At 48.7% G+C, this 70,457-nt stretch overlaps 1 protein-coding gene across 3 annotated transcripts; it reads left to right on the top strand.

The window, feature by feature from the left end:
• The first annotated feature begins 16,819 nt into the window (after nucleotides 1–16,819).
• On the top strand, nucleotides 16,820–60,066 carry WDR11 (WD repeat domain 11). Of its 3 annotated transcripts, none has more exons than XM_040991999.1 (29): nucleotides 16,820–16,939; nucleotides 17,556–17,667; nucleotides 22,189–22,342; nucleotides 23,854–24,027; nucleotides 25,925–26,111; nucleotides 28,016–28,181; nucleotides 28,872–28,986; nucleotides 30,808–31,003; nucleotides 31,270–31,370; nucleotides 35,935–36,111; nucleotides 37,249–37,333; nucleotides 38,853–38,959; nucleotides 41,535–41,610; nucleotides 44,541–44,649; nucleotides 45,835–45,959; nucleotides 46,903–47,050; nucleotides 49,652–49,758; nucleotides 50,083–50,197; nucleotides 50,524–50,695; nucleotides 52,798–52,906; nucleotides 53,783–53,845; nucleotides 54,916–54,981; nucleotides 55,459–55,636; nucleotides 56,096–56,191; nucleotides 56,670–56,835; nucleotides 57,242–57,339; nucleotides 57,701–57,846; nucleotides 58,624–58,703; nucleotides 59,213–60,066. In XM_040991999.1, the coding sequence occupies exons 1-29, from the start codon at nucleotides 16,854–16,856 to the stop codon at nucleotides 59,356–59,358; spliced, it is 3,660 nt and encodes a 1,219-aa protein (XP_040847933.1). In that variant the 5' UTR covers nucleotides 16,820–16,853; the 3' UTR covers nucleotides 59,359–60,066. The 3 variants fall into 3 exon arrangements, with proteins under 3 accessions (XP_040847933.1, XP_040847932.1, XP_040847934.1); XM_040991998.1 differs by having other exon boundaries at nucleotides 31,267–31,370; XM_040992000.1 differs by lacking the exon at nucleotides 23,854–24,027 and having other exon boundaries at nucleotides 31,267–31,370.
• Nucleotides 60,067–70,457: the final 10,391 nt, after the last annotated feature.

The following is a 70,457-nucleotide window of genomic DNA, read 5'->3' as shown; positions in this document are numbered from 1 at the left end:
GCTTTGGGGTGTGGTTGTGTTTCCAGGCTGCCCAACAGATCCCACTGGTCATGTCTTTATGCCCAGCCAAGACCTCGCCACCTTGCCCATGATGGCTGCAGGCCAAGCTTTCAGTCCAGGACCACAAGCTTTGTTCCCCACCCCATCTTCCTCCATGATTACACAGAAGGCCATTTCCTCAGCTTTGACTTAGCATTTGTTCATCTGACACTCCTGTATTTGGATTTCGGGTCAGCTTGTCAATTCTGAATAATTCACATTGAAATAGTAGAGGTGATATGTCTTCTTTATTATATTAAACCTTCCAGCCTATGAATCCATATTTACATCTCTTTTTACACCTTTCCATGAAGAGGTGTGTTTTTATTTTTATCTGCAAAGAGCTATTCCACATGTGAGGTTTACTTTTTCTACATACATTCTCTAGTTTCTGGTTCCTGCAACATAAAAATAGCATTGATTTCTTTTAATATTGGTCTGCTATTGAGTAATCATATACACCTGCTCTGGACATCTCAATAGATTCTCTGTAGATCCATCCGATCTAGAAATTGTTGTATTGTTGCATCTGTTGTGTCAATAGAAACTTTATTTCCAAATAACAGGGTAGCAATTCTGTTTCTATCTTTGTAATTCTCCTCCCTTTCTTCTTCTTACTTTCTCACAGCCTTTTGTGTGGTGCTGGATAGGAACAGTGGGGGCAGTGATGCAGAGTTTCTTCCCGACTTCAAAGGGGGAAACAGCACCCTTCCACAGTGGGGTTTCCAGCGGGTGCAGGCAGCCTCCATCAGGTAATGATGATACCTCCAGTTCCTGCTGTTTACTTTTAGTGAATGACTGTTGGAGTTTGAAATGAGGACATTTTATTTATTCATTTTGACATTTTAGAAGTAGAGCAGTTGCAGGTACTCCAGACCAGACTCCAGAATCAACCCTGAAGCATAATGGACTGTTTCCCAAGGACACACAACTACTGTGTTTGGTGTGTGTGGTTCAGTGGGTGGGGGTGGTAGACTCAGCACTATTGCACATGCTCAGTGTGGAAGACTGGATGAGTGCTGCAGAGCAGGCTAAGCCTGTGTTTGTGATACCAGCTGCAAGTTTACCTTGTAGGTTCCTGGGGATGAGAATGATCAAAAAGAAATGGGGGCAGCAGTGCTCTCTTGGGCAACTGACAAAGTTTATTTACACTTAGTAAAACAGTAGTTCAAACACAGCTCACACTTCGGTCATGTCTGTAAGCAGGGAGTTCAAAGAAAGAGACCATGATGGAGTCCTGTGCTCCTGGCCCAGCCCCAGAGTGGTGGTCATTTAGGAAGTGAATTAGCAAATGGAAGTACTGCCTCTCTTCCTCTCCTTCTCACTCTTTCTCTCTGTTTTTCAGATAAATAAATACATTGTTTAAAAAAAAGACTGAGAACTGCAAAACACTTTGGAGGAAGATTAGAAATCTATCGATGTTAATCATGTTAGAAATGAAAACCGAGGAGGCACTTCAGCCTAGACGGTGAGATGCTGGTTGAGGCACAGCATCCTGCATCAGCACGCCATGGTGTGTTAGGTCCCTGGCTCCGATTCCTGACTCCAGCTCCCTGCTAATGCGGACCCCGGGAAGCAGCAGTGATGCTCCAGTGATAGTGTCCTTGCCACCCACACTGACCTGGTTGGAGTTCTGGACCACCAGCATTGGCCCATCCTCATCCTGCCTACAGGGGTCACGAGAGAACAAGCCAACTGGTGGGAATCTGTTTTCTTTCTCAAATTAAAAAAAAAAAAAAAAGAACATTTAGACACTTAAAAACCTGTTTGTTATTGAATCATTTAAGAAATAACAATAGTAAACTCAATGCAAGTTAAAGTAACATTTTTTCTTGTGGAACATAACATTTTTCCAAGTAGAAGGTACATGTAGATATATTAGACCTGGCCCAGTCTGTCTTCATTGTTATCACACCACTTTGAGGACGCTACACAAACATTACATGACTTCAGCAAGCTTATGGAAAATGAAATTAAAAGATAAATTATTTGGGGGCAAGAAAAATTTGAAATTTAGTCAGTTTCATCCCAAAATACATTTTCTGAGAACTTTTCACAGACCCCTCCCACAGTTTGTACCAGCCAGGATGCTGTTGTAGCTGCACCTTATGCATCCCATTGTAATAATCAAACAGTGCACCGTAATTCTTGCTTTAGATGACCTTTTTGGAAAGATGCACTTATTTAATCTGAATGTCATTTACAGAGAGGAGAGACACACACAGAGAGAGGACTCTTCCACCCACTGACTCACTCCCCAGATGGCCTCCACAGCCAGGACTGGACCAGGCCAAAACCAGGAATTTCTTTAAGGTCTCCCAAGTGGTAACAAAGGACCAAACACTTGCGTCAGCTTCGGCTGCTTTCCCAGACCACTAGCAGGGAGCTGGATTGGAAGTAGAGCAGCCTATACAACAATGCCAGAGCCTAGATTATTCTCTCTAAACAAGTTTTTAAAAGAACAACAGCAAGAAAAAGGCTTTTACATTTATACACATGTGAGGGGATGTGCAAATTTGTATAGAAATAGAATAGCAAGTTCATTTCCATGCAGACAGAACACAGCTCAGCACAGCAGCCTCCACAGCAGGTGACTGCTCCCGGGAAAGCAAAGCTTCCTATGCTGTCTGTGGTGTCTCCATTCCCTTCCTCCTCTGTGTACATCTGACTTTTCAATAAAGATAAAATAAATCTTTTAAAAAATTTATGTCTGCAAATCAATTATGAGCCACTGAAAGAGATGTGAGATATGAACACCTGGTGTGTTCTGGATGTGTGAAAAGCACCCAGTAACAATGATGAAATGGTGGGCGCTACTGTTATTAGACATTAAGATCATAAGGGCTGAATGCTCTAAAACAGAGGCAGGGAAACTTGCTTCTGCCAATGGCCATTTGGATATTTATAGCATCATTTGGAGGTCACACAAAATTGTCAACATAAAAATCACTCTTGAATCTCAAGGTGCCTGCAGGTGCCTTGGCAGGGGCCAGAGCAGATGACCTCGGGGGTCCTCTATGGCCTACGGGCAAGTCCAAGTTTCTTAAGAACAGACCCGTGTGGGAAAAAATAGTAATCCATTGCTGATAAACACTTGGAGTTGCTATACAGTTTTAGTGGAAGCCTGATTCCCTGGTGTCTGAGTAAATAAGAGGGTATATTGTATTAAGAGATTATTAAGATCTGTAGTGAGAAGAGCTTCCCAGATACTCAGGCATCCCCTGTTCTCCCAAAATGCAGCCTAAGTGCCAACCGGGTGGAGAGTCACTGCATGCCATGCAAAGTACCAAGCCTTTGTCACAGCAGAACCCATGCCGCAGCAGATGTGTCTTTTGCAAAGCCTCCTCCCAGTGGTACTATGTCGAGATGTCACAAGCCAGTCAAGGTCCTGGGATAGTCCCTGAAATATAGCTCATGGTGACTGCTGCTGAGCTCGGCCTCTCCCTGTCTATGCTAACAGATTTTTATTCAGCCCTCTGTGAACACCAACACCTTTGTAGAATAGGAACAAGCAAAAACTACATATGAGAGGATGATGGTGAATAGTTCAGGATAGTGCCTGTACCTGCTCTGCTCCCCATTTCCTCTTCCTGGAGCCACCCTGGATTCAGGGGAGAAAACCAATGAGCAACAGTTAATTTCTCCCTCTCGTTCTTCATTCTTCAACATGGCTGCCACATATCACAGAGGCCACCTATCACACGAGTCCATTTCTCTGAAATACCAGAAGAGGCTCATCTACAGAGACAGAAATCAGACTGGAAGTTGCCAAGGGCTTGTGAAAGTGGGCAGGGAAGTGCCTGCTCAGATAGACAGGGTTTATTTTCAAGAGTTAAATACTGTTGATAGCTATGCAATCTTGTAGGCCACATTTTTTTTAACCCAGTGGATTAAAGAGTAGGACAAGTCCAGCATGGAATTTTGGGATGATTGGATCCAAGCCCTAACCCAAAGGGCCAGCTTCTCTCTATGTCCAGCCCTGCTTCCTCTGGGGATCTACTTTCAGATTTCCTATCCAATTCCTGCAGCTCCAGGCTCATGTACTCCCAGCCTTGAGGGGTGCCTGAAGAAAAGCTCTCTCTTCTTCCCACTTTCAGCTTGACTGTTCCCATGGCCATCCCTGAGTCAGCCATGGTGGCCATGGCAGGTGGAATGTGCTGGTCAGTCTAGGTCTGAGTTACACATCCTCAGCAGTAGCTCTATGGGAGATAAAGGTGGCAACCTCAAGTAAAGCCCCAGCAATGAGCATGGGCAATGGTGGGCTGTTCCCAAAGGGTGAATGGGGTATTCCTATCAGAAGCAGACGAAGGTATTAACCCGGCAAAAACGACAGAGGCTGAGTAACCCCCTGTAGGTGCTGCCACTGCATCTGTTTTCTCCTCTGTAACCCCCAGCTCCTGACCCCAAACCCTGAGAGCACAGCCAGCTCCACATGGGTTACCTCTGGTCATTAGCAACAGCTGCCAGCGTCTCTTCCTAGACATCTGTGTCATTAGCCCTGCTGATTGCTTTGCTTATGTTGTTCCTCACCAGTCTCTCGAGAGTTCTTTGATTGTCAACAAACCTTGAAGACTCTTCAGCAATTGTCAGTCAACTCTTACTTTTCTGCGTGGGATGATTCACAAGCAACTCCAAAGTTCTACAGAAGTTAAAGCAGTAGATAAGGCCAGCAGCACTGATCTCTGCTGGGATTTCACAGGACACAGCTGCTCTCCTGAAGTGTAATTTCAGAATTAACATTAAGGAGTTTCCAAGGACCACACTGATGAGAATGTTCTAGATCAAGAATCTAAGTATTGTGCTGATCATAACGTCCAGTCTTGCTCATTTCTGTAGTTCTGCAGAAATTCGGTCTCTCCAAGGAAAAGGAACTATGGGGGTTCTCACTGATTCCAGCCACTTGCTTGAACCCAAACTCCCACAGAAATGGGGTCCATGGAGAGGATCTCCAGTCATGTGACAGCAAGTCCCTGTCCCTGTGAGGCTAGCCAACATACCTAAATTCACTCAGCCTCATTTGCTCATTTATAGAATAGGGATGCCCTGTCTAAGTTTCCCTATACTTAGGCAAAAGTTACACTACTAAGAGAATAAAAGCCAATAACTGGTGGACATTCTAGGCTTGTTCAGGCTAACCATGTAAAGTATACCAGTGCCAGCATAGTTCCTTATTTTTTCACATTAAATATGCAAGGCAAATTGATACTATACCACCAACACCTACTTGCCAGGGCCCACAGTCTGAGTTGGAAGCCACTTAGGGATTTTGATGTGGACAAAACTGCAGCCACAGACTGCCCTGAGGCAGGCCACTGCACCCTCTGGGGTCCACGAGAGCTGAGCCTGGAGAGCTAGTCGAAGGACCTGGAGAGCTAGTGCCATGGGCTTCCCAGAGCCAGGTTGCTGCACCTGTTGTGGGAAAAGACCCAATGATGGGTTTTGGCATCAGCAAACAGCATGTCCTTGCATCTCATAATGGCCTCAGATACATCAAGATCTCCAATATTAAGGACCACAGCCCATGTGGTTGTGGTCTGATCTCAGTGCTCACCTTGTACGATAGCAACAACACTGACTCCTGTGCAAAGAAGCCAAAGCATCTCAGAGTGAAGATGGAGATTCAGGGGATACAGCCATTGATGCTAGATAGAAGGAATATAGCCATTGGCACGAGATAGAAGCTCTCTGGCTCATGAGAGGAATCCATCAGGTGAAATAGAAAGTTCTAAGCCCAGGATGGCAATTCCTACATCCCTAATCAGCAGGAAGTAGCTACAGAAGATACAAGGAATCGCACTCATCAGCAACCCTTATATTAAGAGTGGAAAATCTCTGAGGGGGGGAATGAAACAGGATAGGTGGGTAGTTAATTTAGGGTTGCAAGTTGGAAGCCACACTCCCCCGGTTCTTTGTAAATCCACCTGCCTACCAATCAATGATTCCTCCATGCTTCCCCTCACCAGGGATCTGGGACAGGTATCAAGAAACCACTCCCCTTCCCAAGATCATATGAAGACTGGCAATGTGGCGGGATCCCTCGCTTTCTGCAGACACAGAACAGGTGGCTGAAATAGTTCCCTTTCTCCCACCTCTGCCCTGCTGACCAACTCCACCCCGGAGTATGCGCCTCATTTCCCTGTGATCTCCTCACCTTTTAAACAAACTTTATGATTTTTTTTATGGGGATGCCTGCTTGTAGTGTGCTGAGAGAGCTAGAAGAGCGGGTGGAAGCACAGCCTAAGCACAGTGTATGGCCGTGTGATGTTTCTTTCCCATCACCTTTCTAACCTTGAGGAAGTGATCTCAACTTCTCTCAACAGCAGAAGTAAGCTACTGCAGCTGACAAATTCCTGCGTGTCCGGGAACTCATAAAAAGTGGAAGAGAAGCACATGCACTTTTCCAAATGGTAGATCTGGTACAGAGGGAAAAGCAAAATATCGCCATTCCAAGAGACCTAAGTGCTGCTTTTAAGCCCTAATCCATGGTGCGACCATCAGTAAGGCTGCTGGTCAATCCGATTCCTGGTTGCCTACATGACGTGATCTCCACAGTGACTCCAGCTTTGTTGTTGGCTGACTCTCGACATGGCTGGTGCTCCTGGAGCAAGCCTTTCTGGGTTCAATGGCATGGGTTCCTTCCTGCTTCCAGAAACATTGCCCCATCCAACTGGGCTACATGGAATCCATGGCTTTCTCAGGTCAGAAACGATCCTTCAGGTGCCTGAGCCAACTGAGCCAAACTTCTTCCCATGATTCGTTCTGGAAGCAGTGAGCTATGGCTTGGAACCTGCTGACAACCGTCTTCCAAGGCATTGGCAGAAAATAGTCTGCCATGAGAAAAAAAGCCAATGTCATGAGAGGCTGAGGGTGTGGGAAGTCTGCCAGTACCTGACAATGGTTCCCGGGCTCTCCAACACCCACCTGTGCCTCCGCCCACCCACAGTTTGAATGTTTTTTTCCTTGGATTCTATAAGCCAAAGATTTCCCTTCTGGCAAAGCCAGCTGAAGTTGGATTTGAATCATCCGTAACCAAACACCCTGATTTGGAGCATGTTTTGTTTTTATAGCAGAGCAGGAGAGATAGAAAAAGAACACTGCCACCTGCTGGTTCACTCCCCCAGTGCCCACAACAAGCAGGGCTGAGCCAGGCTGAAGTCAGGAGCCAGGAACCAGATGTTCCATACCAGCAGCAAGGACCCCAGTACCCAATCCATCATTGCCTGTCAGCATAGGCATGAGCAGGAAGCTGGAATGGCTAGTAGAGCAGAGACAAAAACTCAAGCTCTCCAGTAGGGATGTCAGCACCCCAGGTGGCATCCTAACCACGGTGCCAAACACCTGCCTGGAGCACCTTTTTATGTGATCTAAACAGGCCTCATGCTTATCTGGGCTGGCTTGGGGTTTAATATTTTATTAAACCTGTTGTCGGATTAACCTTGAAATCTGGCTTCTATGGCAAGATGCTGTAACTGCAAGGGAGACCTGGAGCTCCTCAGTGGTGTATAACGAATCCTGCGGGGCCAGCAAACATCCTCTCTGAGAGTCCAGGCAGAAGCCATGCTGCAGAGCCAGGCCACATCTGTGCTGCAGTGTATGCTGGCCATCCTGCAGAGCCCTGTTCTCTTCTTGCCCCTCAGTATGGACCTTACTGCAGAGTAGATCCACCTTCCTAGGTTTAAATACACTTAGCACAAAAAGTCAACAGTGACCCTGGGCCCCAGGTTCGGTTTGCCAGTCTGGCTAGGTAAGGTCCTCTTGGCAGCTTGGCTCTTCAAAGAAACTTAGTATTTCATGAAGCATCCAAAACTCAGTGCTTTCAAACAAAGGAAGACCTTTGTTACCCAGGCAACAGCTCCCCCTAACTGTTCTCTATCTGGCTTCTCAGAAATGAACCAAGAATGTCAATGGATCTACTGCTCAGGGGAGTGACTGCTGCCCACCTTGCCTGTTGGGATAACAGTGGAGAAATTAAGAAAAGAACGACCATGGAGCAACCAAGGCTGAGTGGCTGGACTGGAACTGAACAGCTGAAACACTAGGCCGACCAGGTCTGCCAGACTGCACGGAGGAGGAACAGCCAGAGTTCCCCCAGAGCAGGCAGTCTGCCTGTGATGCTCTCCCGCACATCTCACTCAAACCCATCATAGACACTGTTGTCTGCAACTTAAAACATCCTGTAACACACTGTCTTTGCCGTGGGCTTACAGTGATTTCTACACAATGGTATGGGTCCCTTTCTTCTTTGGAGTACAGAAATAACATAATCTAGGCCAGCAGGGAGCAGCAAAACAGGGCAAAGGTATATTCCATTCATTTCTCCTTGGTTATCATCTCCTATTTTTAAAAATTATATATGTATTTTTAATTATATACATATACATACATGTAATAGTGGTATCAATTTGTATTTTGGGAAGACATTCATTTAACAAATATACAATTATGCATGTCACTTTTTTAAAAAAATTTTTATTTTTTTTATTGGAAAGGCAGATATAGAGAGAGGAGGAGAGACAGAGGGAGGTCTTCCATCTGATGGTTCACTCTGCAAACGACCGCAGTGGCTGGAGCTGAGCCAATCCGAAGCCAGGACCAGGAGCTTCTTCCAGGTCTCCCATGTGGGAGTACAGGGTCCCAAAACTTTTGGGCTGTCCTCAACTGCTTTTCCAGGACACAGGCAGGGAACTGGATGGGAAGCAGGGCTGCCAGGATTAGAACCGGCACCCAATATGAGATCCCGGCATGTTCAAGGCGAGGACTTTAACTGCTACGCTACCGTGACAGTTCCTATACATGTCATTTTAAAAATTGTTTAGGAGCTGGCATTTTGTGTAGCGATTAAGTTCCTGCCTGGAATATCCACATCCCAATTCAGAGTTTCTGGGTTTGAATCTCAGTTCTAACTCCAATTCCACTTTCTGGCTTGTACACGCCATGTGACAAAACTGTGATGTCTCAAATACCTGCATCCCTATGGTCCACACAGGACACCTCAACTGGACTCTATGCCCCTGGCTTTAGACTGGCTGGGGAAATCATCCCCTCTCTCTCTCTTTCTCTCTCTCTCTCTCTCTCTCCTTCCCTTCCCCCCCCTCCTGTGCTTGTGTTTCTCCCTCTCTCTTTCAAATAAAAAGAGTTTAAAACATGACCATGAATATATTCCATTAAAATACATTTTAATGTGCCATTACTATAACAGCTTCACATTCCAAGTACTATTCGTGTTTTTCTCATTTATGCATTTTTTTTCTCCAGAGGGTAGTACCTTTATTGTTATTTTCAAAAGAGTGATTTATTGATTCTCTTCTGTTATATTCTGTTTCTTTTTTTGCTCTCATTATAGTCCTCTGTTCTGTGGTAGGAGTTTCTGTTTCAAATACTCTAAATAAAATTCTTCATGCGCTCTATTTTTCCAGTGAATTAATCTGGTTCAGTTTTTAAAAGCTTCATTGCAGTCCTGCTTGTGTCAGGCCCGGGGAGAGGGCGACGCAGATGTGTACAACATGAACGTGGGTAGGTAGACACGCAATCAGGTAGACCAGTAGCTATCTGTAGATGCCATTGTTCATGGGTTTTTTTTCTCTTTTATACGCTTTCAAATGTATGCTATTTCAGTGATGCATTTTTAAATGTACTGGTATTTCCTTCACAGACACGGATAATCAAACGCACATGGGAGACTTTTTAAAGAAACAAGAATCTGGTGGCAGACAAGAGCGGTCATCTTCGTCCTGAGTCTGGGGAGTCCAGAATGAACTTACAGAAGAGAATAGGAAAGCCTCCCAGTCCAGTGTGAGTTGTCCAAAGCCTGGTCCCCTGGCGTCACCCCCAGGCACTTCAGCTGGCGAGGCTGGGGCAGCACATGGTCCACAGGCAGATCTGCTGGGCGACACCTCACCAAGTGTGCCCTGGGTAGCTATGACCCTGACTGGAGGCGGGGAGTAGGGCCACGGTGAGGGGACAGTAATATTTTCCCAGGGGACCAGATTTTTGGATGCAGTAGTCCGTTGCCACATGAAGAGCTAGAGAACTTTGCTATGTCTACTGCTCTCTGTTTTAGAAGATAATTTCCCCCACAGTTTAAAAACTGCTGTTGCATTGATATCACTTCTTGGGACCACAGAATTTCGCGCAGAGGTACCCAGCACCTCTCGCTGTAGGTGAATGACCCCTGACATAACTTCTGCAGGGCCAGGAGAACTCTGTCTTGGGGAACAGGTCCATTGCTCTCAGGAGTGACTCCAGCCACTGTTTCCAGGGTCCCAGAGGATGCTCAGCCAGAGAAGGCAAGATCCAGAATGAGAACCTGTGTTGAACACTGCTGTTCTACCAGAGAGCCACTTAGGGTTAGACATTTTATGTGTACAATTTGTATTTTATGTGTACAATCTGTATATAAATACACAGAGATGCAGATATCACTCATATTCAGACACAAAAGATAAAATATGCATATAAGACATTGTATATGACATATAATCCATGCATGTCATATGTAACGTCACAAATGAAATTTGCACTTGCTATGCTGTTTCTCAGTATATAGTGTTGTTACTCAGCTCACCAAGTTTTATTAGGATGTCACTTTCATCAATTACACTAGAATCCTAGTGGTTTTTTCTCTTAAAATAGAAGTGAAATTTAAGCCTGATTCCTACAGGGATTTTTATAACCATCATCTTGTGCCAAGAGATTAATCACTGCTTTCCTTCTCTGCTTTTGATTGAAAGTCTCCATGCAAACAGAACACACGGGAAGAACTTGGCTCTGGGCAGAGTCAGGTATGCATTTTCTAATTAACTCGGTGGGAAACCCCTAGGCATTGTTCTTCAACCTCTAGAGAGAGCATCCTTCTAGGCAGAACCCAAACTGCCCGGAACTGGTGTGTTTTACAGTCACCTGGCTAGAAAGATGGGTGTGGGGGCTGTCTCCAGTCACCTGAGCCCAGGGGCATGGCAGGAGACCAGTGAAGGGAAGATGAAGCTCAGAAGTTCAGGCCCCTGGTGGGCACATGCTGTGTCAATGTGGCTCCCCTGTGGTAGGTGCTCCTGTGGGCACAGGAACAGGTCAAAGGACGAGCAAGACGACAGGGAGGGAGGACAACGCCTTCCGGGCCTGGCACCCGGCTCAGCTGGGGATGTGGAGTCACCGGGAGTCTACGGAGGGTCCTTTCCCTGGTGTCTGTGACCACCACCTGGCTTGGAGTGAGATGAGTGTTCCCAATGGAGAACTCTGTGTTGTCAGGCGGCATCCTGGCACTCAAGCAATGGAGGACATGGTGAGTGCATCCTAAAATTCCATCTTAAAACTGTGAAATGCAGGATGCGAGGGCGATCTGGCTGCGACAGCTGTCACCCCACTGATCGCCAGGGTTGATTCGGCTGATCTGGCTGGCTAGCCGGGCGTCCCCTTCCTCCCTCACCGCTCCATGTGCGTCCCTCCCGAAGAGGACGACCATCCCCGCTAGAGGAGGACCGGTCTTCGGTCAAGGGTATGCGAGTAGCTGCGCTCCCCTGCTAGAACCTCCAAACAAGCTCTCAAAAATGTGAAATGTATGCACTTCAAAAAACGTATAAAACTTACAAAATGCAGATGGTAAATTAAAAAATATTGTAAGTGATCACATTAGATTGTTTAGTGGAAAAGAGAGTAAAAACAGTTCTTTAAAGTATGCCTTTACTTTTATAACAATAATTTGATCACTTTTTAAAAAGAGATTTTTTTTGGAAAGGCAGATTTACAGAAAGAGACAGAAAGGTCTTCCATCCATTAGTTCACTTTCCAAATGATCACAATGGCTGAAGCTGAATTGATCCGAAGCCAGAAGCCAGGAGCTTCTTCCAGGTCTCCTATTTGGGTACAGGTTTTGGGCTACCTGTGCTTTCCCAGGCCATAAGCAGGGAGCTGGATGGGAAGCAGAGCAGCCAGGACATGAACTGGTGCCTATATGGGGTGCCAGATGGAAGATTAGCCAGTTGAGCTATTGCACCAGGCCCTGATTTGTCCGTTTTTAAGGAAGACACACAGTCACCTAAAGGAAGCAGTTTTGGGGTGTTTATGCATTTCTGAGGTTTTCTGAACTTTCTACTCTGAGCATTACTTTGTTCTTTAACTTAGAAATTAATAGTAAAAACAATAGTTCTGTTCACTCTTAAAAACTCTCTTAAGGGAATAAAGGTAAACCAAGTATAAACAAGAAGATATTTAACATTACTTTATCGTTTTAAAAAATTACAAGTCAATTCAGCAAGAGTGCAATATATCACTCTAGTATATATTAGAGAACAGTGAAATAACTAAATAAGTTATTGCATATTCACTCGACAAATGTGACACAATTATCCCCAAAGTGATCATGACTATGCCAAGATTTTATATGTGATTATGTCAGAATGATTAAAGGAAAAGATTAGCAAGAAGTACGCATGTTACCTATCACATAACTTTGTAAATAGAGGCACTCATTCAGATGGTAACTGCAGAAATAAGTGCAAACAGAAAAACAATTACATTAGCAAATGATGATCTTGGAGACGATTTTCGCTTTCCTCAAAGAACTGCTGTTATTGTTTGTGTTTAAGGGAGTATGGCAAGACAGTGCCCGGCACCTGCAGGGTTCTGATTGCGCTAGCACTGGCATCACTCCGGGAGGGTGACACAGCCCACTCAGAGCAGCAGGTGAGGCTTGTCTTAGGCAGACACACAAGTGGGAGACACTGAAACAGCTGCGTTGGCATCTACTTCTAATTACAACAGTTGGAGAATTCTGTGGAAGACCACACCAGACTGTGAAACCTGCTAACCCAATCACCCATTTCACAACTGCCTCTCACTCAAGTCCCGCTTGTTAGGAATGAGAAATCAGTATGATCGTCTCCCCCAGAAGTCTCTGTTGCCTGCACAGTGCATATGTATGAGTTTAATCTAATCTAGGAAACGCTGTTCCGAGTGCATTGCTAAGACATTGTTTGGACCAACAAAAGTCAGATGAAAAAACTAAATGGGAAAGTCAGCTAGCTTGTTTTTCTTTTAAAAACAGTCACCATGGGGCTGGCATGGTGGCACAGCAAGCTAATCCCCCACCTGTGATGCCAGCATCCCATAGGGGCACTAGTCCTAGTCCAGCATGCTCCATACCCCTTTCAGCTCCCTGCCAATTGCCCGGGGATGGCAGTGGAGGAGGGCCCAAGGCCTTGGACCCATCACCCCTGTGGGAGACCTGGGAGAAGCTTCTGGCTCCCAGCTTCAGACTAGCCGTGCTTTGGCAATTGCGACAGCTGGAGACTGAAACAGCAGATGAAAGCTTTCTCTGTGTCTCTCCCTCTCTAACTCTGTCAAGTGAAGTAAACACATGTTTAATTTCAAAAAGCAGTCAATAACTGAAATATATACATATATATCCATATATATCCTGACGGATGCCAGTAGCCTCAGGAATGAGCATGCAGGGACCCCCACTCATGATCGAGGAAGAACGGTTCAGCCTCCGACAGACAGCAGACCCCAAGTACAGTGTAGTGACCTAGAGTTCAAGGTCGGGCTCTGTCCTCAAGTTCACAATAAATACTTTAACTGAGTACTTGCCCTCCACCCCTGTTCCACAACCACCTCTTAAGCCTCATGACGTGAGCAGGCAGCAGGGTTAATTGGCAGGTAGGTGTAAGGAAATGTGACATCAGCTAATTAGACATTGCCCCAAGAAAATGAAAAACCGGTAGTTAGGGAACAGTGTAGGCCCCATACTCCTAGGTAACCCTGTGGGAAGCCAGGTTGTGCTATCATGCCTGAACACGCCACAAAACTGCCCATCTCAAGTGCTTAGCTACTGACCAGCTGGGCTCAACAGCAGTTGACGTGGTAACATCTGTCAGGAACCATGACTGCTAGGCCTGAGACATAAAAACAGGGCAGACTCCTGAGGCGCCGTGATTACGTAGAGGCATTAATTAGTTGCTATTCAGTCCCTAGAAAAGCTCCCACAACCCAGAGCTGGACGGACCCCTTGGCGATCCCCTCCTGGTAAACAAGAGGCTCTGATTCACAATAAAGTCTGCATTCACTTGCTTAGCTCACCACCCCCTTTGATTGTTCACATTGTAATTCTTCATTGCTGTGAGCCCAAGAACAGACTCTGAATCCTGTAACAGCAACGACTTTACCACATGGACTAGTATTAATTGCATTATTCAGATGAGGAAACTGAGTGTATTTCAGCAAGAGTGCAATATAGCACTTAAATAGTAGGGAATAGTGAAATAGCTGAATAAGTTATTGCATATCCACTTGACAAATATTACACAATAATGATTATGACTATGCAAAGGTTGTACATGTGATTATGACAGAATGATTAAAGGTTAAGTTACTTTTCCAACGTCACACAGTGAGTGCTGGGCTACCTGGACCTGTAACTCGTTCCGCGTCTCCCAGCCTGGTGTCCTTTCCTCCACATTACAGCACTGTAACTGATCAATTACCATCTGTAACTGGCACCTTACCACACTTGATCTTAGCCAAAAGGGCGAGGAGCGATAGCTGGCAGCTTACAAATCTTTCATTTAATGAGCACAGTGTCACCACTATGTGATGTTTTCTCCCTTAGCTTGTTTAAAGTCCCTAACTAGGAGGCGACAGAACTGTTGTTGGTCTTTCTTCTTCCAAAATCTTCACCGTTTCCAGCATCCAGCTGCTCCCCTGTGCCAAGCGTGTAGGAGAATCTGGAATCGACAGCTTCCCTCGTGCTTCCGTTTATACCTCCCACTCACCCTTTCTTCAGCTGTAGATGATCATCAGTCCAATTTATCATTTGGCTGCACTCATTATTAATCTGTTTTTATGGCTTATTGTGGGTAATAATTACAGCAGAACAGATTCATCGCTGTGCCTGACAACATGGTGATGGAGGGTTATTGGAACAGAGGGTGCTTCTGAGCAGAGCCCTCTGGAGGAGATGGCCCGGGCCCCCGAAAGCTACAGGATGGATCTGAACAGATGTTTCTGCGAACAAGACACCACCCTGCAACAAATACCTGCAAAGATGTGTAATATCCGTGAGCATCAAAATAACGCATCTCAGCCCACGGTGGGACCACTGCACGCCCACCGGGTGGCAGAGAATAGCAAGTGTTGGCAAGGATGTGGGGAAACAGAATCCTCACACACTGCTGACGGGAACGTGAAAGGTGGTGATGTTTCGGAAGGCAATCGGATACTGTCCTAAGCATTAATCCATAGGAGGTAGCAATTCTCCCTGTGTGTGTACACTCACGAGACACTCACTTTTCTCCTGTTCCTCACAATCAGCACAGGATTCGGAAGGCATTTTTGGGACACAGACAATGGTATATTGTGGCAGGATACCCTGAGCTGGCATCATCAGGCTTTGGAGTCTAAGTCACTGGGCATAGGGGGACAGGTAGAGGAGAGTCGTTCTGGTCCTATTAAAGAGATCAGGTGTCCTGTGTGTTTAATATTTTATCTTCCATGCTGTCCAAGGCAGACGCTTCACAGAAGGCCGTAAAAATCCATTAACTTACTTAATTGCACACTGCCCTACCATGGGAGATATATCGCTGTTCCAATCCCAGCTGGTCCTTGCTGTAAATATTCAACTTTCATGTCCTCCAGGTAGCTTACAGATTTAAGCTAATTAATCTCTCTTCCCCCCAGGAGTCCTTTTCTTTCCAGGGAGATAGGAGGTTTGGCTCCCCACTGCCTGCCTCCATCTGTGAGCTTCTGCACCGACCTCCAGTTCACCTTGGCCATGCCTGACCTGACACTTGCTGGGCACTTGAGCTGCCTGTGGCATCCATGGCTTACTGAGGACCGGCTGTTTGCCAGGGTGGTGCTGGGCATGGACGAGGCAGAAAGGCTGGGCTTGGGCTCTCCTGTGAAGGAGTCAGAAGTCTACCAGGACTCATTTATTCCAGTTATCTAGCAAGGGGTTGCTCTCCCGTGACACAGACACCACCTGCAGATCATAGCAACATACAAACGCGGATAAAGCACAAACCTACAGCTCAAAAAAGTGAACTCTGAGCAGTCACTTCCACTTAGCATCTCACTGGTCAATGCCTGGTCTAGTCAAAGGAAAGCATGGATATATGCTCACTGAATGGGATGATGGTGTGCTGGGATACCCATGGTAGGCCTGCGCCTCTGAAAAAGGGAAGGGTGTATTTCAGAAGCCAGTCAGTGGTCAACATTAACTATTGGTAAGAGAGTGACACCTTCAGTTCTGTGGGTATGGGCATCGCTTGGGCTCTGGAGGCAACAGGAGGGAAGGATGTGGGGTCAGGAAGAAGATGGGAAGCAGTGGCAGGGATAAGTGGCCAGGGAACGACTAAGACCCCAAACCTGCACCTGTGCTTTGACTACGAGGAGAAATTGGAGGGAGTCTTTTAAAAAGCATCTATGAGAGCGCTGAAGGGGACACTCTCTCTCTCGTGATGGAATTGCCACTATTTCGTCCTTGATGCTAACTTTGCATCCACAGTTACTATAACATATCAAGAATAGTATCATTCCTGCAATTAATCTTTGAGTTCAAGGGCACAGGAGGGAAGACATGAGGGAGACAGAGGAGAATGGCAGCCGGGAAGCTGCAAGTCTCTCCGACACGTGAGGAGTGCACCACTCCCGGCAGAAGCTGAAGGCGCCGGCACCCGGGAACGAGGCACTCGGGTCGGAGGAACCCGAGCTCCGGCGGAACCTGACGACGTTGCTCGGCGCGCCGCCCGGACGCTGGAACGGAAGCGCAGCGTGCGCCGCTTCCTGTGTTGCTGGCGGCCTGGAGGGTGGGCGTCGGCGCTGCGATGTTGCCTTACACCGTGAACTTCAAGGTGTCTGCGCGCACCATCACGGGGGCTCTCAGCACCCACAACAGGACAGCGGTGGACTGGTGAGGCGCCGGGGCCGACCGGGGAGTGTGGCAGGGCGAGGCAGGGGACGTGTCACGGCGGGGTCGAGTCGGGGCGGCCCGGCCGCCCAGGCGACCCGTGCGCGGCGGGTCTGCCTCGCCCGGTGTGGGGAGCTGCCCTACGGGGCTGGGCGCGCCCCCTCCCTGCTCCCCTGCACCTGCGTCCCCCTGGACGCCCTGCTGTTGGGCACGGAGGGGAGACCCGGTGTGGGGAGCTGCCCTACGGGGCTGGGCGCGCCCCCTTCCTGCTCTCCTGCACCTTGCCTCTGCCCTGGACGCCCGGTCCACGTCCTCACCTGCGCCCCGACTTGCCCTGCACCCCTACAGACCCTGGTCGCTGCTCCTCACTTGGAATGTCCTGGGCCATCCCTTTCAGATTTTTAATATGAAGGGACAAAAAAAAAAAAATGATTTCCAACCAGCATTTTATGCATGGCCAAGTCTTCTAGTGGGATAATAGAGGGCGTGGCCTTTGCCTGTACGTAATGCTGTTCTCTACAGTGGTGCGTATGCATAACGTGGGCCATTCTGTAAGGATCGGCAGGAACGGCATATTCTGTTTGGCAGTTACATGGCGTTTCCACTTTACTCCCGTTAGGGGCTGGCAAGGCCTGATTGCCTACGGATGTCACTCCCTCGTGGTAGTCATTGATTCCACTACAGCCCAGACTCTTCAAGTTTTAGAAAAGCATAAAGCTGATGTTGTCAAGGTAAGCCAAGTCCCACTTCGTAACTGTCTTAAGTTCCCCATATACCCAGGTCCTCGTTAATTCACACATACACACGTTAATGGCCTTTTAAACGGACAGCCCAGCGTTTTCCCATATGACTTACTGTTAATACAACGTGAATTATCGAATGCTGGTTCTTAGGTCGTTTTTAAGCTGATGGGCAGCACTGAATCCGCCGTGTGCCAAACCTCCCGGCTCTTTCCTTCATGGTGGAGGGCGGAGCTGCAGGTGCTCAGCTGGCTACCTCGGGAGAGTCAGGTGTCATCAGGCACGTTTGCATAAGGAGCTGCCGGCCGCTGGGATGGGGGTTGTCCCTGGGATCTCCAGTTGAGGGACTCCACTTAGCCAAGTGAAGAATGGAGGGAAAAGGAAGAACGCACACAGAGCTCAGCAGCGTGCGTGGCTGAACCGTGCGTGCCCTTGTCGGAGGCTGACGGAGCTGACGTCCTGCAGGTCTCCCAGAGGTTCTGGAAGGTGAGGAAGGAGTTCGGCCTTAAAGTAGGAGATAGACGGAACTCTACCCGAGCCTCAGGTCAGCTCGGGCCGCAGTGGAGGAGGGCCCGTTGGGGCCGGGACAACACTTAGATGTGCAGTCGTCTTGGCAGGACGTTCTGAGGCCTGCGGGAGAGCCGGAGGGGCTGCACGCACAGCAAACCTGGCCGCCGCTGTCGTGACCAAAGCGAGCCAGAGAAAGAGCACAGAATGACTGCACGGATTCTGCTTGAGTAGCTGAGTGGCAGTGCTGCGGGCTGGAGGAGGTGGGGTGCACGCCACTGTTGCCCTTGAACTCTAAGCACGCCCTCTCAGAGGCGCCTACAGTGTATTTGTTGAGCGATCTGAAGTCTGAGAGGATGTTCAGAATTGGCAGGGGAGACTTAGGGTCTTTTTGTGTGTTTGTGTGTACGTAATAGCTTTATTGAGATGCCGTGGTTTGTAGTTCATCACCCTGAGAAGAAGCCCTGTGTCTGTGGGTGGTCACCTCCGGCTTCTCTGCGTGTCCATCTCCTCTAGGTAGGCCCTGCAGATGTGCCTGTGGGAGCAGTTCACGTACATGGAGTCTCACAACATTCGGCCTGTTGTTGTTGGCGTCTGAGTTCCTCCTGTCGTTGCCTTTGTGTTGCTGGGTGATACCCGCTGTCGGTGCGCCACGTGTGGCTGATGGACATGGGGCGTTTCCGCCTCTGCACCTCTGATGAATGATGCTGCTGGGAATACTTGGTGCAGATCTTGGTGGGGACCTGTGTTTTCTATCAGGTGTATATCTAGGAGGGGTTCCTCGCTCTGCTTCCCTTCCTGTATGGCTGATTTGGTAATCCAATGATTAGCATCAGGGAATTACCAGACTGTGTTCCATTCCCATCGTGGTTTATGAGGACCCCACTTCCTCCAGATTCTCGGGCACACGTGTTCTGTTCGTAGGGCGGTGAGCATCCTCGTGGAGTGTTGCCCCTTGAAGTTTTGGTTTGCATCCCAGTGGCTAAGGAAGTTGAGCGTCCTTCTTTGCTGGGCCTTCTTTAGAGAAGTATCTAGTCAAGCCCTTTGCTCGTTTTTAAGTTGGGGTTTCTGTTTTCACCATTTTCATATTCTTAAATTGTAGTGTGTTTATTACTGAGTTGTGAGATACTTTCTGTATTCTGGATACTAGTCCTTTATAACCTGCTTGGTTTGCAAGCGTTGTCCCGCGTTCTGTAGGTTGCCCTTTCCTTATCATGTCCTGTGAAGGAGGAAGTTTTTAATTTTGATATAGTCTAATTTGTTTATTCTTTCTATTCTGGCTTGTGTTTTGGGTGCTTTATGTGAGAAACCACTGCTTTCCTCAATGTCAAGATGTGCATTTTTTTGTTTTCTCTAAGAATTGTGTAGTTTTATCTCTTAGAGCCATCATCCATTTTTTAAAAAGATTTGTTTATTTTTATTTGAAAGATTTTACAGAGAGAAGAGACAGAGAAGGACCGTGACCTGCTGGTTCACTCCCCAAATGCAGCTCCTCTGGCCACAGTGTTCAGAGCTGAGCTGATCTGAAACCAGAAGCCAGGAGCTTCTCTGGATCTCCCATGTGGGCTCAAGGTCCCAAGGCCCTGGGCCGTCCTCTGCTGCCTTCTCAGGCCGTAAGCAGGGAGCTGGATGGGAAGTAGAGCAGCCGGGACCTGAACTGGTGCCCACGTGGGATGCAGCGCTGGCAGGCGGAGGAGGAGTGCCACTGTGCCAGGCTCACTTGTTCCATTTTGAGTTAACATATGTTTATAGTGAAAAAGAGAAAAAATACCACTGATTTTACTTTTTCCTTGTTAGAATGCAGAGAGAAAGAGAATAGCTTTTCCATCTATTTGTTTACTCCCCCAGTCCTCCTACCAGCCGGAAACTAAGAGCCCAGAGTTCAACCTGGGGCCCCTGCGGCAATGGCAGAGATCCAAGTACTTGGCCCATCACCTGCTGCCCCTCGTCGAGACTGGGGCTGGGATTCCAACCCAGGCACTGGTCTGAGAGGCAGGCAAATTCATAAATGTGGCATCAGCAACTGAGGATTTTGTTTGTTTTGTTTAGTAACTGAGGATTGACTGTGTACACACAGAAGTGCATACACATAACTACACACACACACACATCTTCTGTTTAAAAATTACCCGGGAAAAAGGTAGATCATTGAGGCCTTAAGACTTAACACTTGGGCCCAGCACAGTAGCCTAGCAGCTAAAGTCCTGGTCTTGCATGCTCTGGGATCCCATATGGGTGCCGGTTTATGTCCCGATATCCTCGCTCCCCTTCTAGCTCCCTGCTTGTGGCCTGGGAAAGCAGTCAAGGACGGCCCAAAGCCTTGGGTCCCTGCACATGTGTGGGAGACCTCAAGGAGGCTCCTGACTCCTGACTTTGGATCAGCTTAGTTCCAGCTATTGTGGCTACTTGGGGAGTGAAACAGCAGATGGAAGATCTTTCTCTTTGTCTCTCCTCTCTGTAAATCTGACTTTCCAATAAAAAAATAAATGTTTTAAAGAAAAATACTTATTAACACTAATTTTCAGAAAACTATTGCCATTTTTTCTCAAGAGTGCCATTGGAATCAGCTTACTCTGACCATGGCACAGTGTACAAATATGTTTATGTGCATACACACATACATGCAGTTGTAAACATGTTTACGTGTTTATGTTTGCAGATTTTGTGGTTTTAAAGCGAGAACCCCAATTCTGGACCCTATACTAAGGTCTGAAAGGAAATGTAAGGCCTACACGGACTGCCCTGTGGAGCCAGCAGTTCATGAGTAAATCAAAATGTAAACAACCGAAAATGCGCACAGTTAAGACACTTGGGGAGTGTTCGGAGGGACACAGCGGGATGCCGAGATGGAAGGGGGGTGGCGCCCCAGGAAGGTGCTGGTTCATGGCTCTGGCTGTCATTTGCCCTCAGCAGTACTCATTGTGGAAGGATTTAATCTGACTTGCCTTGAGGCTTTTCTGGTTTTTATTATGAAAGTCTGTTCTTTATGATATTACAAAATGTATGAACCATATATTTTTTATTTTAAAATTTAAAGATTTATTTATGTTTGTTGGAAAGGCAGATTTACAGGGAGGAGAGTTGAAGAAAAAGAGCTTCCATCTGCTGGTTCACTCCCCAAGTGGCCACAACGACCAGAGCTCAGCCGACCTGGAGCCAGGAGCTTCTTCCAGGCCTTCCATGCAGGAGCAGGGTCCCGGGGCCTTGAGCCGTCCTCTACTGCTTTCCCAGGCCACAAGCAGGGAGCTGGAAGGGCAGTGGAGCAGCCAGGACAGGAGCCAGTGCCCTTATGGGATCCTTATGTTTGAAGGTGGGGAATTAGTGAGTTGAGCCATCATGCCAGGCCCTGAAAGAAAACTTTTAAGATGTTTATGAAAGAAAGACAATCACAATGTGGTTTTTTTTGTTGTTGTTGCTGCTTGTTTTTTTTCTTGTTGTGGTATTTTTCTGTCAGTGACTGGTCTCCTTTTAATTAAGATAGTAGAGTTAAGGAAGTGGATCTACTTGACAGTTTGTGATCTTAGATACTCTGTGAGTTGTTTTAGGAGAACTGACCTCCCGGCGTCCTGGAGCATTGGCCCGTTTCTCAGAGTGTTAAAGCTAGCGGACAGGAACAGTGTGATGTTTTCAAAAGTATTTTAATGGTCACCTTAAAAAGCTATCACATGGGTGGGAGACTGGGTGGGGTTTCTCCCTTGATATCCCCTCTTACCCCAGATACTTGAAGAAAACAATGTAGAAATAATAGTCTTACCCACTTTCCTGTAGCCCTTGAACCTTTTTACCCCAATTAACTCTGTAAAGAATGTCAAAAATATAATAAAAAGAAATATTTTAAGAAAAAAAAAAGCTATCACAAATAATTAGAAGGTCTCATTTCAAAATGAAAACCAGCTTGCTAATTATTTTTATAATATAAATGTAGTGCACGTGATTCGTATTTTGTAAAAACTGTTTTTTGTCCAGTGCGAAAGTTGACTTGCTTTGGCTTCTTCTTGATGCCAGGTTAAATGGGCCCGGGAGAACTATCACCACAGCCTTGGCTCCCCCTATTGCCTGCGCCTGGCTTCTGCTGACGCCACGGGGAAGATGGTCGTGTGGGACGTGGCGGCGGGCACAGCGCAGTGCGAGATCCAGGAGCACGCCAAGCCTGTTCAGGGTGAGCAGGTGCACCCGTCACCTCCCTGCCCCTGCTTGTCCCAGCTCACGCTTCACAGTGAGCAGGTGCACCTGTCACCTGCCTGCCCCTGCTTGTCCCAGCTCACGCTTCACAGTAAGCAGGTGCACCTGTCACCTCCCTGCCCCTGCTTGTCCCAGCTCACCTCCTCACACACATTCATGTTTAATCTCTTCTACTGTCTAAATGTCGCTACCTTTGCCTTAGCAGTAACACTTCTGGGCTTACTCTCTCCATGGATCTGTGCTTTGGTAAAACATTAATGTCACTGTCAGTTTCAGTCGAGTATGGTAACAAAAACTTTTTTGCTGCATTTTGTAATGTAACCTGTAATAGAAGTAAACTTGGCCAAACTGCCAACAGAGCTTCTTTGACAGAAATGAAATGTGCAAAGCCATAGTCTTACTCTGCTGTTGGTTTTCTTTATAATATGTTGCCAAGGCCCAGTATGATATTCTTTCAACTCAGGTGTTTGTGTGACTCTCTTATACTAGTTGTTGAGCCAGGGTTTTTGTTTTCTTTTGTTTAGTTTGCATTTCTTTGATATGAAGTCATTCCCAAACCAGACGCTTTTGTTTCTTTAGTTTCTTCTGTACCCCCACCGCTCTGGCTTAGGAACAATTTGTTCCTTTTCAGCATGAACCATCTCCGTGTGGCTCAGGGCGCCCATGTAGGGGTTAATCCGAGTGCGGGTTCTGTAGGTGTGGCAGTACATTTGGGGGCTTTGTTCACATCGTGAGCTAAGTGAGCAGAAGCTACATCCGAATCCTGCAATTCACCGTTATGCTCTGAGCTTTAAGTATGGGCAACAGAAAGTCAGTGCTCTTGGGGAGCCATTGAGCCCGTGTCCAGCTGCACTGTTGGCCTGGGCACACAGACCAACTCCACTGTTGGAATGACCGAGTGACACACATGCTTTCCTGTAACGTCTCACAGGTAGTTGGTGGCTCTCAGTTAGGCACGCCCCTAATGGCCTAGACAGTGTCTCGGGCGTTCAGCCTCTTGCTCTGCGTGATTTTGTGGGATTTTCTGGATCCAGTGAGTAGCAAACCATTCTTGCAGATCACCTAAGGCTGCTTTCAGGAAGAGCCCGAGCCAGACTTTTATCCCATTTTTGTTGTGAAAAATCATGAAAACTCATGAAGCTCCATTAAATAATTCCATAAAATCACTGGGAGACTCTGACATCTTGATTGGTGTCGGAAGTATCTCAATATATTGACTTTGCAGTTTTACTCAATGGTGACTGAAAATTTTGCCTTTGATTTTTGTTGAGATTTCAGATTAAAAGTTTTGACTGTGAAATTTTATGCAGATAGTGCATTTTTCAATAAAATTGTTTTCTTCTCTGCTAGTACTGAAGTCCACACCTGTGGTCACATGTGGTGACTGGGGAGGGGGAGGGCGAGGTTAGTTTAAGGATTGTGTTTTGCAAGCGAAGGGTCGCTGAGCGTGGTTAGTGACTTTGGCCCTGCGCTGTCCGGTCCTCACAGACGTGCAATGGTTGTGGAGTCAGGACGCTTCCCGGGACTTGCTGCTTGCCATCCACCCGCCCAACTACGTCGTGCTCTGGAATGCGGACACCGGCACCAAACTCTGGAAGAAGAGCTATGCCGACAACATCCTTTCTTTCTCGTTTGACCCTTTTGATCCTTCACATTTGACTTGTGAGTAATAAATTGCTTGTAGAAAACAAGCGAGCTTTTTATGATATAGTTAATTCTATATATACAGTAAATCCACACAAACTGCCTCTATGAGTATATTGTCAAATGAGCCAAGTGGGGAGCACAGCTGGACCACAAATTAGTGGCTCCTGATGCACATCCTAATTGCGGCCCCGTATTGCCTGCAAACCACGCCTCAACTCTATTAGGCCGGCCAGGGACAGGGATCCTATGATACTCTACTTTAGGACAAATTAAATGTGCTTTTCTAGAAACATTTCAAGAACTTGAATCAAGGGCCGGACGAAGGTGACAGATGAGGGGACACCAGAGGCGCCGGGGAATTTACTCCTAGCTGATTTTCTCTGCTGTGCTTTGTGTTTTGCCAAGTGAATTGTCTGAAAATAATATTTGTTTTACACAGATTTTTTTGTGGCTAAATTCCTTTGAACATTCTGTCTTTATTCTTGAACATAAATACCTTCCTTCAGTTAGGCCGATCTTTCTGGCTCAAGGTTTCTTTGCAGAGATTGTATTCAAATGCAGAGCGTCAGATGATGAACTGTGGACATAGCAAAGTAATGTATTCTGGCGAATTGGGAGGTGATCAATGAAGTGTAAGGCAGGGACCTGGAGATGAGAGCTGGCAGGCTGTCAGGTGGAGTCGTTAGAGTAAGCTTCCTTTAGATCAGACTCAGAAACTTACAAAGAAGTGAGGGAATTAGCTGGTGCAGAATGTCTTCTCTGTTTGAGTGACTCATCTCACTTATCTATCAGCATTTGTTGAAGGAGGAAGTGGAAGGCAGACAAAAGGAAGTTATATTAAATAGGAAGCATTTTTTGAAAGTTACAGTGTGTGAAAGTTTTTGTGTAGGTAAGCATTTGTGTCTGAACATGGGCCCACTTGTGCTTGCTAACTTACTCATCAGCTCTCTCTGGCTTGCTGCTGCAGGAACGCGGGGCATTCTGGCGCAACAGGCGGGTGAGGGGAAGTTGATTTGCAGGGAGGGAAGCAGTGGGCAAGCTGACGAAGGAGTCTGGGCCGTGCTGTGTCAGCACTTTGTGCCTGCTCTGTGCTCAGGCAATGCTCTAGTTCAGAGCGTATCTGACCCGGGAGCTTTCATGAGCTCCAGTTGGGTGTGCCGGCGCTGGCCCAGCCCTTGAATGCCTCCTTGTTCCTGTCATTAAAGTGGCCTCATGGTAGATAAGATTTGCCTATTCGGAAAACCTGCGTTAGTGCGCCCCATCCAGAGGGAGATGATTTTTACAGCCGTGACGAGGCATCTGTGCTGCGGATTGTGGCCTAGCCTCCTGGAAGGATTTTGTTTCCTGAATACTTAGTAATCACTACTTCTTTCTAAACATGAAAGGGCAAGAAAGAACACCTTTCACTCATCCTAGGGTTCAGTCTGATGCTGGAGAAGAAAAGAGAAATTTGTTTATACTGAGTAGATGATGATAATCCTAAAAAACATAGTTCACCAAACCAAATGCTGGAACTCAGCTAATTATGCTATGCAGGTCTTCTTGCATAGGGGATTTTTTTTTTTCTGTCTGTGTGAATCTTAGATTCTGAAATGTGTTTGGATATAATGAGGGAAGAATTTTAGTGCAAATCCATGCCCTGAATTTATCTGGAAGAACAAACATTTGTTCTTTCTGCCAGTAACCCCTGGTGTCTTTCTAATGCAAGACGTGCTTTCGGAAGCCTCGGCTGATCTGTAAAGGACCACCTGTTTCTCTTCAGCTCCGAGAACATTTGCGTTGTGTTCCGACTGCATGTCTTCGCCAGTTCCATATTATTACAATGACCCTTATCTTGCTCCAGAATCCTTTTGGAATGAAGCGCTCTGCTGAACTTGCTTAAACCTTGATCAGAGCTTTTCTCCCGCTGTAGTGCTCACCAGCGAGGGCATCGTGTTCATCTCCGACTTCTCCCCGTCCAAGCCTCCCGCGGGCCCCGGGAAGAAGGTCTACATCTCCAGCCCGCACTCCAGCCCGGCGCACAGCAAGCTGGCTGCAGCCACGGGCGCCAGGAAGGCTCTGAACAAAGTGAAAATTTTGATCACTCAAGAAAAGCCTAGGTAAGGTACAAGTATAAAGATAAAAAGCGTTGTTCGTCTGTGCGCCAGATCCAAAAGTGACGTTTCTGAAATTGTGCTAAAATTAATTTCCTGCTTCCTCTCACCTTTTTTCATTTCTAGTCGGAATGTATTAAAGGGACGTTAATGTATTATGTGTTACGCCTGCTTCCCCACAGGAGGTCCAGCCTTTAACATGGCTGCTTTGTTTCTGCTAGTTGTACCAACCCAACCTCACCCCCCCAAATGCACCAACTTTTGCAAATTAAAATACTTGGTTTCTGATGCCTACTTCTGATATGATTCTAGAGTTGTGGTTATTGGATACATTACATTCCGGAGCATGAGACGCTGGGTTTTTTAAACATTTGGAGTACCTTATCCTGACCTAAATGCTGTGTGCGCTCGTCGGTAAGATGGGCGTGTTGTCACGCGCAGCCATTGGCCACCCGGCGGGGCGGGTTCTGTGGGAGCCTGCAGCTGAGTGATCCAAAGCACTGTGTCCGTCTTGCTCAGGTTTACTCTTAATCTCTGAAATAGAATTGTAGGGCTTTCACGGGGTTACTGAAAGGTGACTAGGTGCTGGTGTCACCGTGGAGCTGTCATTATAGTGGCTGACGCAACGAAAGGATGTTGAGGGTAACAAATCTTCGCCTGAGCAGTAGCCTTCTTTATCTGGAGCTGTGATCTTGTATTTTTATTGCTTTGGCAGATTTTTTTACACTCTTTTAAAAGATACTCTTTAAAAAGCTAAGAGTCTTGTACCAGGCATTTTGGATATTTGTTTGAAAACTTTCTAGTAAAAATATAAATTGCAAATATATTCTGAATTTGTGGATAAAGATTTTTATTTATTAAAGCGTGAGCTGGTTAGGTTCACTGGTTAATTTGTCTCTGAATCGCTCTGTATTTTAAGAGAACTTTCAATTTTTCATGAAATCCCTGTCATAAACGTATTTGACAGTCTGAGCAATTTTATAAGTTATAATTTATACCTGTTAGGTTTTCTGTCATGTACAAGTGGTGTGCATCTTCAGTTTTGGGGAAATGCATTGTTTATCTCTCAGCAGTTCTGGGTGTTTGTAGATCCGTTGATTCCTCTAGTCTTGCTCCAGTTCTGAGCAGCAGTGCGGTCCTCTGGAGAACCACCAGGCCCTACGCTGTGTTAAATACGGTACTCACCCAAGCAGGAAATGACAGGCAGGATTGTCATGTCCAAAAAAAACCCCAACAAAGAAACAAAACCTCCTTTCAATACAATTACACATAAAAACAGAACAGTGCCTATTCCTATTATATTTTTTGTAAGAAGGCTGTGTGACATGCAGCATTCACACATTATTAAAAGTAACTTTTGAGTCTGACAGTCTTTTGCCATCACACCAGTTCCCCTTCCTCCCTGGTTTTTCTACCTGGAAGCAAATGCTTCCGTATAAGTGAATAAAAACCTTCTGTTTCAGAAAGGAGTTGGGAAGAAGGTGGAGGAGGTGGCGCTTGGCCAGGGTCTCGCAGTTAGTTGAATGAGCCTCACTCTCCTACATGTTTATGTTTAATTTCAGCACTCTGTGTACCTCTGCTTACAAAGTAACAATAAAACGGAGCTATTTTATGAATGGCAGTATGGTAGTGTCTGCGTGGTGTAGTATACCTCATCATAGACATAAATGTTACTTTAAATATTTCAAAAATGTAGAAATACTGTCATCTCCACCAAGCTGTTCAGTATCAACGGCCGTAGTTTGAGTTGTGGAGCCTGGTGAAGGCCTGACTGCTAACTCAGGGTGATCACTTCCGGAAATGACTGTGTTCTTACTGGTCATCTTCACGCGGGAAGGACAGATCCCTGTTCGCTCTTCCTGAGATGAGTCGGGTCTTTGACTCACCTCCTGTGCTTTACTTTTTTCCAGTGCGGAATTCGTCGCTCTCAATGATTGCCTTCAACTGGCCTATCTGCCTTCGAAAAGGAACCACATGTTGCTACTGTATCCTCGAGAGATCTTAATCCTGGACCTGGAGGTGAATCAGACAGTGGGCGTGATTGCCATAGAGCGAACAGGAGTTCCGTTCCTGCAGGTGTGTAGGACCAGAATCCTATAGAAGTCATCGGTTCTGTTTTCTCTTTTCTGTTCATTGAAAAATTAGCTATTTACATTCCTTACTTTACTATACTCTTAAAAGAAAGGATTTAGTTATTTACTTGGAAGTCAGGATGGGGAGGATAGGGACAGACAGGGCGATCTTCCATCTGCAGGTTTACTCCCCAGAAAGTCATTGCAACCAGAGCTGACCCTGTCTGAAACCAGGAGCCAGTAGCTTCTTGCCTGTCTTCCTCGCGGGTGCAGGGTCCCAAGGGCTTAGGCCATCCTCTGCTGCTTTCCCAGGCCGTGAGCAGGGAGCTGGATGAGAAGAGCAGCAGCTGGGACCTGAACTGGTGCCCAGATGGGATGCCAGTGCTGCAGGCTCAGGGTTGGCGTGCTGCGCCACTGTGCTGACCCCATTGCACTTTGGATTGGTTTGATTTTCTCTAGAAAGTCTTTAGGCTGATCCTGAGATTTAAGAGATGTAACTATTTAAGTTATATGACCGAAGACAAGGTATTAGCATTATCAGTGAATTTTCTAAATGTTCATTTAGAGCTGAAGCATTATGTATTTATTAGGGGGATTTTGTTTTTTGTTTTGGGACTCATTCTCTGAGTTTGAGTCTCACAGTATATGTCTGTTGATCTGTGGATTTAAAAACAAATGCATCATTTCTTTCAAGGTAATACCCTGCTTTCAGCGCGATGGTTTATTTTGCTTACATGAAAATGGTTGTATAACTCTACGTGTTCGAAGATCTTACAATAGCATTTTCACATCTTCAAATGAGGAACCAGGTGAGTTTACATCTCAATAATGTTAATTATGCCTTTCTTTTACTTTCTAAAAAAAAAAATTCATTTGTTTGAAAGGCTGAGAGATTGATTGATTTTCAGTGTACTGGGTGACTCCCCGAAAGGTACAACAGCCTGTGCTGAGCCAAGCCGAAACCAGAAGCCAGAACTTCCTCTGGGTTTGCTGATGTGCGGTGGCAAGCATTGGGTCGTCTTTTACTTTCCCTAGCTCATTAGCAGAGAACTGGATCAAAGTGGAGCTGCAGCTTAACCTGCTGTGGCACAAACCCAGTCCTTTGAGCAGGATTTTACAAATTTTCATGTAGCAAATATCTGCCAAACACAGTATGCATGATGATATTTGCCTTGAGAAAGTGTCAGAATGTATAGCTGCAATATGGCTGTGTCATAAATGAGCAGAAGGGAGAGCCCCAAAGTGACCCTGGTGGTCCAGTGGCTTGTCTCACGTAGGCCAAAGAGAGTAGCATTTTGTATTGCCTTTGTTGTTGTTGTTGTTAAGGTTTATTAAGGAGTCTTTATTAACCAAGCTTGTGATAACAGGACCCACTAGAAAAAGGAAATGACAAGTCCATATGGCAATCCGATCAGTTGTAACCTCAAGAGGAACAAATGGTCATTACCCTGAAGTCCGTCCATTAAGCTGAAGACCTATGTCCCAGCTTCCCCAGCAATACAAGTTATCCTGAGACATGCAACGAATAACCTGGACACACTTACAAAGCTGCAGACATTCACCTTTCCCTGGCTTCTCTGCCCACATTCCATCACTGCTAGGCCTCACCTCTCCTGGAGCTCCTGATAGTACACACATTAGAAATGCAAAGCATCTTATCATTGCTGTTTGATTGTCCCGCCCGAGCGGGAAACAGAGGGTGAGGAATACAGATACATAGGGCCATGCTCAGGGGACACCTGTCCTCAGAGGTACTGGGGAGGCCAAGAGTCCGAGTGCCAGAGCAACAGACGCACAGGACCGAGAGAGTGAGCCCCTCCTGACCATGAGCCTTTAGAGGGGCTTGTGAGGGCACTGGGTACCCGACAGTGAACCGCCCCCTCTCAGGTGATAGCGAGAGTCACAGGTGGGCAGGAGGGAACACCTAGGTGGCGGGCAGTGACCCTGAACCAGCTGTCTATCTCACCACTTTTCCCCCTCAGAGATTTCCCAACCCTTAGTCCTAAGGGTTTCTGAGGGACGCAGAATCACATCCTCTGTGTCTGCTTCCTGCTGATTGGGGTGTAGGCCTGCCTTTTCTATTGTGTTTGCAAGCCCAGTAAAGGTTATTGCTTGTGAATTTTCCTTCCATGCAAGCTCAGTTTGGTGTACCTTTATTACTAACATCTGTTTCACCTCTCCTTTTTCCACTGTGAAGTGACACGATGGGTCCCCAGGCCCCTGGTTGCCAGGTCAGTTGTATCTGGGAGGACAGAAGGGCCACTTTTGGGAAGCGATGTGCTCTGTGGAGGTGATCCGATGTTCAGTTCTTTGGTGGCGTGCAGTGAGGAGCTGTAGTCGTGCTCATTGCTTCCGTACGTGCCACTTTGCTTCTTCAGTTAATTTCTCTAGAAACAAGATATCTTGGTCATATTTGTTTAAACAGTTATCCTTGTGTGCACTCAATATGTAACTTATTCTTATTTTCTGAAGAAATGGGTAGTAATTGTAAAAAATGCAGCAACTCCTGACCAATTTTGCGTTAAGGAAAGAATGGTATCTTTTTAATCTTAGGTTGGATTTAAATGGAGATGAGTTACAGTGGTGCTCGTTGCTTTCTGATATTTATAAGTAAACCTGTTTGTCTTAAGACCCAGATCCTGTTCAGGAGCTCACCTACGACTTACGAAGCCAGTGTGACGCCATCAGGGTGACAAAGACTGTCCGTCCCTTCAGCATGGTGTGCTGCCCTGTCAATGAGAACGCCGCGGCCCTGGTCGTGAGTGACGGCAGGGTCATGATATGGGAGCTCAAGTCTGCGGTTTGTAGTAGGAACCCACGGGGCAGGTGCGTGGCTCGAGGAGCTGGGGGGGGATTTTTGTAGCTGGTGTTTATGAACAGGGCTCTTTTTCTGTAAATATAGTTGGTAGTTGAGACTTTGAATTATTGGAATTTTATGTAAATCTGCCAGAGCTGTGTGGCCTCTGGGTAAGGTTACCAAGTTCTGGTGTACAGACAGACGGGGTGCCATGCCTGGGGCTAATGCTGTGCATCCCGAGGGTGCCGTGCAGGCCTCTCTGTGTAACCGCTTCGTCGTTGTGTCTTTGCAGTAGCTCTGGTGCATCCCCTTTGTATTCACCAGTGTCTTTCTGTGGAATCCCTGTAGGAGCGCTACAGAGCAAACTCCCAGACCTGTCCTTAGATAACATGATTGGTAAGCTGTTTCTTCTGTTGCTTCCCTGTTAGCTACTCTTTGAAGGGCATGGTTAACAGTCATTGACTTGTAAAGTCAAAGTGAGTACTTGACAGAACCAGAAGATAGGATTCCCCTATGTTAAATCAGAGGGGTATAAAACATTTCACTGTAAACGTGACCGAGGCAGCAGAGCCTGGCACTGCCGTGGCAGGGGAGGCCGGGGCCATCGGCCGTGTGGCTGCGCCTCGGCTTGGGATTCGGCGCAGGTTCCTTCACTCTCCCTTCCTGCCTAATTCAAAATTCATGACCTCCCAAGCCTGATTGAAATGTGCTGCTTTTGTGGTCTGTAACAGTTAATCAGCGGTATTAGAACTGCCGTTTTATTTCCATTTCCTCCTATAACTTGTAAGCTCCGCAGGATGGGACAGTGTTTGGTTTTGATTTTTTTCTCCCTCCGCCGGAGCTCAGCACAGGGCCTGGGGTATTCTAGATGTGCAGTGAATATTGATTTCAAGGATTAAACTAAGCAAAATTAGGGAAAAAAAATTCAATTTTTTAGAATGAATCCTCTTATTTTTATGTTGAAGATTATTGCTTTCAACTTATATTTGTGAATAAAGTATCCAGCTGTTTAATCAGGTATATAACTAATAATAGCAAAGCAAGAATGAAGATTTGCGATTTCAAAGATTACACAATTTGAAATTTTAAAGATTCTGTAAATATGCCATACCTGTAGTTCATAAATAGCTTTCTGTAATATTTAGCCTTCCAAACTGTAGGAGAAAATGGAGATTGATAGGTTTTTTTGTTGTTTAAATGCTTGATAGGTGTTATGCTAGAAAGAAAACAACTACTTTATTAATAATCATATTAATCAGTATTGTTTTTGAGGGCTTATTACACTATAATAAGTGCTATAGTAAATAGTCCACATGTTACCTCACCATAGCCCTGCAAGGCAGATAATATTGTTTCCATTAATGTATGTGAGAGCTTGCCCAAAACCACGCAGTGGAGCAAGGGAAAGAGCTGCCCACACATCCCTGGTCTGACGTTGTTCCCTGGCAGTGCCCAGGTACCTGGTCTGACACTGCTCCCTGGCAGTGCCCGGGTACCCCTGATCTGACGCTGCTCCCTGGCAATGCCCGGGTATCCCTGGTCTGACACTGCTCCCTGGCAGTGCCCGGGTACCCCTGATCCACCGCTGCTCCCTGGCAGTGCCCAGGTATCCCTGGTCCAGCACTGTTCCCTAGCAGTGCCCAAGTATCCCTGGTCTGACGCTGCTCCCTGGCAGTGCCCAGGTATCTCTGGTCTGATGCTGCTCCCTGGCAGTGCCCGGGTATCCCTGTCTGACGCTGCTCCCTGGCAGTGCCCAGGTATCCCTGGTCCAGCGCTGTTCCCTGGCAGTGCCTGGGTATCCCTGTCTGACGCTGCTCCCTGGCAGTGCCCGGGTCCAGCTGCTCCTCTGTCAGCCTGGACACACCCAACCTCTCTAGACCTTGGCTTTGTCATGATTTCAGTTAGCTGTAGAATTCCTTCACACAGCGACACTAACTTTTAGCTGAAAATTCTTTCTGTTTACCATCCAGACATCAATCCTCATGAGGATGTTGAGATGTATACTTATTTTGAAAACTCATTTTATCAAGTAATGTAATTTTCTGAGTTAATTGACCTTGTCTTTAGTGTAAAGTATTAGAGTGAAAAGAATTATAAACACATGAGAACAGAACTAATCAGTAATATGAAGCCCACGGGAGGCAGAAATTTTATGCTGTTTAGGTATCTAAGTGGTATAAATTATAGTTTTTAAGAGGCATAAGAATACAGGCTGTAAAGCAGTTGTAGATGGTGCAGTTGATTTAAAACTGTTAAATAAAGCTTTGTTGAAAACATTTTAATTAGAACTTTTAATTAAACTATTAATTTAAAGTTCATTGTGCACTTAGTGAAAACTGAAAGCGGTTCTGTTAAATGCAGAGGCTGATTTGTACGCATGGATGAAGGCTGCTTGCCAAGGCCTGGTCGGCCCTGCCTTGTGCGCTGCCTGGCGGACGAGTGGGGCGGTTCTCAGGAGTCAGCTCCTCACTGATGGGGCTGGCATGTGTGGTTCTGCCGGTGGGCACTTTCTGTGCCTTTTACACCCTTGGTTGCCAAAGAGAGAAAGGTTGCTATCAACTGTATGGCTACTCCTAAAGGATCACTTTGCTTGGAGTAAATCGATGGCTGTGGTTTCCGTAAATTTTCTAGATTTTAAAGTAACATCAAGGGCTGAGCGTTAGTCTAGCAGTTAAGATGCTGGGATCCCTATCGGAGCCCCTGGGTTCCACAGTCAGCTCTGCTGCTCCTCCAGCTCCTGCAGGTGCACACTTGGGGGCAGGGGGTTGGGGGGGTTGGGGGGGGTGGTTACTGCTCAGCTCCTGCAGGTGCCCACCTGGGGGGGCGGGGTTACTGCTCAGCTCCTGCAGGTGCGTACCTGGGGGTGGGAGGGGGTTACTGCTCAGCTCCTGCAGGTGCATACCTGGGGGTGGGAGGGGGTTACTGCTCAGCTCCTGCAGGTGCATACCTGGGGGTGGGGGCAGGGCGGGGTTACTGCTCAGCTCCTCCCTGGCTAGGAGACCTGGAGACCTGGGTTGAGTTTCTGACTTTGATCTGACTCAATCTATCTTGTTGTCCGTTTTAATAAATAAATGAAATTTATTTTAGGAAATTTCTTAAACTACAAAACCTGAAACACTCGTGGATAAGAGATGCTCAAATTTATTTCATATTTATTAACTTTATTTATATACAAAGTATTTATTATAAAGCTTAAATCGTGGTGCCAACATTGTGATATTTCAGGTGAAAGTACCACCTGATTCCCCTCTGGGCACCACTGGCTGGCGTGGGAGCCCCACTCCCGACCCATCGCCCAAGCCACTCCCAGCTCACAGCCCGAGGGAGACAGTGGAAACGACCCAAGGGTTTAGGTCGAAGGAACCCACAGAGGAGACCCAGATGAGGCTGCTCGCTCGACCTGGTCCTTCTGGCCATCCAGAGGGGTGAGCCAGCAGATGAAACATCTTTCTGTCTCTCCCAGTTTCTCTATAATTTTGACTTTCAAATAAGTAAATGTTTTTGAAAGTTTAAGTTTTACAATTATATTGCTATAGTAAAGTCTCTAAGAAATCAAGTGAATTCATTCACTTGTATGTTTTAGTATTTGAGAAGCAGAGAAGCAGCACCTGACAGAGAAATGGCTAGAGCGCCCTCTGCTGGGTCCTGCCTGTGGGCTGCCGTTGCAGGCACTGGGCAGAGCCGGGGCTGGGAGCCAGCGGGGCGGCAGGGTCCTCCCAGGTCCTGCTGTAGAGGAGCTGAGTCAGCAGCTGGGGCTGGATATGAGCTTCAGCCTCTGCAGTGAAGGGCACATTCTCAGCTGCTAGGTTAAACACTCATTCTGCAACCTGCTTTTGGTGCCCACCAGGCTTTTTTTCTTAAGATTTATTTATTTTCATTGAAAAGGCAGTTATACAGAGAGGAGGAGACAAAGAGGAAGATCTTTTGTCCATTGATTCACTCCCCAAGCCGCTGCAATGGCTAGAGCTGCACTGATCCTAAGCAAGGAGCCAGGAGCTTCTTCCGGGTCTCCCACGTGGGTGCAGAGTCCCAATTCTTTGGGCTGTCCTCGACTGCTTTCCCAGGCCACAAGCAGGGAGCTGGATGGGAAGCGGGGCCTCTGGGATTAGAACCGGTGCCCGTATGGGATCCCAGCACGTGCAAGGTGAGGACTTTAGCCTTTAGACTACTACAAACCAGGAATGTGCACCAGTTGTTACACATTTCACAAGGGACATCAGACTGAGAAGAACTCTTAAAGCAGTAGCATGGGGGTGCGGACTCTGCTGACCCTGTTCATTGGGAGTTTTCTTACTTTGTTCTGCAGCCTGCATTGAGGGCCCGGACACCAGGAGCTTTGTCTAAAACAATTTTTTTTTTTTTCAAATTCAGATTATAGGTCCCTGAACTTTTCTTTCTTTCTTTCTTTCTTTTTTTTTTTTTTTAAGATTTGTTTATTTGTATTTGAAAGGCAGAATTACAGAGAGAGGAAAGAGATCTTCTCTTCACTGTTTCACTCCCTGAATTGCTGTAATGTCTAGAGCTGGCCAGGTCCAAAGCCAGGAGGCTGGAGCTGCTTCTGGGTCACCCACATGGGGTCAGGGACCCCAGGGATGGCTTAGGCCGTCCTCTGCTGCTTTCCCAGCAGAACTGGATCAGAAGTGTAGCACTTGGACCTCCAACCAGCAACTAGATGGGATGCTGGCATTGCAGGCGGGTGCTTAACCTGATATGCCATGACACCAGCCCCTTAGGTTTTTAGGATCTGAAAAGAAACAAATCTAGAGTAATTCGCCCTTTGGTTGGTTAGCCAGTGTGATTTAAGTGTCGTGGCCAAGGACAGAGCCATCGTGGCGCTAACAGCCACAACCCCTCAAGGTTCTTAAGCCTGAGGAACAGGCACAAGAAAGTGTTTCTTCAGCTTCTGAAGGCTAGTGTACATTATGACCAATATACGTGTGTGCATTTGATTGCAAACTAGGGCAAAGTGCAATTGCTGGGGAAGAACATGCCAGAGGCTCCGTGCTGCAGGAGGTGCACCTCAGATTCCTGCTAACGGGGCTGCTGTCGGGGCTGCCCTCCCCGCAGTTCGCTATCCGGATGTGCCCGCCACTGACCACCAAAAACATCAAGATGTACCAGCCGCTGCTTGCCGTGGGTGAGTTGCCTGTTCTTTTTAGGATTCCTAGTTATTTTCTGTTGTTGTTTTGTTATTGTTTTTGTTGCCACTTTACTGCAGCTGTCTTGGTTTTCATTGTGATGGAGCGGCCGTTGAGTCAGGGCAGGCAGAGCTGTAACAGTGCAGGATGTTCCTAAAGGCCACAGGGCTGGTCCTCCTGGGCTCCTTGACCCTGTTGGGCCTTCCCAGTCATTCTGCGTGGCATATCTATTTAAGTGTGTGGTAACTACTAATGGCCAAGGTTAACTATTTAGTAACAGCCAGTCTTCTTCAGTTGCTAAGAATTATATGCTAAACATTATTTAAATGTGCCTTTTGGCTTGAAATTGCATTTTAAATAATTTTGTAAATAGGAAATTTGTCTATGCTTTGGTTTTCTGTTACGTTAATTTCATAGTAGTACATTGTGCCTGATTTCTCCTAAAGAGAAGCCAAAGATTTATTTTGACTATTAATTACATTCCTGAAAAGCAGTTGGAAATTGTCACTATTTCTGAAGATGAAATTGGTGGCTTCTGGCTTTCTTCCTAAGTTGATAAAGATGCGATTTATGATTCTACGTGTATTTTGCCATCAGCACGTCTCAGCTTGATGGCTGCCCCTGAGTACTGAAGGCCTCATCTCAAGGTTTAATAGTCGGAGAATTCGATGTTAGGCCCATTTTTAACAGAGAGAAGTACAAATTTGTGAATTTTTTTCAGTCCCTTTTTGAGTTCCGTTTTTCAAAGATACTTGTAAAATGATTGAAACCTCAAGAAAATACTTAAGAATTGTTTATTTTTTATTTCTTTGAGAAGCAGAGAGACAGAGAAAAAGAGACAGAAGGGAGCGTTCTCCTCTCCCAGCTGCTTCCCAAATGCCTTGGTAGCTGGGGCCGGATCAGGCAGGAAATGAGGACCCGAGGTGTAATCCAGGGGTCCTGTGTGGGTGGCAAAGACCCGAGGGCTTCAGCCCTCAGCTGCTTTTTCCCAGTGAGTGGAAGGAGAATTGAATCCAGATAGAATGAGGTGTGGATGTAGCCCTGGAGTTTTAACCCCAAAGGCAACACCCTTGGAAGAAAAGATGGTTGGACAAAACCTGGAAATGGCGCTAAACTCCGACTCTTGTGTTTGACAGGCACGAGCAGCGGTTCCGTCCTGGTGTACCACCTCAGCAGCGGGCTGCTGCACAAGGAGCTGAGTGTGCACTCCTGTGAAGTCAGGTGAGTGTGTCACTGTTCAGTCGACATCACAGACACGCATGCCATCAGAACAGATTCTCAGGGAATTTTCTTTTTAAAAAATATTTTATTTATTTGTTTGGGCCTGGTGCCGTGACTCAGTGACTAAATCCTTAGCTTGTGGACACTGGGATCCCATGTGGGCACCGGTTTGTGTCCTGGCTGCTCCACTTCTTATCCAGTTTCCAGCTTGTTTCCAGCAGTATAGGACAGCCCAAAGCCTTGGCATCCTGCACCCACTTGGGAGATCTGGATGAAGCTCCTAGTTCCTGTCTTCCGATCGGCTCAGCTCCGGCTTTGCAGCCATTTGGAAGTGAAACAGCGGATGGAAGATCTTTCTCTGTCTCTGCTTCTCTCTGTAAATCTGATCTGCCTTTCCAGTAACAATAAATAAATATCTAAAAAATGTTTTATTTGTTTGAAAGGCAGAGTTAGAGAAAGAGATGCATTCAGATGCAGTGGGATTTTTCTTTTCTCCTGTGGGTTCAGATACAGAAGCTGTTGCTGTGATCTGTTCAGAGACAACTTGCTTGTCATGCTGGGTTATTAAGAAGCTCTGCCCGTCCCTTTGTCCGGGGCGTGTTCTGAACAATGGGAAAAGGCGGAGGGTGTGGAGATGCGGTTGGGTGTGTGTTTCCGGATCAAGAATGTCTGACACTGGAGGACTGGTAATGAACAGAAACTGCTTTGGCTCATATTCCCGAAGCTGGGAAGTCCAAGACGGAAGAACTAGTGTGGCCTGGGCCTCTGGCCGTGTCACTGGTGCAGGGGCAGGCCAAGGACTAGACGAAGGGCCAGACACTGCAAGTCCAGGAGCTTGTTTCATGCTTCCGCTTCCTAACCAAGAAGGGATTTTGATCAAATTCCCTGGTGTACTCAACTTCAAGCATTCCATCCAGAATATTTCTGCATGACTTACTTTTAAGCAGTTAGATTTCTCGGAAATGGCTGTGATGTGACTCCATAGCCAGATATTAGTAGCCCTTTTAATAATAATATCAGTTCTGATAACTATTTTTGAGATAAAGTTTTAGATATTAGTATCATATCAGACAATATAGTTATAAATAAGAGATAATATTTTAATTGTGTAATAAAGAGAGTCTTAGAAAAACTGTCTTTTTTTTTTTTTAAGTTTATTTTCACATTGAAAGAGTGACAGAGATAAAGGAGGAAGTTGAGAAATCTCTTGCTGGTTCACTCCCCAATTGTCCACAACAGTTGGAGCTGAGCTGGCCTGCAACCAGGAGCCACGAACTACCTCTAGACTTTCCATGCAATGGGCCGAAAGCCACGGGCCATCCTCTGCTGCTTTCTGCCATCTACAGGGAGCTGGATTGGAAGTGGAGCAGCCAGGGCTAGAACCACTGCCCATATGGGAAGCCAGCACCACTGACAGAGGAGTAGCCTGCCGTGCCAGCACCAGAGAAACTATTTTTAAAATGACTTTTTAAATCAAAAAAGAGTATTAGGCTAATTTTTGCTTGATTTCTTGTTTTAGGGGTATTGAATGGACAAGTTTGACCGGTTTTCTCTCTTTTGCTACCTCAACACCAAACAACATGGGGTTAGTGAGAAATGAACTTCAACTGGTTGATCTTCCAACAGGTTTGTATATTTCTACAGTGAAAATGTTCAAAATCATTCAAAGCCATTGTTTATAAACATGCTCCAAAAAACTTTTCACACTGGAATTTTTTTCTTATATTCAGTGCTTACCTTTCATATTTTGTCTTGTAATAATTGTCTTAGAAAAATCTCATTGTTTTTTGTATGGAAATTTTATCAATACGAATAATCAAATGGAATAACATTACCTGGACAGACAGATTCATCAGAAATGTAATACAATTCTGGTATCACGGTGGTGTGCATTACTATGTGGAACCAGATTAGTTTTAAAGTAACTCATTATAGTTGACTTAATTTTGCTTTTTTTTTTTTTAATCATTTGTATGTTTGCACTAAATTGTCAGAAAAATTGTGACTTAAAATTTATCTTTGGGTGCCTGGCGCGCTGGCTCAGCTGCCTTGAAATGCTGGACTTCCTTGTGGGTGCAGTTCAGCTCTTGCCTGTTCCACTTTCCGTCCAGCTGCCTGCTTGTGGCCTGGGAAAGCAGCAGGGATGACTCACGTGCTTGGGACCTTTCACCCAAGTCGGAGACCTAGAAGAAGCTCCTGGCTCCTGGCTTCGGGTTGGTTTAGCTCTGGCCATTGTGGCCATCTGAGGAGTGAACCAATGAATGGGAGATCCTTGTTGCCGCCACTCCTTCTTTGTATAAATTTGCCTTTCCAATTAAAAAAAATCAATCTTTTTTTCAAAAAAAATACTATCTTTAGGTCCAGTGCAGTATCCCTACCTTCTAGCACTGGCATCGCATGTGGGCACTGGTTCAGATCCTGGCTGCTGCAATCCGATCCAGCTCTCTGCTTATGGCCTGGGAAAGCAGGAGAGGATGGCTTAAGTCCTTGGTCCCCAGTCCCCAAGTGGGAGACCTGAAAGAAACCTCTGGCTCCTGGCTTCAGATCAGCTTAGCTCCGGCCATTGTGGCTATGTGGTGGGGGGTGAACCAATAGATGGAAGATAAATAAAGCTTTAAAAAGTTATTATTAAGTGCTCAAAAATAAAATTTTTGATAGTTTCTGAATTAGGAAACTTAGCTTGGAAGTTTAAAATGTTGTAAGATGAGCTTCAAATTATTTTATAGCACTGTTGTGGTGAATTCCTTTAAAATAGTATACTGACATGAACATATGTAGATGAGTTTTTAAGGACACACTGGGAGTGCATAATAAATCAAGTATGTGGTTGTTTTCTCATAGTCTCAGCTGTTTCCAAGCTCCGAAAGGTACAGTTGAACCAACTTAGCCGACAGTGCTCGGCCTGTTCAAAGGCTCGGCCTCACCGTTTAGCTGGCGGTGCTCTTGACGGGCGGGCAGCTGCCCAGGGAGCCGGCCTCACGTTGCTGACCTGGGCCAGCTCCCTGGCCCTCTGCTCGTGCAGCACTCCATGAGGGAGGTGGTGTTCTCCACTGTCATTCACTTCCGAAGTCTGTTTAGTTTCTCCAACCAGCTCAGGTTCATGACTCTTAGCTCACGCCCAGTTGAGCTTTCCAAGCTTGAGGAGTAAATGCCTATTGTCATTGTGACTGGCTGTCTCAACTGGGCCCTGTGAATACCTGAAGCTGTAATCTTACTGTCCCACAAGGAAGGTAGACTAGCAGGAAAGTAGGGACATGGACTGCTTGGGTCCAATACTGGTGAGCTTGGAGGCATGACAGGGCAGGGGTCCATAGGCCTTCAGTTGTCTTTGAATTGAGACTCTTCCCCCTTATAAATACCTATGGAAAGATTCTAAAATATTTTCAGATTTAAAGTAGAATTTATGTTTTTTTCTTCACAGGAAATCATTTAGTTTTGGGGAGGCAGCAAACTAAATTGTAGACAGCTTGCACATGCTGGAGTTTTCATAGGAATATATCCAAAGTGTTTTACCCATAGCACAAGATCTTTTAAATACCTTTCATTTTAGAAAAAAGATTTTTTTATTTTTGTTTGAAAAGCAGATTTTCAGAGAGGAGAGGCAGAGATCTTCCGTCCTCTGGTTCATCCCCCACATGGCCACAACAAGCAGAGCTGAGCTGATTCCAAACCAGGAGCCACTTGAGCGCTGGGCCCAAGACTGTGGGCTGTCCTCTGCCGCTTTCCCAGGCTGTAAGCCGGGAGACGGTGGGAAGTGGAACAGCCAGGACTGGAACCACCGCCTATATGGGTTGCCAGTGCCACAGGCAGAGGGTTAGCACTACCATGCCTTTCTGAAGAGTTTTTTTACCCACTAGTTCATATTTGGAAATATTACATTAAATATACATATAATTTGTACATTGGATGGTTTCTTTACCAGTCATGTTTCTGTGTTTGTAAAATTGAATTCTGCAGTGCAAGAAAGTCTGTAACAATTGGAAGTACCTCTTTACGGTAAAGATATTTGAATATAGATAATACATTCTTATTAATTGAATACCTCAGAGTAGTTTTTAGATTTGGTGATTGGAGCCCAGCATGCAGTGGGACACTAAGCAGGACCCCAGAGGGTGCTGTGATCCAGTCACGTTGCCGTGGCTTTGTGACGTGTGCGTGTTTTATGTGTTGCTTCCTGTACTCTTGATATTTGTAATTACAGGCAGGAGCATTGCATTTCGCGGTGACCGAGGCAACGATGAGTCTCCCATGGAAATGATCAAGGTGTCGCATTTGAAGTAAGTGTAAAAAATCTGTCACGTTATCACACTGGACTCTTCTACAAGAAAGTGAGATTATGGTAACAGGCATATAGAATCTCTTAGTGATGGAAAATTGGTGGCAAGCAGCTATATCAGAGAAAATACTTTGTGAAGTTGCTGTCACTTGCCAGAAGATGAGCTAACTTTCATATGCGTCTTAACCTTTTATTAGATTTATGAAAGCAGTGGCTTCATTTGGTTCTGTATTGATGTAAATGCGTGTCCATCTCGGCGTGGAGTTATTCTGTTAAAAAAACGCATTTCCTTTTTTATAATTTAGATCCCGTTTCCTTCCAGTAATTTTGGTTTTTTTTTTTAAGTTTTTTTAGTTTTTTGTTCCAGGAGAAAATAAATAGAAAACAGGAATAGAAAAAAAATGAATTAAAACAAGCCAAAAAAGCTAAAGTAAGCTTTGTAAAGTAGTTTTTAAATAATTTTGCATTTTTAGTGTCTTTGTATTTCCATGTGAGTTTTGGAGTAACGTACCAGTTACCAAAAAGTCTTTCTGAGATTGCATTGAATTTATCCATCAAAATAGGAAAGGATTGGTGTTTTAATAAGTTTTGTGCTTTGTGAAAATATCTCTTCCACTTAAAAGAAAAACTGATTTATTTATTTGAAAGGCAGAGTTAGAGAGTGGGGGAAAGAGAAATATTCACCCACAGTGGGCATGTCTGAGCCAGGACACAGCCAGGAACCGGGAGTTTCATCTGGGTCCTTGACACGAGTGGCAGGGCTGGAAACACTTGGGGCCACCTCTGTTGCTTTTCCCAGGCCATTGGCAGGGGGCGACGTGAACTGGCACCTCCATGGGATCTCAACAGAGAAGCTTTGGGTTTCAGCATAAAATATTTCACTGTAGATTTTTGTTTCGCATGCCTTTGAAAGGTTGGAGAGATTTTCTCCTGTTTTATTTTCTGAGACTGTCATGAGTAGAAGTTAAATGATCAAGTACTTTTCCTACATTCATTGACACTGTTATATAGAATGCTGTATGTGGGGGCGTGTTTTAACTCTGCTTACATGACGAATTACATTGGTTAATTTTCACATGTTGAGCAACGTCACATTCCTGGGTTAGACTCAGTTGGCATTTGGTCATGATGTGATGCCATTTTGATATATCACTAGATCTAATTTGATATTTTATTGAGGATTTATGAAACCTTTCAGTCTAGTTTTTAAAATATTCTTGTCTAGTTTTAGTAATGCTCACCCCACTAAACAAGTTGTGAAATATTCTGTCTTGTTCTGGGTGTTTTTGTGGAACTGATGTAAGAATAATACGAATTCAACAGCAAAATCTGTTATGGGCTTTGAATTTTCTTTGTGGAAGGATTTTTAAACATATATTCCATTTCTTTCCAATAAAAATGGCAATCACGTGCTGGGTAACAAGAGGGGTCTGCTTTGAGTGCTGTCGTTAGGCGATTTCATCATGTGGACGTCCGGCGGCCATCCACACACTGACCATCAGGGGATCGACCTTGTGGGATCACTTGTTGATGTGTAGTCTGGTGTTGGTTGAAATATTATTATGCATTGTATGATTTTAACTGGGCCTTGTTTTCCTGTTTAATCTGACAGGCTCGACCTTCTCATTGTGATGGTTATTCATATTTAATGCAGTTATGAATGTGACTTGTGCATAAAGCTACCATGAAAATGTTTTATGTATTAGGTTTAATTTCTAATAGACAAAACATCATTGTGACAGATGCAAACAAACGTTCTTTGGAGGACTCGGTAGTTTTTAAGAAAGAAGCCCTGAGGCTGCAGTTTAACCTGCTCAAACTGTGGGGACTCCTGTTTTTGATCAGCCTCGATATGCACCTGCTAGATTAGTGCATCCCGAGCAGCCCATCACATCTCCCCTCCAGACCCCGCGCTCACTGCTGCCTGCAGAGGGAACCGGTCCCAGCCAGGCCCGCACTGCTGTGCTCCTTTCCAGGACTGTTCTCACATACCCTGATTCCCACAGACCCTGTGTCCTTCCCTGGCTTCCGTCATTGTCACATTTGTAATTTGTCTGGAATCCCATTTCCCTGATGTCAAGTTCATCTCCTCATTCATGGGGATTGTTTATAGCATTTACCATCTCCTATGTTATGTTAGTTATTTTATATATACCTTTATATTCTTTTTTATTAAATGAGTAAACAGTATAATATGTTGTATTTTTGTAATTCATCATAGTTTATGAAATTCTTTCATGTCTTAAAAGATCCTTATAGGTTTTGTAAGGCAGCTACGGCAGGAGATATTAACAGCATCAAATATAAGTAGAATAAAGCCCCAAAAGGTTCCACAACTTGTCTGAATAGACAGACAGCAGACAAGTCCCAGACACATGGAGCGCAAGGCTCCTCTGCCCTGGTGTGTCTCGTGGGCGTCAGCTCTTGTGTCTCGACAAGGTCTTAGTTCCTTTCAGAGGTCACTGACTCATCAGTTTATGTTTTCATTCATTCAGTGTGCTTCTCTTGGCTCGACAGAAAGCCAATAAAGCAGCATTTATTGAATCACTGTTGTGGTAAGACGCCGAGAGCTTTCCACACTTGGATTTAGTTTCATTCCGTGTGGTGGTCCTCTGTGATGGCTGCTGGCTTTGTCACGGCAGTGTGAGGAACTGAGTCTTAGGCAGGAGAGTCGAAGTGTGACATCAGGATTGGAGTCCAAGCCATTCTTTCTCCTGAGCTGGACTCCTTGCCTAACAGACCCTGTGCTCCCCGGGGTCAACCGAGAGCGCCGCCTTCACGTAACTGTTGATTGTAGGGGCTAGCTGTTTTTTTTTTTAAGATTTATTCATTTTTATTACAAAATCAGATACACAGGAGGAGAACTTTCTATCTGTACTAATTCATGATGAAGTTTTTGCACAAAAGACTTATTTAGTTATTTTGTTCTAGGCAGTATTTGGCGATTGTATTCAAAGATAAGCCACTGGAGTTATGGGATGTTAGGACTTGCACCCTTCTTAGAGAAATGTCCAAAAATTTCCCTTCGATAACTGCTTTGGTAAGTGACAATGTGCAAATCAAATAGTTTCTTTAAGTGTGTATGCGATGTAGGCTTTCCTTGGCTTGAATTGACATTATTGCTGCCATACGTTTTCTGTTTTAAAATGTGAGTTTGGAGAAGATGTTGTAAAAAAGAGCGAGCGATATCTGATACATAGAGGCCTCTCTTACTGTCTTGGTTGAGTCAGCCTAGTACTGGATTAATGCAATTCCAGTTCAGCTTTCCTTTGGGTATTTTGAATTCCATTGTAAACATATTATAGAATAATTATATGGAAAGAAAAATCCTAAATAGCTAAGTCAAGACACGCATCGTTGTGGGAAGTGTGAATACAGCTGGGACATGCTGCCGGGTACTAGCGTGTATTCCAAAGCCATGGGAATAAACTCAGTATTGTGTTGGTGCCAGCATAAGAACAACAGAATACAGAGTTTGGAAACCAACCCATAGATGCCTGAGAACCTAAGTGAAGCAGCACACAGACCGAAGGACTGGTTTTTTTCATAGACAGAATTAGGAAAACTGTCTCACTTTATGACTTTATGGACAATACTGAATCTCCTATCTCCATCTGATACCATGTTAAAAAGTGGGGCTCACAGGATTAAAGAAATAAATAGAAGAAAGGGAAAACTATAAAATTTAAAAAAGTGCCCAGAAGAGCATTTTTGTGACCTGGGCCGAGAGAGGGCATCAGAACTGAAACCTAAAGGGAAGAATTGATGTACTGCCTCCAGATCCTGCTCTCTGGGGCAGGCGTCAGGCAGCGGCAGAGGCGTCCTTGGGACACTGCGTCCCATATCGCTGTGTGCGCAGTGAGTCCTGGCTCTGCTCTGGTCCAGCTTCCGGTGAGGGTCCTTCTGTGGATGCTGATGGCCTTGTTTGGATGAGCAGTTATCTCACCCACGTAAGGTGGTGCTGGGATCAGGAAACAGCACTTAGCATCCTTGAATTCATTGTTGGAACTTTGAAAAAAAGGAAAACCTCAGAAGGCGAGTCCTTTGGAAGTTCGCCAGTAGACTTTCTTTCCTTAAGCTCTATTAAAATGCAGTCAGCCATTCTAAAATCTGAAGGAGCCTGCAGCCATCAGTGGGCTGAGCGCTGGCTAGCGTGCTCCACTGTTCTGGAAGGATTCCTTGTCGGAGGAAGCCGAGCCCTTCAGGCTCTATCTTGGCTTCACAGGAGTGGTCACCATCCCACAACTTGAAGAGCCTGAAGAAGAAGCAGCTCGCCACCCGGGAGGCCATGGCCCGCCAGACCGTGGTCTCTGACGCAGAGCTGAGCGTCGTGGAGTCATCCGTGATCAGGTACGCATGCTGTTTCCTGCCACAAGCATTTACGCTGGGTCATTGATGGGTGAGCAGAGCCCAGAGGTGCCTGTGGTGGCCAGCTGGGCTCAGGCATTGATGGGTGAGCAGAGCCCAGGGGTGCCTGTGGTAGCCAGCTGGGCTCAGTCATTGATGGGGTGAGCGGGGCCCAGGGGTGCCTGTGGTGGCCAGCTGGGCTCAGGCATTGATGGGGTGAGCGGGGCCCAGGGGTGCCTGTGGTGGCCAGCTGGGCTCAGGCATTGATGGGGTGAGCGGGGCCCAGGGGTGCCTGTGGTGGCCAGCTGGGCTCAGGCATTGATGGGGTGAGCGGGGCCCAGGGGTGCCTGTGGTGGCCAGCTGGGCTCAGTCATTGATGGGGTGAGCGGGGCCCAGGGGTGCCTGTGGTGGCCAGCTGGGCTCTGCCGGTGAGCACCCTTGTTGGGAAGTTCATTCGATCACTGTTGCTTAGTGCAGGCAGTGGTGTCCACCTGTCACAGACAATCCTGCTGTTTCCTTCTGTTGTTCATAAGCTTTAGCATCTGAAGTTCAAGTGAACATAGCATAAATGTTCAGAGAGATCTCATAATTATGTGTGCACACCGAGGAAAATATATGAACAATTCTAAATGTGTCGGCCTCATCCTCATCGAGTGTGCAGTGCAGTCTTGGGAGAGATGGGGCCGCTTGAGCCTTGCTTCTGTTGAGGAGGGTTCCACAGCAGCAGCTAAAAGTTGACTTTTCCTGGTGTCAGATTGAAGAAGCTGTTGTCCTCTGTACAGGGCACACTTTCTTGGTGCAACTATTTGGGCATGATCTATTTCCCAAGCAAAGGTTGGCTGGGGCTTTTAGGCCTGCTTTGGGCAGCTGGGCTTTGGGTGAGTCACTTGGTCACAGGTGTAAGCAGCAAAAGAGAATCTGATCTTGTGTTTCCCTTATTCCAAAGCTTGTTGCAGGAGGCAGAGAGTAAATCTGAACTGACCCAGAACATCTCTGCCCGGGAGCACTTTGTGTTTACCGACAACGATGGCCAAGTTTATCATCTCACTGTTGAAGGAAACTGCGTCAGAGATAGTGCTCGTATTCCACCGGACGTGAGTCTAACCCTTAACTCTTCCGGGGCACGGGGCGCGTTCAGCCCGGCACTCCAGATGCCTGCATTCCACATCCAAGTGCCTGCTCCCTGGGCGGCTGTGGCGATGGCTCAACTGATGGGCATTCTGTCTCCTGGATGGCAGGCCTGGGCACGGTCCTGGCACCTGGCTTGGACCTGGCCTAGTGCCGTCTGATGTTGCCATCCCGGGAAGGCACCACACATCACACGTTTGAAGAGTGTTGGAACGTGTGACTTTCTCTCCCTTTCTCTCTTCTCACACTCACACACACGCACACATAACTTCCCTTCTTCTTTTTGCCTCTTAAATATTTTTTTAAATCTATAAAAATTGCTGACAAATATTTGTTAGTTCCATGGCCAGTGAAAACACAGTTCAGTTGGAAGGCTTCAGAAAAGCTTGGTATAAATAAACTATGCTATTCAGGGAGACATGTTCACTCATTCAACTTGTGCCATACTGCTAGATAATAGCATTGTAACTTTTTAATTAATAATCTCACCATGTGCTACTTACTTTTATAAGGAGTAATCTTCATTGTGTCTTAGCACCTGACTGTTCAGGTGACCTCGTTCAGCAGGGGCGGGGCAGTGTTTTCCACTTGGCTCTGTTGGGCTTCAGTGCCCTCTCTGTCCAGGGTACTGTCCTGAAGAGTTTGACTTGCAGTATTGTTTTCAGAGAGCTGTAATTGTGTTGTAAGTATGATAGTAGCTAGTATTATTGATAGTAGTCAGTCTTGTGTGTCTTATGTATGGCTTATGGAATTCTTTAACTGAAATTTGATAGTTAGTTGTTCCATTAGCAGGTATGTGATGGACTAAGAGAATTTTTAACTAATGCAGACCAGTACAATGGTTAAATGGAATCAATAGAATTTCTAAAGGCTACATTAAATTACTTACATTGCGATCTAAAGCTGGGATGCCGACCCCCGTATTTACTAGATGGCTGGGCCTGCAGTCGTTTGGTGGAGATGAGGCAGTGGGAGCCGCTCGAGCTAGCTCACGTGCACCTCTGGCCTGATCACAGCCAGGCTGGCCCTCGCGAGAGCTCCCTCCTGGACACTTCTCCCCAGGACCGATGGAGTCTCCTCAGTGTGGCAGCTGCCTTACTACAGAGCCAGCGATCCCAGGGAGATCAGAACTCCTGCAGGGAGTCTGAGGAGCTGGCGTTGGAAGTCACATCACAGCCCCTCTGCAGTGGGCAAGCTGGCCCGTGGACCAGCTCTAGTCCTTGCGGGCGGTGGCTGGCAGAGGCCGCGGATTCCAAAAGGCAGGTCTGTGAGCTTCTCCGAGAAGGCCTGCCCAATCTTCCTGAGTAGCAAGCACACAAGTGGGGACATCCCCTCACGACCGCTTCTCTGCTCCTAAAAGTTAAAGCGAACATGAGAAGGGTGCTTTTCAAAATCATTTAATTTTTATTATCGTGTAGGATAAATCATAGCTGAGACTTAGTGATTCTCTTGAACCGCTAACGTTGCCAGAATGTTCAGAATTTTGAAAGGATGAAGATCATAGTGCAAGTGTGGGATCTCACTCTGGTAGTAATAACACAAAAGTGACCCAGCTTTAACTGTGTGAAAAGAAAAACTGTTTACATCGCGCAGATATAGTTTCTGTGTGTTGTACTGCCCTTCAGAAAAGCATTTGCTTTCTCCTTATTCAAGGTAGGTCTTTTTAGAACCCTGGAAAAGAACCCACCTGAGTGGGTTCGAGGCCACTCCTGGACAGCTCTGTTTCTGGTCAGCTCACCTTGGATGTGAGAACAGTACAGTAGTTGCTGACATGCCAGCCCTGTGCCCTGCCCACTGAAACAGACAGAGTAGCCACTCTTCAGATCTCCTGTCACTGGTGGTGAAGCCATGACCCAGAAGGTCAGGTCAGTGTGTCCCAGCCACGCACCAGTCTAAAGGTGATGCTGGGATTCAAGGCCACCTGCCCTGTGCCCACTGGAGCCTCAGGCTGCTGCCTCCATGTTGGATGTATTTCCAGAATGTTGCTTTTTATATTTGTGTCTCTATATAACTAGCTACAATATTTTTTATTGGTACTATGAAGATGCATTTAGTAAATACCTTGTTTTCATTTTCATTATTCCAGAAGGTTCCAGAATATATCAGTAAAGCTTTGGATTTTCTTTTCAATAAAGAAATTACTGTACAACTACTTGGGAAGCTGCTCTGAGCTTTCCTTGAGATGGATTTGATTCTTTCACAGTGGGAAATGAGTCAGAACAGCAGCTGGGGAAGGCTTTCCTTTATTGTCTCTCTCCCTTTTAATTTTCTTTTTTAAAGTATATTTTCTTCCTCAGAAGACACCCATTCTCTATAAATCTAGCTTAGATAACCTAATGTCTTTCAAACTAAAATCTCTAGTTTCTCCAGAGGTTAACCTGACATGCTGTTACGTATCTCTGTTAGTGTCGGAAGTCTGCTTTAGAGTTCGATGATATTCACGCTGGAGCAAAGCTCTGATTTTACTGAGATTACCGTAACTGTTTCGCCTCAGATGTCGGGTGGAGGTCCTTCCGTATGCCAGCTCCCGGCAGTGGGATGCATGTGTGTGTTGCTGTTGTTCCTAGGGAAGCATGGGAAGCATCACCTGCATTGCCTGGAAAGGCGACACGCTCGTTCTGGGAGACATGGATGGAAATTTAAACTTCTGGGACTTGAAGGGCAGAGTCTCCAGGTATGAACCCAGAAAAAAGGAAGTTCCCTTGAAGACTTGTGACTAGGCAAGCAGGACATGTGCAGGTGTATCTTGGATGCTTGGGTACCTCGCCAACCAAACGGAGGAGGAAAGGTCTTGAGCCGAGTTCTGAAGCATTCCTGGGAGACCCTGGTCTGCAGGTGGCCCGTGGGGGGGTCTCGGGGTGTTCCCGGAGGTGACCCGGTCAGATGGCTGGTGTCAGAGGCAGTGAGTAAAGTGTGAAGCTGTCAGAAAGGACATAGGACAGGTCGGACAGTGTCTGGTGACTAGGTGTGGTTCTCCACCGTGTTGTTTTGTCCTTAGAGGGATACCTACACATCGAAGCTGGGTGAGGAAGATTCGTTTTGCTCCTGGCAAAGGAAACCAGAAGTTAATAGCAATGTACAACGACGGTGCTGAAGTGTGGGATACTAAAGAGGTAGGGGCAGCAGGCTGAGCCACTGTTCTCTGCTCCCCGATTTAGAAGGGAAGGCTGTATCACTAGGGAGTTTGCCCCAAATCTTAAGTTAGTTTCCTTTTATTTTTTAAATATGTACTCTTATATGTTCCTGTACTAACATGTCATTTCAACATATTGACTTTATTTTTCAATGCCATCACTGTCCTTGACGCCTGGAAAATGTGGGCTGCAGGGGAAGATAGGCTGCTGGCCAACCTCTTGTAGGCCTTTGCTACAGACACCACTGATCTGGGGCAGGAACCAACTCCTCCTTCTCCAAGTGACTAGCACATTGGTTCTTGAAGGTCCAGATGGTGAGCAGTTTAAGAAGCGGAAGAAACGTGACCTTCCGGATATTGGATGTGGACTGGTGCACGTCAGACAAGGTGATTCTGGCATCGGATGATGGGTGCATCCGAATCCTGGAGATGTCCATGAAGTCCACGTGCTTCAGGATGGACCAGCAGGAGCTCACGGGTATGTTCTCCCGACCGCTCTGTGCTGCCGCTGCTGTGTGCTGGGGAGCGGGCCCCCTGCCTCCCCCTGCCTCCACCTGCCTCCCCCTGCCTCCACCTGCCTCCCCCTGCCTCCACCTGCCTCCCCCTGCCTCCACCTGCCTCCACCTGCCTCCCCCTGCTTCCCCCTGCCTCCACCTGCCTCCCCCTGCCTCCACCTGCCTCCCCCTGCCTCCCCCTGCCTCCACCTGCCTCCCCCTGCCTCCACCTGCATCCACCTGCCTCCCCCTGCCTCCACCTGCCTCCACTTGGCTCCACCTGCCTCCCCCTGCCTCCACCTGCCTCCCCCTGCCTCCCCTGCCTCCACCTGCCTCCACTTGGCTCCACCTGCCTCCCCCTGCCTCCACCTGCCTCCACCTGCCTCCACCTGCCTCCCCCTGACTCCCCCTGCCTCCACCTGCCTCCACCTGCCTCCCCCTGCCTCCACCTGCCTCCACCTGCTTCCCCCTGCCTCCACTTGGCTCCACCTGCCTCCCCTGCCTCCACCTGCCTCCACCTGCCTCCACCTGCCTCCACCTGCCTCCCCCTATCTCCACCTGCCTCCACCTGCCTCCCCCTGCCTCCACCTGCCTCCCCCTGCCTCCACCTGCCTCCACCTCGCTCCTCGCTCTCACTCCGTGACAGCCGGAGTTGGCCTGTGAGACCCGAGTGCTGAGCTGCTGAGCTGCCGTCCTGCACAGACGTCCCTCACCTGCCCAGGGTTTGGAGGTGCCCTGCTGACTCTTTTCTGAGTGGGTTGTTAGAGAAGACATGTTTGCATTTATGAAACTGGCTTACTCAGAGGACGTGTCTGTGTTGAGGCATGCTTGTTAATAATCCTTGATGCTTTGCGGCTCCGTCTCATTGGAGGTCACTTTACACAGTGTTCTGTGAAATGGTCAAAGCGCAATTGGAGAATTGCGACATCTTGCCCCTTTTGTATGGTTGTATTAACATTCTTTTTTCATTAAATAGAAAATATTTTGGCAAATATGTGACTTAAAGGACAATCCCTGGGTAGCAAAGGGCGCTCCCCTGGGACACCCCTTCTGGACATCTCCCTCAGGGGGCGCTCTGCCGCCTCTTGGCTGCTTGAGAAGGTTCCCAAGTGAGTGGCACCCTAGCCGGCTCTGGGAGTTGTGTGGTACTTGCACACAGTGGGCGTTGCTGCCCGTGCTGCGTGGACTGTGCTTCCCCGTGTCACTGCCCTTCCCCTGCCCACTGTGTGGTTCCTGTCTCCGCCGTGAGGTGAAGCAGAAGTTGAGTGTTGCGTCTGGCCACTCGCCAGCTCTCCTCCCAGGGAAGGGACAACTGATGATCATTTTAGACCCGAAGTTGTTCAGTTGTTGAAAATCAAGTGTGCAAATATAATTTAAGTACTTAAAAACCCTTTCTGCATCGTTTAATTTAAAACTTAAGTCTAAAGAGCTGCAAAGCCAGGGGAGCTTGTTCTTAAACTAAACTGACTACAGAACTAAAGTCCATCGCATTCATTCATGTTTGAAACCATCGTTGAGCATCCAGCCTATAGCTGGATCACAGATTTCATTTTATTTTAAAATGTTTCTGATAGTAAGGCATCACTGTATCCAGCGTTTTAGTGTTGTAGCCTTAGAGAGGAAGGGAACCATTTCTTAAATTATGTCCTCGTTACTACACTGAGTGTCCCCTCACTCAGTGCCCCCTCATACCTCCTCACTGAGTGTGCCCTCACGGAGTGCACCCCTCATACCTCCGCACTGAGTGTGCCCTCACGGAGTGCACCCCTCATACCTCCTCACTGAGTGTGCCCTCACTCAGTGCCCCCTCATACCTCCTCACTGAGTGTCCCCTCACTCAGTGCCCCCTCATACCTCCTCACTGAGTGTACCCTTACTCAGTGCCCCCTCATACCTCCTCACTGAGTGTGCCCTCACAGAGTGCACCCCTCATACCTCCTCACGGAGTGTACCCTCACGGAGTGCACCCCCTGAGTTGCACCGGATTTCTACATTGTTCTTTGCTCACTTCTCTGGAAGCCAAGGTTTTATTATAGTATGAAACTTTGTTTTCATAACTCTTGTTTCTGTTCTGTGTTGCCCGCAGAGCCCGTGTGGTGTCCACACCTGCTCGCCCCCAGGGCCTCGCTCGCGCTGAAAGCCTTCCTGCTGCACCAGCCTTGGAGTGGACAGTATTCCTTGGACATTTCTCACGTGTGAGTTTCCCCATGTTTGTTTTGTATTCTGGAGTTCCTTGAGTTTGCAGACACCCGTGGAAATTGGAGTCAGTATTCCAGGGCTTAAAAGGACTTGGATTTTAACACCAAGCCAGGAGAAGGCTGGAGGACTCCAGTGTGCCTCCCAGACCCACCCTCGGCCCCTGGGAGGTGTGTGAGTCCCTGAGGAGCTGGAGCACGTGCCTGGACGTCAGGCAGCTCTGTGATCTAACCTTGGGTGGGCACAGCGTGGTGAGAGAAGGCATGCGTGTGCAGCGGGCCAGCTGAGGCCAGCGGATGGGGACCAGGCCTCCTCTCCCGAGCCGCGTCCGAGGGCTTGCTTCAGAGGCTTAGAACAGCTTCTAGACCTCGAGTGAGGGAAGACGATGCCACAGAGATTACTGTTTGAGATGAAATGATTAAATGCCCACGTTACTGAGCTTACACCGTGGGAGGCACAGGGATACTTAGAATGGGGACCTTCTAAAAGACATGATGAGGGGTCGGCTCTGCAGACGCTGTCTGTCCCGGGAGTGAGGGAGCATCCTACAGACAGAATGAGCGGATTCCCGTGGTCACCACGAAGTTCTTCGTTTAAAGAAAACTAAAGCTGATAGACTGAAGAACCTGCTGACTCTGGCTTCTTGAAAGCCAAGAGATTTTTCCACTTATTTCTTTGTTTTGACCTGATAACGGTGAAAGCAGACATTGAAGGTGATGATGGGGTCCAGTCTAAGTTGCTGCTGCTTCACTCCATAGTGAGGTTTTTAACCAAGGTTTGCACAAAGGTCATTTCTGCATTAATTTTTTCTGATGAAGAAGTGAGTGGTTGAAGGTAGCATGCTAATGAACTCATTTAAAATCTTTTCTGCACAGTGATTACCCAGAAAATGAAGAAATAAAGACTCTTATTCAAGAGCAATTGAATTCTTTGTCTAAGTAAGTTCGCTGTGTTTTATTAGATAAGATTATGAGAAAGAAAAATGTAATATTGGATTTTTGCAGTTGCGGTAATTAATGCTATGGAAATAGTGTCCTAAGCGTAGACCATTGTGTTGACAACGCTTTGTTCTCCCTTAGCATCTTTGTTTTGTGGAGGAAGAACCCGTCACGTGGTTGTTGTGACAGCATCCTCTTCCCAGGTGTGAGGCTTGTCTGCCTTGCAGGTGGGCCTCCTGGTGGCTCAGCCTGCCTGCCTCCTGGTGGCTCAGCCTGCCTGCCTCCTGGTGGCTCAGCCTGCCTGCCTCCTGGTGGCTCAGCCGGAAGCCGGATGCTGTCAGACACCTGCCAGGCTAACCTGTGGGCACCTGCCCTTCTAAAGGAGTCCTGGGTGTCAGGAGGAGTGCACTGTCCAGAGCCAAGAGCTCTAAACAGGACGTGTTGGGAATAACAGCACGAAGGAAGGCGGAAAATGTGGGTCCACAAGGAGTTCCTGCATTTATTTCTGTAGTTTATATCTGCCACATGAAATGATAAGAATTACCAAATAAAACAGTAGATTATTCCATCAGTACTTATTCAAAGTAAGTACTTTGTTTTCTCCATCCAGATATTAATGTTTAAATTTAAATGAAAAACTATAGACTTAAAGAATGTCTCCCTGGTTTAAGAATATTTCTGTTTTTTGGATATTTTAGAAATATTTTATGAAAACACTAGCTCCTTAAATGTCTTATTTTGGCATTATTTTGGCAGTAAGTTCTGGGTGCCAGCTACTCTGATCTAATTAACAGTTTAGCTTTTTCCCAATGGCACCATGACCCTTCCTGTGCTGTGTGTTTTGCAGCACAGGAGTTCAGCTCTTGCAGGTCCACAGCTAGCAGCAGAACCCTGCGTGCCTTTGCCTTTGTAGCCTCTGGATCCTGGCAAAGTAACTTTCCTTGTTTTTAGAGTTGTGCACTTAGCCTTCAAGTGGAACATTCCATTTCCAGGGCTTGTTGGTTTAGCTCCTTGCTTTGTTGGTGGATTGATAACTTCTGCTGTGCTTTTGTCTGGATTCCTGTCTGCAGTGACATAAAGAAACTCCTGCTTGACCCGGAATTTACTCTGCTGCAAAGGTGCCTGCTCGTGTCAAGGTAACGCTTTCAGCTGTACTCTGTTCGTTAGCTTGGACCTTTATGTAGGATGTTTAGTTATGACCAGACTTTCAGAATTTAGAAAATAGGTCAGTTCATTCTTCCTGTGTGTCACCATGAATTTTAACCAGTGATCCAAATAATACCGGAGGAGAACATGCAGTCACCGTCAGACATGAGCTCTAGATCCTTCCACACGGAAGAGTCCACACAGACAGCTAACAGATTATGTGTGCTACACCATCAGCCATCATCATTGATCTTAGCCTGGGACAGAGCTTGGGGACCACAGCGCCCTGGGTGTTGGAAACGTGGCAGGCCAGCTGGAGGACCTGCCACTTCATCCCTTCCCCATGGCAGGTGCTGCCAGGTCCCAGTAGACTTTGGAGAGAGAGGTTCTGTCGGCCCATCCTGGGAAGCTGGGTCCCAGTGCAGGCGTGCGCGGTGAGCGCGGTGCTGATGGGTCCACCTTCTCAGGCTGTATGGGGACGAGTCGGAGCTGCACTTCTGGACAGTGGCCGCCCACTACCTGCACAGCCTGGGCCAGGACAAGCCTGCGAGCGTGGCAGCCACAAAGGATGCCACTCCTCGGGACAAGCTGAGCAACCCTCTAGATATATGTTACGACATACTCTGTGAAAACACCTATTTTCAGGTATTACACTTTACGTAGTAAAACAGTTAAAGCTATCCTCTTGATAATTTCTGTCTTTGTAAGTATACTAAACTTGGCCAAGTTTCAAACAGTGTATGTACGTGTGAAGGGCACCCGCCCACCCCCTCAGACACGTGTGTGCGTGTGAAGGGCACCCGCCCACCCCCTCAGACACATGTGTGTGTGTGTGTGAAGGGCACCCGCCCACCCCCTCAGACACGTGTGTGCGTGTGAAGGGCACCCGCCCACCCCCTCAGACACGTGTGTGTGTGTGTGTGTTTGTGTGTGTGTGTGTGTTTGTGTGTGAAGGGCAGAGCATTTCAGTCCTCAAGAAACGGAAGCTGATTAAACAAGCTCATGTTTATTAAAATGGCCTTATTAAATACATTAATATTTGAATATCTCAAAAGTCTTATAACCTAGCTTCTGTTTTCCTTCTCTTCTTTCCCTCCATCACAGAAATTTCAGCTGGAGAGGGTTAATCTGCAGGAAGTGAAAAGGTCAACTTACGATCATACGCGGAAATGTACAGACCAGCTCCTGCTCCTGGGTCAAGTATGTGGGCTTCTGTCACCGTGGCCTGCTTCCGGGCCTGGGCGGGGACGTCTCCAGCTTCAGCAGGTGCACTGGTGCCTGCCCCGGAGTGGGTCGCCATCCCTGTCAGCGGGTACCTGCTCTTAAAGTGATGGCAGTAGATGTTGTGAGGAGAGCAGAGCGTGCGGCTCGGTAGTGTGCGTCTGGCTCTCTGGCTCACGGCAGCCCCGCTCCTTGGTACTGTTTTGTGTCTCAGAAATGCCTGGTGCCAGTCTGACCAAGACAGAGCCTTGAGCACCTGTGTGTACCACGCCGGCTTCATGCCTGTCCACAAATAAGTTCACGCTTCTGTGTAGGTTGCATAAACAAAGATCTGAGACTGGGTTCTGAAAGTGGACATCTTTCTTAAGCTCTCAAGTTCTAGATGTTTCACATGACGAATTTCAGAAGGTGGTGTTAGAGGAAGACGTGTCCTAACAAGAAAGCGTTGTCTTCCTAGACAGACAGAGCCGTGCAGCTGCTGCTGGAGACCAGTGCCGACAACCAGCACTATTACTGCGACTCCCTGAAGGCCTGCTTGGTCACCACCGTCACCTCGTCGGGCCCCTCTCAGAGCACCATCAAACTGGTGGCAACTAACATGATTGCCAACGGCAAGCTGGCAGGTAGGCACACCTGTGGCTGTGTGCTCTCAGCTCAGTGTCTGCTCGTTGACAGTGGCTCTTTCTTGGGTACATATCCTGAAGACGAAGTATTTATACAATGACTGTAATTTCATGTCTAATGGTTGCCAGGACAACAGGTGATTGGGCAGCCTGGGGAGACCAGAACCATGAAGCCTGTGACACAGGCCCACTTGCCCATTCTCCCGACTGTGCTGTATCTTCTTCCCCATTTGCTTGATTGGAAGCAACATGGACCTGGGTCATGCGGCTCTGGCCTCAGACAACGGCCTGGGGAGATATTTTAAGTCAAGAGTCTCCGTAGAAAGTGCATGGGAGCAGCTGAGGTGGCGACCCCTTTACAACGATTCATCCCCGACAGATCCGCTCTTTCTCTCCTGCTCTCCAGAGGGTGTTCAGTTGCTCTGCCTGATAGACAAGGCTGCGGATGCCTGCCGCTACCTGCAGACATACGGCGAGTGGAACCGCGCAGCGTGGCTCGCAAAAGTAGGTGACTCTAGTGGGTGCCTGTGGCGTTGGGGACGGAAGGCCGAGCCTTGTGGCCTGGAAGCATTGTTGGCCTGCGGAACCGCCTTGCAGGATTTTCTTGCACATCTCACCCTCCTATTCCATTTCTTCTCATGGGAAGTGGAGCAGTGTTGTCAACCATTAGGTGCAAGCAGCCGCTCCCATCCCTGCCGGGGTCTGAGCAGCCTGAGCGTTGTTCCTGCTGGTCGGTCTCGCCTCTGGGCAGGGCTAGTAGAGCAAGGCCTCCCTCCTGCTTCCCAGGAACACGTCTGGTGTCGGGGACGTTGTTCCTTCGCAGTGAGCTCGCCTGCGTGACTTTGAGCGTGTGCCTCTCTCTCAGGTCCGCCTGAGCTCTGAAGAATGCGCTGATGTCCTCAAGCGCTGGGTGGACCACCTGTGCTCCCCGCAGGTCAACCAGAAGTCCAAGGCCCTGCTGGTCCTGCTCTCCCTCGGCTGCTTCTCCAGCGTAGCCGAGACTCTTCACAGGTACCTGCGCCCGGGCGCGTGGCCTCGCCCAGGAGGCCTCGTGCTGCGGGCAGCGAGCACACATTTCAGTCTCCCGAACCAACTGGAGGAGCACGGCACCCTCCACGCTCACTGGCTGTTATTTGGTCTAGGAGCTGTGGTGGTGTCCTGCCGATAGACTGTCAGACCACCACATACCTGTTAGAACCTAAGAGAAGTCTTCAGAGGCTTGGGAACAATTCAGTTTTGAGTGTAGGAGCGGAGAGGAAGGCCAGGGAGCAGTAAGAAGGAGCCAGGAAGCATGGCCTGATGGGGCATCCTCTCCAAACACCTCCAGCAGGAGGTCCCAGGGCTTGTGTGGGGACCTCTGCTGGTGGCAAGCCAAGGAGATGGCTTGAAAAGGATGCAGCTCAAGATCTCTTGTTCAGTCTGGACCGTGGGTATCTGAATGTTTGTGGAGTTCTTTGAATAAGGAAGTATCAATAAAATAGAAGTTTAGTTTGGGGCAAAAGATTTTGAAACCCATGCATAATTCCCTCATGATGTACATTCTCAGTGAGCTCTTGAAAACCCTTTATATTTAAAGTATCTTATAATGTCTTTAAGTGTTAATTTTTAAAAAATTCTTGGGGCCCAGGGGTGTTCTCTGCTTCCTTTAATAAGCCAGGTCTTAGGAAAGTGTCAGTGTGACGTGGGACACACCTGTCCCAGGGAGGTTGTGTCCAAGTCTTACTGAGCAACCCTCAGCTTGTTTGCCCCCCCCCCCCAAGGCTAACTTTGCCCTTGTGTGTTGAGCAGCATGAGGTACTTCGACAGAGCAGCCCTGTTTGTGCAAGCGTGTCAGGAGTATGGCGCCTTGGAAGTCAGCGAGGACACGAATATCCTTTCAAGTGTGTGCATGCCACGGGAGGCAGATGGCAGCAGTGCAGCTCGGTCTTTCCTGTCGGGCTCCTGACCCCTGCAGTGTGGACGAAGAGTCATGTTCTGATCCACCCGGGTTGTGAACAGGGGAGGAGTGGAAGGGAGAGAGCCAGGGACGGGTCATCGCACACCAGCATCAGCTCGGGCAAGGCAGGGAGCTCTGTGAGGGGAAGGGACGAAGGCTTATAATGCTTGGTTGAACAGAAAAAGCAAATAGAAAACCACAGAAGTATACAGCTGCTGCTTTCGAATGGCACTCATTCCCTGGCCTCCCAGGGAATGAACTTTGTGTTTCCTGAACAAGTGGATAGGGAGACATGCCACTGTGAGCGTGGTGGGTTGCGACAGTCGGGGGGAGCGGGCACAGCATCTCCCAGGATGTATCCCCCGGGCACCTGCAGCTGAGAGCATCGTCTCGCTTCTGCATCTCACTTGAGCCACCACCTTTTCCTTAACTGCGGTCTACAGAAGCTCAGTGCTGCCATCTATGCGGATTATGCCCGAAGTCTGAAGAACCTTGGTTTTCAACAGGGAGCAGTTCTCTTTGCGTCTAAAGCTGGAGCAGCTGGCAGAGAGCTGCTGAGTGAGCTGGAGCGCTCCACGCAGGAATGACGCTGTGCTGTGGGAGGCAGGCTGGGAGTGCAAGCAGGTGTGACGTGACGCTGAGGCTCAGTGCAGGCCGATGAGGACCGGGCGTGGCAGCGTCTGCAGCGCAGGGCGTGGGCATTTACGCGGGAGCGAGTTCCTTGTCCCACGTTGATCTCAGAAAAATGAATGCTTCAGATTTTGTAAGCGTGTCACATTTTATACTTTTGGAGAGAGCTTTACAAATCCCTGGAAATACTTTTAATTTTTTAAAACCTAAAACTCAAGAGACTGAATTACTCTTCTCACTGAGTGAAAATGCTGAGGAAGGAGTGAGGCCTTCGCGCGAACGTGTGCTGGGCCTGTGTTAGGTGGCACACAGGCAGGACCACAGTGGTTCAGGATGGGCGACCAAAGCACTTGCTGTCTTCTTAGCTTGAAAACTGCATTTGATTCCTTGGTTCAGGCAGTTATTAAAATTTTGTAATTTCAGGCTCGTAAGCTCCATGATTTTAAGCTCCATGGGTGATTCCATTATGTGGAATCTCTGGTATTTTGAATTTTAGCTCCTTCTGTGGTATATTACAGTGCTCGTTTTTGAAGTTCCTCTTGAATGTTCTGTCTTTTGTTCTTCCAGTAGCTGAGATACGTGAGATGTAACTATTATAAATTATTGCTGGAAATTTCAATATCTGTAACTTGGAAAAATGATAAATAAAAAGAACATTCCGTGCGGCCTTGGTGTTCTGTGCGAGCCCGCCCTCCAAGGCCCAGGCTGCTGCTGCCGCCCCGCTCGTGCTGCACAGAGCAGGCCTGCAACGCGTGCCTGGGGCTGCTCAGCCTTCATACCCCGCGCGAGCCTGTGGCTGCATCACCAGGTGGCAGAAGCAAAGGGTTGGATGGGCGTCTCTTTCCCATCCTGGGTCTCACCCACCATGGCTTTTCTTCACCCTGTTTTAGCAGCCATTCGGGTCCCCCTGCCATTAAGTAGACAGGCCTGTCCTAGGAACGCCTGCTCCCAGGGAGTTCCTTGGCTGATGGTTCTAGAAGGAACCCCAGATCCATTCATGGATCCTGTATCTGCCTCAGGGCCTTTACTCGTTAGATCTTATTTTTGAGAAGGCAGAGAGCAAACGTGGCTTTCTCCGCGGGGTGCAATGCTGAAAATGCGCAGATGTGTTGTATTTGTCAGCCCGTGTCTCAGTGCACACTGCCACAGCCAGGGCACTGTGTGCTGGGAGGCTGAGGCAGTAGCTGCTGCTTTCTCATGGTTATGGTAGGGGAAGGTCCAAGCCGAGGTGGGTGCTGGTGAGGGCCTGTGTGTGGGACTTCGGGGCACAGCCTCCTGGCCGTGTCTTACACATAGAGACAGCGAGGTCTCTGGCCTGCCACTCATCTCACCAGTCAGACCCTCATCACCTCATCTGACCGGATCACCTCCCAAGGCCCCACCTCCAAATGCCATCGCCCAAAGGAGTGGGCGTGTGAGTGGGGCGTACAGACACTCAGTCCGTCATCGCCCTCGGCCAGCTAAGGAGACAGGAAGCTGAGCTTCAGCGGCAGAAACGAGGCACGGAAGTTTAATTCCCGAAGGCTGTGTTTTGGAAAACCAGCTGTTCTTCAGATTTGAGGCCACAGGATGAGCAGTGAGGCACTGCCTGCCGGCTGGACGAGACACAGCAGCTGGGTGGGAGCCTGGTCCGTGTGCGGAGCGGCTGGCAAGCGTCTCACAGCAAGACAGAAACCAGGCCTTTGTCAGGTGTAATCGGAAGTCCCCTGTGACACCCAGCCCTGATGACAGCTACACTGCCTTGGTGAAGTGGCAGGAGTCGTGAACAAGCGGGGGCCACTTTGCAGGAAGGATTTTCAGGAGCTTGTGTTCCCGCCACATTCTCCAAGGGAGCTTCTCCAGAGGGCCAAGCAGCTGGAACCCAGGTGACAGCGTCGGGGAGTGCAGGGTGGCAGAGCCCAGGCTGCCCCTCCAGGAGGTCGTGGCCAAGGCCAGGCCTCGGCGGGCGGGCGGGGGCTCCTGGGGACAAGGCAGGCCAAGGTTAGATGCCTCCTCTTGGCTGTCCTCAGCAGCATTCCTCCTTGTTGCTGTCCCTCTTGCCCTGTCTTGCTGCTGAACTGTTCTATGTCTCACCACAGTGCTGGCGCAGTTCCCTACCTGGCTTTGGAAGCAACCCGGAACCTCAGTTCTTTGAAAGTAGCCCTCGGAGCAGCGCCTGTGCCATGCCCTTCTGCCGGTGGCACCTTGTCAGCAGGAAGTCTCAACCCAGCAGGTACGGAAGCAGATCCTGGCTCAGCTGCTTCCTTGGAGACGTCACCGCTCAGGTGTTGCTGCCGACTCCTGAGCTCAGCGCTAACTCTTGCCTGTCGCTAGTACAATGCTCGCGTTAGGAGTAAAGTGTTGAGGCCCTCATTTGTCATTGTGCTAAAATAGAATTGTGCCAGGCAGGCAGGCAACCCTGTGGCAGTGCTCTGGCTATTAGGGCCACCCCCTTTAGAGTGACTTAGAATGACCTCTGACCGAAGGAGCTTGTCCAGGTACGGTGTGGAGGTGTTTCTGACTGGCTAGCTCAGCTGCAGCTTTCAAAGAAGCAACGAGAAGGCACCGAGTGTCAGCTGACAGTCCTTGAAGCTGCCGCAGTGGAGCCGGCGAGCCTCAGGACACAAGGCAGCCGTGCAGACGGCTCCCCGGGCTCCCCTGCGTGATCCTGCCTGTGTGTTGGGCCGGACATGCAACACCCACTTGCAATAAAGCCCTGCTCTCCCACGTGGCCGTTTCAAGGGCTGCAGCTCTCGGGTGAGCAGAGCGCCTTGCCAGCCCCTCTGCTCTCACGCTCTCTCCCTCCCAGAGAGCCTTCCTGCCATTCCCTCAGCTTCCTCCTGGTCCTTCCCTGGGGACGCACTGTGAGCAGCTGAGGATGGGAAGAGTGCGGAGCTAAGGAAAGGGGGGTGGGGGAGGGGAGAGGGACATCCCCTGGGGGCAGGAGTGACTTGGATCTGCACGTGCCTGCCCAGCCCTGCGCGTCCATCCTCACAGCCTCACGGCAGGTGTGACCGCCCATTCAGTACACTAAACCTCGGAGACATTGAGAGCAAGGGTGACCAACGACCCTCCTGGATGCCTCCAGTTGAGAAGTTTCCTGGGACATTGGGCTCTCGGTCCTCAAACTAGGACAGTCCTAGGTTGAGTGGGATACTCGCTCACCTTTCCAGCAAGTGATAAGGCCAGGAAGCAAGAGAGACCTGCCTGCCATCAGATCCCTGAAGGCGAGAGTTCTGGAAGCTTCCATGTCCAGCTCGGTGGGACTCGTGGACACTGTCTTCACATGGGAGAGGCAGCCGAGCTCAGGGACGAAGGGATGGAGGAGGGCGGCCCGGAAGCCAGCAGGAGCCGAAATAAAGGATTGTCTTCTCAGCCCACACACTTGAAATAACAGTTTTCCAAACATTCCTCAGACGTTTCTGTTCCAGGTTGGTGTGTGTGGCAAGGCCGTTGCCAGCGAGACCGCTTTAGTTTGGGGTGTTTTCCTTTCGCCCAAAAACTGCTGAGGAATGCCGTCATGATCTCTGTCCCTGTTTAAAACGAAGAGCAGATGCTTGGGGCTGGGGGCCCAGTGAAACAGAGCCTGGCTCTGCAGCCTGTCTGCGCGTCCCCCCGCTGAGGACGGCGGGAGCCTCGGGTCTGGGCCGCTGCCGGGGAGGCGGGCTCTGCTTTCCATGACAAGGCCAACAGGGCTGGTGCTGGCACCTCTCCATGGCAGCAGCAGAGCCCACGCTGCACCTGGGCATGGCCACAGTGCCTGCTGGGCTCACGGTCTCATTCAAGGACGGTCCCAGCTGAGATTCAATAAATTAGATAAGCCTGCATGTTGAAATATGCTAGGCAAAGATGAAGACAGGGAGGGGCCCAGGAAAGCAGAAACAGACCTTGGGGAGAATCAGTGTGAATCCAGCCACGTAGAATCCACTGAAGACCACAAGGCGTTCGATGGAGAAATAAGGACTAACGGCATGCAGCCTGGCCTCACCGCTCCACTGCCAGGATGGGGCAGAGCCCACGTGACGTGTGAGGGAACACGCAGGTGCTGCCGCCCTCTGAAAAAGTGAGGCAGCACGGAGACCCGGGCAGTCCTCCCCCTGTGGCCCAGGGCGCTGCTCGTCAGACGGGCCCCTCTGTTAGGCGAGGTGCAGGCCCTCGGCTGAGAGCAGTCGAGGCAGTATGATTCTAATCCAGTACAGGAAGGGGGGAGGCTGCGGCTGTTCAGGAAGCTACCTCCTTGCTGCGAAAGTCCCACTGCACAGGGCAGCCCGGCCTTCCAGCTCTGGACAGATGTGGCCTGTGCCATGGATGTGTGTCAGCCTGTGGCTGCGCCCCCTGCTGCGTCCTGTCTGGGGACTGGCCAACTTCCCCACAGGAGGGCCGAGTGGCATCCACTCCACACCCAACCTCAGAGTGTGACTGGAGCCTGAGTTATTGTGGCTGGAACTGGAGTTTCCGACAGGAAATCTTGACTGGTCCCTTTATAAGAAAGGAAGAGAATCTAGAGACACTAGGGCCGGGGAGAGGCCACTGGATGATGGCTGAGCTGGAGCTGCGCTGGGGAGGCAAGGCTTGCCGCCCCCCAGGAGCTGAGCAGCAGGGGGTCCCTCCGGAGCTACTGGCGAGCCACTGGCTCTGTCTACACTGCCACACACCTAACATCCAGCGCTCAGGAGGACATTCCTGCTCAACCTTTCCACGTAAGAGGCAACTAGGAGGGGTTGGGGCCATCCACTGACTGACTCCCCAAGTGCCTGCAAGGCTAGGACTGAGCAAGGCTAATGCCGGCAGCCTGGAGCCCAGTCCAGGTCACCTGACTAACCACCTGTGCCAGCCAGTGTCCGGATCGGCAGGAAGCTGGCGTCGGATTCTGAGGCTGGCATCGAAGCCAGGCCCTCCATATGGAATGTGCTGTCTCACCTGTAGGCCAAAAGCCTGGCCAGTCTCTGGTTGGAAGCCAAGACAGCTGGTTAGTGATGGCAGCTATAGGAAACCAACAGGAGGAACTGAGTTCCGGGGGCCTCTGGCTGCAGGTGCCGAAAGCAGGGCCGGGGACTCATTTTCAAATGCCACAGGGCATTGTTCACATGGGGTCATAGAACATTTTCAACTTAAAATTTAGTGTTAGGGCCAATGCAGTGGCATAAGCAAGTTAATCCTCAGCCTGTAGTGCCAGCATCCTATATGGGCACCAGTTCTTATCCTGGGCTCTCCACTTCTAATGTAGCTCTCAGCTTATGGCCTGAGAAGGCATCGAAGGATGGCTCAAGTCCTTGTGTCCCTGGACCAATGTGGGAGACCTGGAAGAAGCTCCTGGCTCCTGGCTTCAGACCAGCTGGGTTCAGCGGCCATTTGGGGAATGAACCAAAAGATGAAGACCTCTCTGAATTTATCTATAATTCTGACTTTCAAGTAAATCTTCAAGAAAAAAAAATGCCCTGCTGTGGACTAAGCGCATTTAGAGTCCCGCCTGCAGACGTCTTGGCAGAGCCAGACCTCATGACGCTGCCGGCCCCGTGCCAGCCACGTGCCAGCCACGGGCGAGGCAAGCACGGGCGAGATGGGCATCCCATGGGCTGTCTTTCCCGCGTCTGTTCCAGGCTTAGCCCACCCAGGCCCGTGTTGGGGACCATCTATTGGGTTTTGTTTTTTTCCTTTGCGGTTCCCTTTGTTGTGGAGTGTGAGCCGCTCACATGGACACTTTTACCTGGTTAAGTTCAAAGCCACGTCATTTTTAGAGTGTGTTTTTTTCCCCCAGAGGTCCCTAGTCCCCTCTTGTCTAAAAGCTCTCCTTAGTTTCTCAATCAACACCTAGGCATTGTTTTTGGAGTACTTTAAACAAAGAGGGCAAGATTCTAGGGTTCCTGGTGTCGCACCAGCAGTCTACAAACTGTACCGTGTTCTGTTGTGACCAAGTCCCCGAAGCAAGTCGGCCAAGACTTTGCCAGGCGTCCATGATGCTTAGCTGGCACCAGCGAGCCAAGCGACAAGCAGCACGTGACAAGGACCTCTGAGATGCCTAGGAGTGTTGACACGGACAGATGCGTGTGTGTGAATGGTGAATGCTTAAGCTGTGCCTGGGACCTCGCCCGCTACGCCACAGCGCCCCCCAAAGCCTTCTGTTTTAGGTGCACTTCCCCAAGAACTAGATGAGCACCCACAGAGCCAGAGCCCTCAGGCGAACTGGGAATCCCTCACACCAGCCGATTTCCCCAGGTCCAGCTCCACTCCACTGTCATCCTCAAGCTGGTCACCAGTAAACAGCCCCCAGCCGCAGCTCGGAGGCACGGCCGACGCTCAGGGTGCAGGTGCTCAACAGGCAGATCAAGGGCAGAAAGGAGATTTCGTGCAACTGTGACCAGGTGCATTCCCTGCGGGACAGTCTCCCTCACATCGGGAACCTTCTAAGACCTTGAACCCCAGGGGATAGGAAGCACTGGAAGGGAGCCCCGGGAGGTGTGGCACCCTGTGGTGCTTACAGCCATAGCCTCCCTGAGCCTGGATGCCGGCACAAGCCGCGTCATCTCTGTCTGCTGTAATTCCAGAGCCACACATTTGGCTAAGTCTCCACTTCTCCTCGGGGCTGTGGTTTCCAACAGAGAGCAGAAGTTCCCACCGATCAGGGCCCCACCCATACAAGTTCTGAACCACTAAGTCTGGGTGAGGCCTGGAAATTCAAATTCCTAGCAAACTCCCCCAGGACCATGCTTATGCCACTGGCCCCAGGGTGCCCTGAGCTGGCTAGGAGGCAGGACCCTGGGGATTCACCCTGCATCTTAGAGGAAGTCCCTGCCCACTCTGACCTAGGCTCCTGGTGGACGGAATGTGACCCTCCCCGACTCCATGTGTCCAACCGGTGTGAACAGCAGAGGGCAGCAGAGGTCCGTGATGGAGCTTGTCGGAGCAGCCTCGGTCAGATTCGGGGTCATAGACTTGGTGCTCTCAGACGGCCGGCCCTGGACATGGGCCCGCGGCATCTCCTGATCCCCCTCTGCCCTTTTTGGGGAGGAAGAGGGGTGAGTCCACAGCCCATGTTAAAGCCAGTTCCTGGGGTACTTGTCTTTCCTTGCCCTGTCAGCCTCTGCCTCCTGGGCGACGGGCAGGAGCCTCACTTGCCTCCTGACTGAGGCTCAGCCAAGGGTGTCCCCCCCAGGGCTACAAGGACCCCTGCGGTCTCCTGCCCCAGGCAAATGGATGTGAACCTACAGAGTCGGTGGAAATCCCCCACCTCGTGCCCTTTCCTCTTCCTGGGCTTGCGTTCCCAGCAGCGAGGGCCACGTCCCTGCCCAGAGCCCAGCTTTCCCACTCCAGAAGGCCTCCAGTCTTGGGTGGGCAGTCTGCTCCTGGACCACCGGGGACCCAGGCTAAGCTGAGGTAGAGGAAGAGGACAGCTGGCCTCGGGCCCCTCTGGCCCCAGAACTCAGCTCTCTGGAGGTGGCCTCCAACTTCGTAACACCTGGGGGCTCGAGGCCAGCTTGAAAGCAGAGGCTGCATCCCCAGGACGCCTGGTGAACCGATCTACTGTTAGGTCAAAATCTAATTTCTCTGCCTTCAGAAATACACCGGGGGTGGCAGGGTAGGAGGTGCAGGTTGATGTGCAGTGAGAATTCCCACCGAGACAAGGGCAGGTCTGTGTTTGCACACCCAAGGCCCCACTGGTCCCTTCTGCCTGCCAACACCCCTCCGGGGCAACAACACTGCCCTGCCCGTCACCCCCCAACAACAGGAAGGCCAGCTCCCCTGCTGCTTCCCAGGAGCCCTGCGCCTAGGAGCCTCCGTGCACCCCATGTGCTTGCCAAGCCCAGCCTGACCCCCTGGGCTGCAGGTGGGCCATGGGCTTCAAGTTACAAGAACTCAGCCACGCTGCCTTTGGAGCCCAGGATGCTGGCTGCAGGGCTGTCTGGAACCCACTTGCAGGTGGGCTGTGTGCCAGAGGTGGGGCAGGGAGCTGCTGCTTCCTGGGACCCGGGTCACCTGCTCTGAGTGGTAGAGCCAGGAATCTGGGTTTTCACCTCTCCCTGCCCCTTTCCCAACTCTGCCACCCAGCACACTCAGAAGCAAGGGCTGCATAGTTTGGAAACTTCCTTTTTATCCACAGAGCATGCCCCCCCTGGGTATTGTCCAACCCCTGTCCCGTGCACCTGGGGGACACACAGCTCTTTGGGAAAGCTCCTCCCTCTTATTCCAATGTCATGTCCTCACTTGCACCTGTTCCAAAGTGGCTGCCACCCCCAAGCCCTTTCCACCACATCCCCTCACTTAGTTCCTTCTTTGCCACAGGTCTGCATGAGTTCCTCTGTGATGTCCTCACAGTTGCTGGGATCATGTGCACACGGCCACCATTTGGGGAATGATGAGCGAAGCCACCAGAACCGGTATCCACTGTCAGGGCAATGGGGGGAATGCCTGATGGAGAAGGGGCTTGTCTGTGAGATGCAGAACTGTGGGTGTCGGAAGCTCTCAGGTTCTGAAGACCCCGCAGGTCTGAATACCCACCGGCTCTGGGAGGAAGAAGCGCTCAGGGAGGTGGTGGCACCTGTGCAGGGGGTCCAGGGTTCAGCTTGCTTCCTGGAGCCGCCGCTGTGCAGGTGGAAAGTCGGGCCCCAGGGGCTCCCAGGCTGGCAGGACCTGCTCCACGGAGCCGGCCTACGTGCAGGTGCCCCTCCGGCACGCGGCTGGCCGCCTGGGTGGGACAAGGAGCTTCCTTTCAGGCTCACCCGTGCCTTGCTCGCCCCCTCCCCTAAGAAGGTTGGGGGCCTTGTCCCCCAACCAAGAGCCCAGGACTGACCCTAGGGTCCCGGCCAGGCCTGACCAAGCTGGCCCACGCCCTTGGTTGCCGCAGTCTTTCACGCTGTGGACTCGAAGGTCCCACTAAGGTTGGACTCCCACTTGTCCTCGGTTGCACCGCCGACTTTGGCCACGCGATGGCACTGCGCGCTGGGCCATGGAGCCTCGGGTCCGGCTCCGCTCGCTCCCTCGACTCCGGAATCCGGGAAGGGCTCTTGAGGGGGGCCACGGGCCTCGTCGCAGCCCCGCGGTGGTTAATAATCAGCAGGTCGATTACCCATCGGTGACCCGACGATGACCCAGCGGTGACCCAGCAGTGACCCATCATTCCGGGGCCGGGAAGCCGTCCCTAGGGTGGGACGCACGGGAGCGCCAGGCCCTGCGCCTTGGGCGAGGGACTCCAGCAGCGCGACTGGGCACCCCCGGCTCGCCCGTCCCAGGCGGCCGCCGGGTAGACGGGAGCACGGCGCGGGCTCGGGAGCTCGGGGTGCCCTTGGCGCCAAGGTCCTGGGACCATGGCAGAAGCGCCATTCCTGACTTTGCGCAGCATCCCGGCCTGGAGGCTGAAGGCTCGAAGAGGAGGGGCCCCTGGGAGGGGGACTCAAGAAAAGGATGAGCCTGCACCCTAAGTTCTTTAGAAATGGGAACCCTCACTTTGGTAAACCGAGTTCTGCTTAGAAAGCAAGCGCAGTGGGAACCCAGCCACAGCTCCTGCTTGTCCAATGGGCAGGTGTCCTTTGGCAGGTCTCATAGGAACAGGACCAGCCTGGGCCCCGGTGGCCCCTGAGCGTCTGGGGACAATCCCCTGGGCTCAAAGGCTGGTGCTGTGTCACTGGTGTTATCAGTGTAATGACCTGCTTATGACGTGTTAAATGCAGGCACGTGTGAACTCAGCTGGCTTTTGCTTTACGGGCAGGCTTCAAACTTGGTGCTCGCTGGTTTTGAAAATGCCAATTAGTGAAGGGGACGGGGTGTGTGTGCCAGAATTTCTAACAGGTCAGAAGGCATCTGATGGGTGCTAGCCCCTAACACTGATGGCACAGCCCTGGATCCAACCTCACACATGCACGTTCACACTCTGCGCAAAGACTGTTTGCTTTAATCAAGGCGGCACAGATCTGCTGTCCGTGCTCCACGTCCCATGCTGAACCAACCGGTGTATGTTTTTGCAGAGTTTAGCACCAGAGACAGCACCCACACACATCTCCCAGAAGTCGTTCAAGGAAATGTGTCATTTCTACTCGATTCTTCCAGGCCAGAAAACAGACGATCTTTGAGGAAAATTCAGTGTACTTTCATGAGAAGAATTTCTGAGCGGTCCCTTGAAGCAGTGAAGTTGGATTTGGAAGAAGTTGCGAAATTGCTTTATTTTCTCCCAGAACGAGTGTTTTTCTTGCTTGCGTCCCATTCGATCCTTGCCGCCCATCAGCCACCGCCTCTCTGCGTGATTAACACTCAGCAGAATCCTCGCTCTGTGACTGCATTCCGCCTTAAACTTTTCTGTTTCCAACGGAAAGTGTGGCTAACGTTTTCATGGGACGGACCTCAGATTACCTAGAGGAGAGCAGGAAACCCAGCTTGCGTCTCCAGCCCCTGTGCCTGTCCTGCTGGCTCACACCTTGGGGACACGGCACCCCAGGGATCTCGCAAGGACCGTTCCCCATCTGAGGAGGTGGGATGGTCAGCAAGACACAGCCAGACGAGCTCAGCTTCACTGAAGCGTGCTCGCACACACTGGTTCTGGGCAAACCCCAGGATTTCACTGCGAGACGTGACCAGGGCTGCCTGCAACAGGTTGGGGCGTGTTGCCGGTGAAGGCTGCCCCGCCAGGGAGCCTCTGCCCAAGCCGACACGCCCGCTCGGTGGGCCGTGCATGCAGTAGCATAGAATACATCTTTGATGCACGTGTCGGTAGCCCCAACCAGCTCGGCCGTATTTCGAGATGTATATTAAAAGTGTTCTATCACTGTGGGGAGCGGGGTGAGAAGGAAAGAAAAGTGTCTTGTAAAACTTCCCCAGGCAAATTAAACCATGAACAGATGGGGCAATGTCACGGAACGTCTCAGACACGGGCCCTGATAGAGAAAATAGAGATAAAAAATTAGTATGTGGTAAAGATCTGTGAGGAAAGAGAGATGAGTCAATAAATGATGTTAGGACCAACCATGTGGAAAAAATTAGACCTAAGCCCCAGGTCTCCCCATATACCAAAATAAACTCCACATGCGCAAAACAGCTCTACGTAAGAGCAAGGCAAGGGACGAGCCACAGGTACATGGCAGGTTGTGAC

This window comes from Ochotona curzoniae, unplaced genomic scaffold, assembly GCF_017591425.1.
Source record: "Ochotona curzoniae isolate NIBS_2020 unplaced genomic scaffold, NIBS_Ocur_1.0 contig_66, whole genome shotgun sequence".
Lineage (NCBI taxonomy): Eukaryota > Metazoa > Chordata > Mammalia > Lagomorpha > Ochotonidae > Ochotona > Ochotona curzoniae.
The sequence above is the reverse complement of the archived record's forward strand: the minus strand, read 5'-3'. Positions and strand labels throughout refer to the sequence as shown.

Excerpts from the sequence above, each read along its gene's own strand:
- WDR11 (XM_040991998.1), top strand. The coding sequence starts at position 16,854 with ATGTTGCCTTACACCGTGAACTTCAAGGTGTCTGCGCGCACCATCACG. Across the intron at positions 37,334-38,852 it reads GTGCACTCCTGTGAAGTCAG|GGGTATTGAATGGACAAGTT; the intron begins GTGAGTGTGTCA and ends TTCTTGTTTTAG. Across the intron at positions 58,704-59,212 it reads GGAAGTCAGCGAGGACACGA|AGAAGCTCAGTGCTGCCATC; the intron begins ATATCCTTTCAA and ends ACTGCGGTCTAC.